Genomic DNA, 72,089 nt, shown 5'->3' with positions numbered 1-72,089 from the left:
CCACTGGGAAGCATTTCTTGCTCAATTTTATCCTACTTTTTCTACAGCAAGTTACAGTGGATCAGTATATTTGATTTGGGAGAAATGAAGTAACAGCTGCCCAAATTGAGCTTGAGCACTCCTGAATTTTGAGGTGTTCAAATCTGGAAGGCAGGTGCTAGATTCCCTTTCTGAATATTAGCTAAATCTGGAAAGGAAAAGTCAATTTCTGCTTCCATGGCTCAGAAGTGGAAATCCTCCTACATGCCTGGTACTGTATCTAAAGCTGCCCAGTCTAGTAGAGCCTCCCCTCCCTTACTTTTCATTTTAAATTCTAGTGGGATCCATGTACCTCCCTTGCTAGGCTTCAGATAGAGAGGTGCACTGTCCATTTAGTCCACCCAATTCTTTCTTTGGGGGCTGCAAGGTGAGGTCACACCAGTATCCCTAATCCAGTCTGGGGATGTCTTCTGAAGGGGATATCTGGGCCAAAGCCTTCTACTCCTTGGGCACTTGTTCCCCATTCACAGTGCCACCCCCTTCTAGCAGTGAGCTCTCCATTCACAGCAGGCTACAGCATGAGGTCTCAGCTTCCTCACTCCCTCCCCCTCTTTCCTGTTGGTAGTGGCCAAGGGAATGCTGGGAAATGTAGTTCTTTCCCTGCTCCAGGGCTGGCAGGGAGCTAACCAAGGAACTACAGCTCCCAGGGCCCCCTGTTGGTTCTCAGCTCCCAGGCTGGATCCCTGCCAGCTGCCGCCCCTGCAAATGGGCTGCCCCAAGCGCCTGCTTGCTTTGCTGGTGCCTAGAGCCGCCCCTGGAGCCAGAGCACATCTTTTGGAAAGGCATCCACATGCATTAGAGCCAGATGGCTAACAGGAAATCTTTTTTCTGTAATGATGTGGAGTTAAGGGGCACGGAGAAGAAGAAAACCTCTAGTTGGGCTGAGAGAGGTCAGGATAATCAGAGCTAGGACCCAAGAGTGGCAATCAGAAGACCTGCTGTTTTCTATTCCCGGCTTTCTGACCGTGAGCAAGTCTCTTCACCTCTGTGTGCCTCTGTTTCCCCAACTATAAAATAGAGATAATCAAGGTTTCATTTATTATCCCCATTTTACAGGGTGGGAGACTGAGACACACTTGGGGCCTGTCTACACTACAGGACTGTAGTGCATTTGTAAGCTGCTGACCCCCACGTGTTGTTCAGATCCCATGGATAAAACAGCTCCTAAGCATGTGTTTGTTCTGTGCTTATCCCCTATATAACACCAAGGTTGGATGGCCTTTTCTGGCTGTGCTGTAGGGAGTGGGTACTTGGTATTAAGGGTCTGAAGAGGCTCTCAAGAACTAATTTTTAAAAATAATTTTTATCAGTGAACTGGAAGAAAATATAAAATCACTGCTGATAAAATTTGTGGGTGACAAAATGCTGGCCGAGTAGTAAATAATGATGAGGACGGGGCAGTCATACAGAGCAATCTGGATCACTTGGTAAGCTGGTCCCATTCAAACAAAACAAGTTTTAACAGAGCCAAATGCAATGTCTTATACCTAGCAACAAAGCATGCAGGCCACACCTACAGGAGGGGGAAGTGTATCCAGGAAAGCAGTGACTCTGAAAAGGATTTAGGGGCCATACTGGGCAAGCCGCTCAACATGAGCTCCCAGTGCGATGCTGTGATGAGCAGGCTAAAGTCATCCTTAGACATATGAGCAGAGTAGTGAGTAGCATAAGGAGGTGACACAGCATCAGTGAGACTGAGATTGGAATACTGCAGACAGTTTTGGTGTCCACATTTTAAAAAGATGTTGAAAAATTGGAGATGGTGCAGCAAAGAGCCATAAAATGTTTTGAGGGCTGGAGAAAAATGCCTTCTTCTGAGCTATTGAAAGAGCTCAATCTGTTTAGCTTACAAAAAAGAAGGTTGAGACATGACTTCATTGAACTGTCTAAGTGCCTTCATGGAGAGAAAATGTCAGGTATTTGTCTGTTACAGCTGTCCCCCTGCTGCATTCCTTTTCCCCCCTCTCCTTTCTATTTGTCCTGTGTGGCCGCCCCTCCCGGCCATTGTGGTAACTAAAGTCACAGCCCTATTCATAGGAATGGCTTGTACAGACTAACTGGAGCCATTGCTCTGCCTAGGGAGGGGGCTTCTTGCTTCTTTGTTTGGTTCCTTTGTTCAGACCCGGGCTCGGTGTAGGGGGCGCTGCCCAGAAATGCAAGACCTGAAGTGGCCAACTAATTAAGCATATGAGTCATACCTGTGGCTCAGAACATGCCCAGGCATGCCTATGCTTACCTGCAGCCTTTCCCTGCCTTCTCTCCTCCCCTGTATCAAGAGGAGCCAATCAAAAGTACTGGTGGGAAACTGCCTGAGTTTGCCTTTAAAGCCGGACATTTTCTGATCAGACCTCGGAGAAGGTCCTTGCTTTGCCACCTGGTCTGATCAGCTAGGGGTCTTTGGGGGGCCCTCTTCCCGCTCTCGTTTGTTTTTGAGAGTACCCCCGTTTTTAAACTCCCCTCCCACGAACAACGAAGTTGTGCCTGGAGATCTCCTGATTATTGTAAGCGAATCGAGTCCTCTCTCCATCCTCCGATGCTACTGCCGTTCCTGTCTCTGTGCTTGCTGCTGTCCTGGGGAATGTTAAGAACTCCCTCTTGCAAACTCCCCCTGTCCTAGCTGCTGGCCTTGTTTCCCCAGCAGACAGACTCAAGCTAACTCCTTGGTCTGTATCTGTAATCTGTTTCTGGCTCCGCAGCGCCTTTGCTGCTAGAAATAAGCCTGTGCCACTGCTAGGCTGTGCCTTCCTGGACTGTATCCTGGGCTGCCGCCTTGCAGCCACCCCACTGTTGCGGCCACCACTAGTTAACCCTCCCCCCCCCGGGTTGTACCCTGGGCACACACCACTCTGCCCTCTGGAACTGCTCCCCATCCCGATCAAAGAAGTGGCAGGGAGTGTAAGGTGCACCTATTAGAATCAGGTTCTTAGTCCAGATAAGTTGTAATTTCATTTTGCATAGCTGTGGTTAAGTTAGGTTTAAAAAATTGTTTGTATTGTGTTCTGTTACTTGCTAATTTGTGTAGTCTTGGTTAAGTTAGATCATAGATAAGATTTTGCTGTGTTCTGTATAATTGTGGTTAAGTCTGTCTTCCCGCTACCCCCCCCCCCGAGCTTGCCCGTGTCTCCCCCCGAGCTCCCCAGTCACTCGTTGCAGTCTCTCTGCTGTTTAAACTTGCAGCCTGTCTGCTCTCTGTCTCCCTGAGTTTAAATCTCCCTCCGCAGTTCCTCTGCCTTTGGTCTCTGCTCCACCATGTGCTCCTCTTCCCCCATCCCCCAACCTCATTCCTCTACCACTGCCTTTCTCTCTCTCTCTCTCTCTCTCTCTCTTTTAATCCCTTCCCCCACGTGCTCACCCCGCTCCTACTGCTGCCAAACCTCAATTGTATTACTAAAGTCTAGCATAAACCCCCATTGGTTACCCTTTTCCTTTCTAACACACCTCACATTTTACATTTACACCACTGACACATATTTTTACCTAGAGTTGTTGGTTATTTAACACATTTTACCCATAACTGTTAGTTGGTTATATGCTGCTGTGACACACCCTTTACATAGAAACTGTTAGCTACCTGTTACATTTATACTTCAGTGTTAATTGGTTACCAACTGTATTGTACCCAACTGTATTGTACCCCACTGTATTGTACCCCACTATTGAAACCCCCTATCCTATTTACTAAAAAAACCCCTCCCCAGTTGTCTACCTTAACAAACCCCATACCCCTCACTATTGAATTTTCCCTGTTTTTGCATTTTCTTAATAAAGTTTATTTTGCACCCCACCAGTGCAGTAGTTGTCCCCCAAGATCCCCTACCTGCTGGGAGGGTCAGTATTAAAGGGCTCTTTAATCTCGCAGAGAAAGGCATAACAAGGCCCAGTGGCTGGAAGGTGAAAACAGACAAATATTCATATTTCATGTTTTGCCAGAAGCTGGGAGTGGGCAACAGGGGATGGGTCACTTGATGATTACCTTTTCTGTTCCTTCCCTCTGAAGCACCTGGCATTGGCCACTGTTGGAAGACAGGATATCAGGCTAGATGGACCTTTGGTCTGACCCAGTATGGCCGTTCTTATGTTCTTATATTAGAAATAAGGCACAAATATTTAACAGCGAGGATGATACACCATTGGAACAAACTACCAAAGAAAGTGGTGGATTCTCCATCTCCTGATGTCTTCTAATGAAGACTAGATGCCTTTCTGGTACGTGCTTTGTTCAAAACCTAGCTATTGTGATATACAGGGAGGGCTGGGATATGCCAGGAGTCAGATTAGATGCTCTAATGCAGGGGTAGGCAACCTATGGCACGCATGCCAAGGACGGCACACGAGCTGATTTTCAGCGGCGCTCACACTGCCCGGGTCCTGGCCACCGGTCTGGGGGCTCTGCATTTTAATTTAATTTTAAATGAAGCTTCTTAAACATTTTAAAAACCTTATTTACTTTACATACAACAATAGTTTAGTTATATATTATAGACTTATAGAAAGAGACCTTCTAAAAACGTTAAAATGTATTACTGGCACGCGAAACCTTAAATCAGAGTGAATAAATGGAGACTTGGCACACCACTTCTGAAAGGTTGCCGACCCCTGCTCTAATATTCCCTTCTGGCCATACAGTCTACTAATTTATTAAAAAAAAAAATGTGTGTGGCATGGGGAGCAGCCTCTGGTGTTTTACTGTGTAGCCAGCTTGATCTCCAGACTCAATAGTCATTGAGGGGAGTGATCCAGCGGAAAATAAAAATAAATATATGGAGATATACCTATCTCATAGAACTGGAAGGGACCTCAAAAAGGTCAAGTCCAGCCCCCTGCCTTCACTAGCAGGACCAAGTACTGATTTTGCCCCAGATCCCTAAGTGGCCCCCTCAAGGATTGAACTCACAACCCTGGGTTTAATAGGCCAATGCTCAAACCACTAAGCTATCCCTCCCCCCTCAGCCTATTGGGCAAAGGTGGTGGGGAGGTGGTGACCTCACAGAGAGACCCTGACATCAGCCAGGCAGGACAGAGGTGCAGGGTAGGGGCAACCTCAGAGACCTCTGTGGCTTTGCTGCAGCAAGTCTCCTCGAGGTCTCTCTTGAGGACTGAGAGAGAATTAGGATTCATGTACTAGAGCGTGAGGAGGGACCTCTTCGGAGTTTTCTCCTTTCCTACTACTCATTTTGTAGTCTCCTTTTAGAAGGTAAGAGCTTCAGAGAGATTTGGAACCTGTTCAGTCTGATCTACCTGCTGCTGGCTGAATTCTAGGCATAGAAATGTGTTAAGGTGGCAGAATTTGATTTCCTGCCAAGGACTTTGTCCCTTAGAATCACTAGGGACATAGGGGTTTGTCCTTTTAGGTTTCCCTTTTCCTCTTTCCCTCTCTCTTTCTCTTCTTCTCTTGCTTCTTTTTTCCCTTTTCCCTGCTTCCCTCCCATCATCAAGGAGGGGTGTGGGTGGGTGGGTGGCGGGGGGTGCTCTCATTGTGGGAGGCCCTGACAAAGAGGTGGGGCTGGACTAATGCTCTGAGAGTTATCCCCTCTGGTGGTGACTTGGGCCATCCTTTTGGGACAACTGGTGACACCCCTTAGCCTTCCAGCTCTCAGAGTTTCAATGCTGATTGAAACGAGCAGGGGCTATTGACAGGGAGGACTCAGGTCCTTTTGTTCTCTTTTATGACCAAGCAAATAAGTCATAATAACCAATCATGTATTTGATTAATCTTCCTGCTTCTCTCCAATAATTGTCTCTGAGCAGTTCATGATTCTCTCTAATGTTCTAGTTCTTCTAAAATACTTGCTAAATAATGACTATGAACAATTGTTGGTCTGTAGCTCATTTGAGAGCACTTTATTCTGATCAGTCGTTGTATCCAAAGGGGCTGGCCAGGGGCAGGACATCAGCCTTGCAGGGGAGCGGTGGGTGTGATAGTGACATCACAAAGGCCTTTTGCAGGACCTCAGCCTATTGGGCAAAGGTGGTGTGGAGGCAGTGACCTCATAGAGAGACCCTGACATCAGCCAGGCAGGGCAGGGGCAACCTCAGAGACTCCTGTGGTTTTGCTGCAACAAGTCTCCTTCTCGGGGGTCTTCTCTCTTGAGGACTGAGAGAGAATTAAGATTCATGTATATGAGCGTGAGGAGGAACTTCTTTGGAGTTTTTTCCTTTCCTATTACTCCTTTTGCTAGAAAACGAACATCCCTTTTTAGCAGGGCCGGCTCTAACTTTTTTGCTGCCCCAAGCAGCAAAAAAAAGCGCCGCCCCCCGAGCCTCCCCCCCGAGCGCCGCGCCGCCGGAACCCCCCCACCGAGCGCCGCGCCGCCAGAGCCCGCCCCCGCCCCCCGCCGAGAGCCGCCGGAACCCCCCCCAGCGCCACGCCCGCGCCACCCCCCGCCGAGCGCCGCGCCGCCGGAGCGCCCCCCCTGCGGAATGCCGCGCCGCACTCCCCCCGCCGCCCCTTACCAGGTGCCGCCCCAAGCATGTGCTTGGGTGCCTAGTGCCAGCCCTGCTTTTTAGAAGGTAAGAGCCTCAGAGAAGTTTGGAATCTGTTAAGTCTGATCCACCTGGTGCTGGCTGAATTCTAGGCATAGGAATCATTAGGTTAAGGTGGCAGAAATTGATTTCGTACCTAGGACTTTGTCCCGTAGAATCACTGGGGACATGGGGGTTTATCCCCTTAGGTTTCCCTTTTCCTCTTTCCCTCACTCCTTTCTCTTCTTCTCTTGCTTCTTTTTTCCCTTTTCCATGCTTCCCTCCCTCCACCAAGGAGGTGTGTGTGTGTGTGTGTATGGGGGGGAGGGAGTGTTTGCTTTCATTGTGGGAGGCCCTGACAAACTGGTGGGGCTGGACTAGTGCTCTGAGAGTTATCCCCTCCAGTGGTGACCTGGGACATCCTTTGGGACATCTGCTGAGACCCTTCAGCCTCCCACCTCTCAGGGTCTGAATGCTGATTGGCCAAGGAGGCGGTTATTGACAGGGAGGAGAAGTTTCCCTAAATGACCCATGGCTTTCCCTTCCATTGCAGTCTCTGCACAAGGTCTTGGCAGACCTCCTGGATGCCATGCTGGGGAACCTGCTGGCAGTGTCCCCAGACACAGGCTGCAATACATCTTGGAGGTGAGCATAACGAGGAGGGGCAGGGGGCAATTTTACCTTAGTGCTGGGGAGTACTGGCAAGGAGAGACTGGAAGATCCATTTTCCAATCTGTCCTCCTAGCCTGCACCCCAGTGGTCCATCCTTGGTCAGGGCAGTCAGTGCAATGCTATGTTGGGTGCTTCCTACTTCAGGGACAGGGGAAGGAATTTGGACTTCAAGCCAGGGCTCTGTCTGGTTCTATTGATCAGTAACCACAGTGCCCCTGGTTGGCTTGGGGAGTGAGAGCCTCAACTCCCACTTCCCCCCTGTGAGATCCAGGAGATGGTCTTCACAGAAAAGTCACAGGCTCCTTCCTAGAGAACCAGGAGGGCCCCAGGGAATCAGCCCACCTCTCCTACAGGCACTGAGAGGGGGGTGGGGGCTTGTCCTCACAGTCACCTCCTTCATCTGACCAAGGATTTTAGAGCCTGGGAGTGGCAAGGAGTCTGTCTCCATTCTGATGAGCTGTTCATGAATGGAGTACGGAGAGGATGGGACACAGCATGTCAACTTCTGCATCAGGTCCAGAGTGTCCCAGGAGAGAACCAGTGCCATAAGGAGCAGCACAGCCCCGCTCTGATTCAACATCACCCTCTCTGAATTTGATGTGAGTGACCTCTGACCCTAGCTTCCTGACTCCAGGCATAGGTGGGCTGGCTCTTATATGCTGTAGGATCAGCTGCCACGGGGCTGTGGGTTGGGAGTGTTCTCCTTGGGAAGGCAGAATCAAAGCAGGGAATGAGTTTGAACTTAACTTAAGCCTTCTTCTCCTGGTTCACTGGTGATCCTGGGCCTTTAAGGGGACTATGCTCCAGGCCCTGCTCCAGCCAGGTTCGTGCCTGGCCTTGGGCCCCTTTTTGTCATCCTGGAGCAGCTGGTGGTGCAAATTGTCATGGAGTGCCCTGTCCACATCCCTTTGCTCTAGGATCCCTTGGGGTCAGAAGGAAATAAGGGGCTAGCTCTAGCTGCTCTCCCGTAGTGTCTCCTGCAGAGGGACTCGGGGGAGAGAGACTCCTGGCCCAGAGGAGACTGGGAGCTGATGGTAGAATGCTGATGGAGCCCCCTCTCATTCCCTTCCATTAGAACTTAACACAGTCCCCCAAAATAGGGAACCTTGTGACTCAGCTGGGTGTATACATCAGTGACCCAGCCAAGGACATCAGCCGGCAGGCCACGGAGGGTATTTACCAGCTCTATGAACTGCTGCTACACCAGAGAGGTAAATAAAACCATCTGGAAATGGGACTCAATAGAAGAGTGACATTGACAGAGAAGCTGGGTGACAGGACCCCTGAAGAAATGAGCCCCATCCCATCTGAGACTGACCCCCGTTGGGCAATGGGACCCCAGCCGAAACTCACCGAATCCTCTGAGATTGACCCCAACTGGATGATGAGTCTGTCTCTCTCCACCCAATTTAGGATCAACCCCCTGTGACGGCACCCCACATAAGGCTTTATGGAAATATGCTTATGAATATATATAACATAACTGGAATATGTTCTGTGCTACATATGCCATGTAACATATCTATGTAAAGGTTATGATCTACTGAATCTATTAATTCTATTTGTATGCATGTATCTTTTTTTTACTCAAAGTTATGAATATTGGCCATGTGCTGGCTTGATTTCTAAATAACCTTAGTAGAGCATTTGGTCAGTTCCTGGAGAAAGGAATTCGCAAAGTTAAGTGCCCAATCAGGAAGCACTTAAGGAACAATGCATCTTGGGATGCTCCAATCCACATAAGAAGTCTTCCTGGAGACATTCAAGATACCATGTGGGCAATGGTTTCTGCCTGTAAAAACTGTGAGTCATGCATGGACATGTGACCTGCCCAGGTGACTCCAGAACTTCATCTTGGAGCTGGACTTTGCATAGGAGAGAGGAGGGGATCTCCACCCACAAGAGAGAGTCTATTTAAGCCCGTGGGAGACCCCTCCATTTTGTCTTCAGCTGGCTAAAGAGAGAGCATCTCCACCCGCAAAGATACCAGAAAGAAACTGGAACAAAGGACAGTGACTGCAAGAGGTGTGAGTGATTGCTGGACCCAGACTAAAAGAAGATTAGTCTGTAAAAGGAAGCATTCTGGAACTGGTGAGGATCTTATCTGTATTCAGTTTCTTACTGTATTAGATATAGACTTGCGTGTTTTATTTTATTTTGCTTGATAATTCACTTTGTTCTGTCTGTTACTACTTGGAGCCACTTAAATCCTACTTTCTGTATTTAATAAAATCACTTTTTATTTATTAATTAACTCAGAGTATGTATTAATACGGGGGGACGGACAGCTGTGCATATCTCTCTATCAGTGTTATAGAGGCGAACAATTTATGAGTTTACCCTGTATAAGCTTTATACAGGGTAAAACGGATTTGAGTTTAGAACCCACTGGGAGTTGGTCATCTGAGTGTTAAAGACAAGAACACTTCTGTATGCTGCTTTCAGGTAAGCCTACAACTGTTAGGGGACGTGATTCAGACCTTGGTCTGGGTTTGCAGCAGGCTAGTGAGTCTGGCTCGAACCAGGCAGGGCACTGAAGTCCTAAGCTGACAGGGCAGGAAAGCAGGGGCAGAAGTAGTCTTGGCACATCAGGTGGCAGCTCCCAAGAGGGTTTCTGTGATCCATATATATATATATATATATATATATATATATATATAAGCATATTTCCATAAAGCCTTACGGGGGGTGCCGTCACATCCCCCTCCCCAAGCACCCATGATACTCACCCACTGGAGGGAGCCTTGCTATTCTATTGGGCCAGGGATGCAGCGAGGGCTCCTCCCACTGTGTAGCCACCAATGGAAATGGAAGAATACAGGCACCAAAACCGGAAAGAGAAATCTGAGAAAGAAAAGCTGCCAACAAACATCTGTCATAGGAAGACTGAGGGAATGGAGACAGGAGCTCACCCTACAATGGGGTGGGGAGTGTTTGGCACTGGTGATCACTAGAGAGGAAGACAAGAGTCCATCCCAGGTTCCAGTTGCCATTAATCCCCCCTGATTCCTGGGGGCATTCAAGACTCTGACAGGTTCTTGTTCTCTTGAGACAGGAGGACATCACAGCCAAGGTGATACACCAGCTCCACACAGTCTGATCCTTTCACCAGGTGGCCAAGGCTCTGCAGGGGCTACGACTTTTAGGATGGTGTGTATTACCCCACACTGTACCAGGAGGGGTCAGAGAGCAGTCCTGGGCTGTTGTGATCCTGCCCCACTGCACCTGCAGAACCTGCTCAAGCTGGAGGAAGTGTTTAAAACGGAGCCTGTCATGGGGTGTATGTACCCCCATGCTATCCCAGCGATCAAAAGGTTAATACAGGCACGGCCAGCCACTGCTGATTGGCAGGCTAACAGCAGCTGGGAGGACAAAAGGGCTGAGAAGCAGAGGAGTGAGCAGGCAGGAGAAAGGAACTCTGATCAGCAGACTGCTAGAGAGCCACCCAGGGACAACACTCCAGAAAGGGGTGAACAGGCCAACAGACTGAAGAGCCTACAGAGGCCTGAGGGAAGAGAAGAAAGTGCTCAGGGCGCTCTCAGAGTCAGCAAATCCTTGAGGGCCCTGAGCTGGAACCCGGTGGAGAGGGCAGGCCTGGGTTCCCCTACCAACCCCCCTGATGGACCGGAGAACAGAGAGGATGTCCAGATTACTGGACACCAGGAGTGGACTGATAGCCCCACTGAGCTGAATGAACTGCAGCCATGCCCTTCCCCCTCCCCCATTTGGCTAGGGGAGGAACCTTTGCACTGACGCATCACCTCACAGAGCCATACAGCTCAGAAGGGGGAGAGACAGCAGAGAACAAGAGACTTATCTGGGGAGATCTGCAGCAGGAGTCCGGGCTGCAGAAGAGATTCTGCTAGCAGTAGCTACCCCAGGCCTGAGAGGAGAGGATAGCTTTTCCCTAAGACTACAGAACCCTTTGATCTAACTTCTGGAGGATCATGGGTGAGGCATTTGACCATATGCCCAGTGGAAAGGGAGGGCCCAGGCTCCCGTACTAACCATCCATTCCATGGAATGGATATAGACTCCTTTTCCTTCCCATGGAGAGGAGAAGAGGGTAGAGAGAGACATTATAAACCATGAGCCAAAGGTGTGCCACTCACAGGCATCCAGAGGTGAGCTGAAGACACTTTCTTTGTGAGAACATTGGACTGTATACATCTTGCTGGACTCTTTTAACCCGGAAATCAATTGGTGAACCAGCCAGAGGGCCAAGGGCACAGATCCCCATCACTGACCCTGGTTGATCCCACGCCACTATTATCCCCATTTGAGCTACTATATGGGAGGTAGCCCCACAGGATCCTAGATCTGCTCCACAAGACATGGGAGGAACCAGACCCAGGAACAATCAACATGGTACAATACGTGTCCTGTCTGAGGGAAAACTTGGAGACACTGAGGGCTTTCTTGAGAGAGAACCTGCTGTAATCTCAGTAGAACCAGGAATGGACCTACAATAATGGGGCCAGGATGTGAAAATTTAAGCCCAGTGGTAGGGTTTGTTGTTGCTGCCAGCCTTGAAGTCAAAACTGCTGGCCAAGTGGCCACAGGGTGCCACCTGGAACTGGGGCCCCCTGACCCACCAGCCTGGGCTCCCTTTACACTATACTGCTGTGACCAGCCTGCCAAGCCCTCTCCTAGGCTTGAGGGTGACCATGTAGTGTCATAGCAGCCTTCAGGAATGCTCGCTGGTGGAAGATAAGCTCCTTCAAAGGCCTATTGTTTTCTCCTACTGGTTCATTAACCTGAATGGGCCCTTCCCAGCCAGCCATCTAGACGGAGACTTTTGCCTAGTGGGCATTCCCCAGGTGTAAACACATTTGTAATACTGATATATAGTCCATATTCCTAACTTCAGATACAAAAATCATACATGCATACAAATAAGATAATCATATTCAGTAAATCATAACCTTTTCAATGACACCTCACATGACTTATCTTGCATAAAATACATTATAATGATGCCATAATCATATCATAAGAATATCATCGAAGAATATGGGGTGCAGTATCACAGCAAGGATCATTCAAGGTCGTAAAAAGGGCAAAGGCAGTTAATTATGAAATCCACCACACAGGGAAGAGAAAAGAGACAAAGAGTGTACCATCTGAACCTACTGAAGGCTTGGAAGGACCAAGAGGGCCTCCTCATAATTCTTTTTCCATCAGAATCTGAGCTCGACCCACAAGCGCCCTTAATCCATGATTCTGGCCTGAATAGAAACAGCAAATACAACGACCTCCACTTGGTGTTCTTAGCATTGCCAGAACAAACCTACCTAGCCTACAATCAAGTGGATACCAATCTGGGGGGAAAAGTTCCTGAAAATCTACAACCTATTCGGCAGAATTTGTGGGAAACAGTCCGCCAGAAACTTTTGGCTGTGTTGGGCCTCAGGCTGCACTAGGGGATTCCCCAATGACCCTTTCTCAAACTTGGGGTCCAAACCCAAAAGGGGGTCACAAGCCTAGTGTAGGGAGTTTGCAAATAGGGTCACCACAGGTCCAGGTTTTCCCAGACATGACCTCTTTTTTGTTCCTCTGATCTCCCTCCGGGTAGATTTTGGAAATATGAAAAAATGTCTGATTTTTCCTTGCCTTCCAAGCTGGGCAGCAGGAGAGTGGCGGCTGCTGGCCGGATACCCAGCTCGTACGGCAGTGTGACCACCAGCAGCAATGTAGAAAATAGGGTGGCATGTATGGTATTACCAGTCTTCCTTCCACACCACATAGGCGCTGACTCCGTGGGTGTTCCGCGGCTGGAGCACCCACGGGGAAAAATTAGTGGGTGCTCAGCACCACTGGCACCAGTCAACTGTTTATGGGGCCTGTGGGGGCCCCATCAGCTGTTCAGTAGGGCTGTTGGGAGGCCGATCAGCAGTTTTTTGCAGAGCCGGGAGCCGCCTCCGATCAGCTGTTTCTGGCTCTGAGCTGCTGCACTGATCAGCGTGGCCAAAACAGCTCTTTCCAGCAGGGCTGTTTAGCTGTTTTTTTGGCCACCAGCCAATCAGTGAAGGGAACTCTCCTCCTGGGGCAGGGTCTGAGTGACCCCACCACCACCGGTGCCGCCCCGCCTCCTTCTCCTACCTGCTTCTTGTGGGCAGCAGGCTGCTTTCTGTGGCTCTGCAGCTCCCAGCCTCCCTTCAACCTCTCACCCAACTAAAGGCAGTAGTAGCAGCAGTAGCAGGTAAGTATATTTCAAAGGGGGTCTTGGGGCGAGGGTGGCTCGGGGGGAGACTGAACCCCCTTCCCAAGTGGCTGTGCTGAGAGCCAGCACCTGGCTGCTGGCAGGGTGGCCGTCTGCATGGTGGTGGTGGTGGTGGGGCACCGGCTGCCGCCCAGCTCTCTGCATCTGGCAGGGGACTCAGTCAGAGGCGTCTCCAAAAACATCCTCCGGAGCACAGAGAGACTGAGAATACCAGCCCCCGCCGGGCATGGGAGGGGGACATCTCCTGGGCTTCTGCGGGCTGTGGTGCCCCCCTGCTTGCCCTCCCTGCCCAGGCAGAGATGCCCGCCTCTCAGAGACAGTGGCCATGTCCATGCAGTGCGCTTGGTCCCCCTCCCTGGCATCTGGGTGACTGCCTCTTATGGGAGAGGGGAGGTGGAAGGGAAGAGGCATTGGGGAAGGGATAGGACCCGGGGGGGAGGGAAACTCAAGCTATCAGGGGAAACCTTCCAAGCAGTGCAATCTCTGCCTTGGGGTGTGGATGGAATAGTCTCTCAAGGGAAGGGCTAGTGTGTGACCCCTGGGGTACAACCTGGGCTGGAACTATCTCCTGTTTAGTCCATGTGCTCTGGAAAATACAAGTCCAAGCATCATGTTGGGGGGAGGAGGGCATTGCTGAGTCCCAGGGTTGAGTAATTCTCTGGTGATGGTCATTGAATTTCTAAAAAAAACAGGAGTACTTGTGGCGCCTTAGAGACTAACAAATTTATTTGAGCATAAGCTTTCGTGGGCTACATCCCACTTCTTCTTCGGATCCGAAGAAGAAGTGGGATGTAGCCCACGAAAGCTTATGCTCAAATAAATTTGTTAGTCTCTAAGGTGCCACAAGTACTCCTGTTCTTTTTGCGGATACAGACTAACACGGCTGCTACTCTGAAATCTGTCATTGAATTTCTAATTGTCATTAATTTGCTGCACAATGGCTGGTGATGGTTGTGTAACATCCACCCAGCCATTTGGTCAAGTGCCTTGTTGTTTCTGGGGAGTTGCCGTCTGGGCTACTCCCAAATTTGCAGCATATTTCATTAACACCATACAACACAATCTCATAACTTTATACACTTTAATGATATACATATTTTGACAGAACGGTGGGTTTCAGCAAATCATAACCTTTTCCATGATACCTTACATGGCATGCTTTATATGAAATATAAAGAATAAATACAAATTATGAATATGGGATTTACAGAGCACAGCACGCCACTCCCCCGAGGTATAGAGCAGTGGCTCTCAAACTTTTGTACTGGTGACCTTTTTCACATAGCAAGCCTCTGAGTGCGACCCCCCCCCCCTTATAAATTAAAAACACTTTTTATATATTTAACACCATTATAAATACTGGAGGCAAAGCGGGGTTTGGGGTGGAGGTTGACAGCTCACGACCCCCCATGTAATAACCTCGCAACCCCCTGAGGGGTCCCAACCCCCAGTTTGAGAACCCCTGGTATAGAATGTCACAGCTAGAAACTCCAAGGCTTGGGACTTTTAAAAGGAGACTGGACAAAACATGCAGTAAGGATCAGCCCTGCATTGGCAGGGAGATGGACCGAGCCAGGATGATCACAGAGGGCTTTTTCCCCTGTAACTTCTATAATTCCATCCCACTCTCCTGGGAGTACAAATTCTGGTACTAAAGACCTGGTGCCTGGATCCCATATTGCCTTGCACTGGGATTGGGAATTCGTGTCCTGACGTGCAACTCCTCCTATTGGGCCAGTGTAGATCCTGCTGTTAGTACAGCTATTTGCAGGTGCCCTTGTGTTTAGCTGAACCCTTGGACTCAGTTCCTGAGTGTATCCCCACTAAACTGAGAACTAAACCAACACTACTATCCTGCTGTGTGGATCCCAGTGTGCTTGTACTGTGAATTTTTGGCATGCACATGTGGCTATATTTCTCTCATTGTGCTGGTAGTGCTACTTCCTTGGTGTAATGATGACATTATGCTAAGATTAATCCTGAAAATAGTGCCCTGGTGTGATGGTCACTCTGTGCTGTTCATGTGAAACCTGCATTTTTGTATGCTGTGTTGTTGTAGCCCTGTTGTTCTCAGGAAATTAGAGAGACAAGGTGAGTGAGGTAATATCTTTTATTGGAGCAACTTTTGTTGGTGAGAGAGACAAGCTTCGGAGCTTTCACAGTGTTCTTCTTCCTGAAGAAGAGTTCTGTGAAAGCTCAAAAGCTTGTCTCTCTCACCAACAGAAGCTGGTCCAATAAAAGATATTATCTCACCCACCTTTTTTCTCTAATGTGAATCCTGTCATTATGGCCATGTTGGGTGCATCCTAATATACAGAGAGGGGGTGGAGAGGAGCGAGTGGTGGGCAGGCAGGGGAAGGGAGCGGAGTGGGGTGGGGTCTAGGGAGGGGGCGGAGCGGAGGTGGGGCCTAGGAAGGGCACCCACCGGCAAAACCAAAAGTCAGCACCTATGCCGCACCACAGCTGGCAGCTGGGCTGCCTTCCAAGATGGGTGGCTGGGGAGTGGCGGCCACTGGCTGGGCGCCCAGCTCATAAGGCAGTGCCACCATCAGCAGCTGCATAGAAGGTAGGGTGGCAATGTATGGTATTGGCACCCCTCCTTCTGTGCCGCTGCAGATGGCGGTGCTGAATTCCAAACTGGGTGGCTGCAGAGCGGTGGCCAGTGGCCAGGCACCTAGCTCAGAAGGCAGTACTGCCACCAGCAGCAGCGCAGAACAAAGGGTGGCATTGTATGGTATTGCCACCCTTTCTTCTGTGCCAGTGCTGGTGATGGCTTTACCTTCCAAGCTGAGTGGCCGGAGAGCAGCGGTCACTGGCAGGTCACCCAGCTCAGAAGTCAGCACCACCACTAGCAACAACACAGAAGGACGGGAGGCATGGTATGGTATTGCCACCCAGGGCCGTCCCTACCCATACGCAAAGTATGCAGCTGCGTAGGGCACCAGGAAATTTGGGAAAAATTTTCTGGTGCCCTGCGCAGCTGCGTGCTGCTCCAGCCCCCTGCCCCGTGTCTTCCCACCTCCACCCCGCCCCTTCCCTGCCCCAGCCCTGCCTCTTTCTGTCCCCGCCCCACCCCAGCCCCGCCCCTGAGGAGTGCAGCAGGTGAGTGCTGGGGGGTGGTTCCCCCCGTCCCCCAAGCCAGCTCTGCCCCCCCCCCCCCGCGGAGGCCTGGAGCCAGCCCCCGTCCCACGGGGGGGCTGCGTAGGGCCCCAGATTAGCTAGGGACGGCCCTGTTGCCACCCTTCCTTCTGCGCCACTGCTGGAGGCGGCACTACCTTCCAAGCTGGGCAGCAGAGAGTAGCTGCCTCTCTCCAACGGCCCATCTGTGAAGGCAAGGAAAAACCATGGACCGACAAAAGTTTTACCGACAAAAAGAGCTACCGCCGCTTGTTGGGGCTAGTTTTATTTTGCCAGCAGGAGAGCTGTCTCCTGCCAGCAAAGAACGGCTACACAGGAACGGCTACCTGTCCCACTGTAAGGTATGCAGTGTAGACATAGCCTTAGTGGAAAAAAGAACATAGAAAGCCATTACATCAGATTAAAGCAATAGATCATCATCTCTATTGTGCTGTCTCTCTAATGTTTCATCCTACTCAAAGCACCTGGCCATCCAAAAGGTGGGAGGACGTTAACAGGACTCAAAAGTAGCTGAAGACTAAGCAGAACCCTGTAAAAATAACTATTGAGAAAGAGCAGGGGAGAGAACGCTTGCAAGATGTGAACATGCACAAATAGGCCAATGTGTGTGATATGCATCCTAGGGTATTAATTTAATTAGCTCAAAAACTTACTCTCTGCTGTTGGTACAATTATTTATGAAACAGCATGGACACTTGAGAAAGCAGTACCAGGTGAAAGGAGAAAAGCAAATGGGGTCATAGGCACCAACTTTCTCCAGCGCCGGTGGGTGCCCGTGCCCCCCGCCCCTTTCCCCGCCAATAGGCCCCACCCCCATTCCAACCCCCTCCCCAAAGTCCCCACCCTAACTCCGCCCCCTCCCTGCCCCTATTGGATCCCTTCCCCAAATCCCTGCCCCGGCCCCACCTCTTCCCCCAATGTGCTGCATTCTCCCTCCTCCCTCTCCCTTCCTGCCCCGCGAATCAGCTGTTTTGCGGCGCAAGCGTTGGGAGGGAGGGGAGAGAAGCAGGACGCGGCGGCGCACTCACGGAGGAGGCAGAGGTAAGCTGGAGCAGGGGCGGCGAGCTGCCAGTGGGTGCTGAGCACCCACCAATTTTTTTCCGTGGGTGCTCCAGCCCCGGAGCACCCACTGAGTCGGCACCTATGGGATAATGATCTTCCCAAAAGGCTTCTTTGTGTACATAGTTGCCCATTCATTTAAGTTAAGTAGCCTGTTGCTTTTCTTTAAGTAGCTTTAACACTGAAGTGTGTGGCTTGGTGATTGGCAGTGCCTCCGAAATGGGGTTGGCTCGGTTTGGACATGCTATGAAAGGCAGTGCAGGTTTTTTATCTTGCATAATGACACGTTTCAGAGTAGCAGCCATGTTAGTCTGTATCCACAAAAAGAACAGGAGTACTTGCGGCACCTTAGAGACTAACACATTTATTTGAGCATAAGCTTTCATGGGCTACAGCCCACTTCATCAGATGCATAGAATGGAACATATAGTGAAGAGATATATATACATACAGAGAACATGAAAAAGTGGAAGTAGCCATACCAACTGTAAGAGGCTAATTAATTAAGATGAGGTATTATCAGCAGGGGGAAAAAAAATTGTAGTGATAATCAAGATGGCCCATTTTAGACAGTTGACAAGAAGGTGTGAGGATACTTAACATGGGGAAATTGATTCAATATGTGTAATAACCCAGCCACTCACACTCTCTATTCAAACCCAAGTTAATGGTATCTAGTTTGCATATTAATTCAAGCTTAGCAGTTTCTGGTTGGAGTCTGTTTTTGAAGCTTTTCTGTTGCAAAATTGCCACCTTTAAGTCTATTACTGACTGACCAGAGAGGTTGAAGTGTTCTCCTACTGGTTTTTGAATGTTATAATTCCTGATGTCAGATTTGTGTCCTTTTATACTTTTGCGTAGAGACTGTCCAGTTTGGCCAATGTACATAGCAGAGGGGCATTGCTGGATATATCTATCTATCTTCTTACTATATGTTCCATATAGTAGACCCTGGAAGAATTCCACCATGATTTCAACAGCTTCCACCCCACCATCAACCTCAGCCTGGACCAGTCTACACGGGAGGTCCACTTCCTAGACACCACCGTACAAATAAGCGATGGCCACGTTAACACCACCCTATACCGAAAACCCACCGACCGCTACGCCTACCTTCATGCCTCCAGCTTCCACCCCAGACACACCACACGATCCATCGTCTACAGCCAAGCACTGAGGTACAATCGCATCTGCTCCAACCCCTCTGACAGAGACCAACACCTACAAGATCTTCACCAAGCATTCTCAAAACTACGATACCCACACAAGGAAATAAAGAAACAAATCAACAGAGCCAGACGTGTACCCAGAAGCCTCCTGCTAGAAGACAGGCCCCAAAAAGAAACCAACAGAACTCCACTGGCCATCACCTACAGTCCTCAGCTTAAACCTCTCCAACGCATCATCAGTGATCTACAACCCATCCTGGACAATGATCCCTCACTTTCACAGACCTTGGGAGGCAGGCCAGTCCTCGCCCACAGACAACCCGCCAACCTTAAGCATATTCTCACCAGCAACCACGCACCGCACCATAACAACTCTAACTCAGGAACCAGCCCATGCAACAAACCTCGATGCCAACTCTGCCCACATATCTACACCAGCAACACCATCACAGGACCTAACCAGATCAGCTACAACATCACCGGCTCATTCACCTGCATGTCCACCAATGTTATATGTGCCATCATATGCCAGCAATGCCCCTCTGCTATGTACATTGGCCAAACTGGACAGTCACTACGCAAGAGGATAAATGGACACAAGTCAGATATCAGGAATGGCAATATACAAAAACCTGTAGGAGAACACTTCAACCTCCCTGGCCACACAATAGCAGATGTAAAGGTAGCCATCTTACAGCAAAAAAACTTCAGGACCAGACTCCAAAGAGAAACTGCTGAGCTCCAGTTCATTTGCAAATTTGACACCATCAGATCAGGATTAAACAAAGACTGTGAATGGCTATCCAACTACAGAAGCAGTTTCTCCTCCCTTGGTGTTCACACCTCAACTGCTAGCAGAGCACCTCACCCTCCCTGATTGAACTAACCTCGTTATCTCCATACTGATTTATACCTGCCTCTGGAGATTTCCATTACTTGCATCTGAAGAAGTGAGGTTCTTACCCACGAAAGCTTATGCTCCCAATACTTCTGTTAGTCTTAAAGGTGCCACAGGACCCTCTGCTGCTTTTTACAGATTCAGACTAACACGGCTACCCCTCTGATACTTGACACTATGCAAGGCACTGCATTTAGCCGTATGGAATGGAAATCTATCAACCTCATGAAGAAACTTGCACAAATACAGACAGATATCATCTTCCTTTCCAAATGCAAACGGATGGACATCATACCAAATGGACTGAAGGTGAAAAATCCATTGCTATCTACATACTGCACAGACCACAGTGAGAGATTATGCCATACACTATCAAAGAAACTGAGGAACCACCTGATCAGCATCCTATACAGCAAACAGAAAAACATCAAGAAAGAGCTCTCCAACCTGGAGACTTTCATAAATAACCAACCCTCCACACAAATGGACTTTACTAAAATAAGACAGGAGATCTACATTACACACTTCACCTCTCTACAAAGGAAAAAGGACCGTAAGCTGTCTAAAATCCTACCTGCCACATGGGGCCACAACAGGGGTACCCCTAACCCACCCAGCAATATCGTCAATTTATCCAGCTACACACTCAACCCAGCAGAAGAGTCTGTCCTATCTCGGGGACTCTCTTTTTGCCCCAGCACCCCCACGAACATGATACAGTTCTGCGGTGATCTGGAAGCCTACTTTCGCCGCCTCCGACTCAAAGAATACTTTCAAGATAACACTGAACAGCGCACTGATACACAGATACCCTCCCACCAACAACACAGGAAGAAGAACTCCACATGGACTCCTCCTGAGGGTCGAAATGACAGTCTGGACCTATACATAGAATGCTTCCGCCGACGTGCACAGGCAGAAATTGTGGGAAAACAACATCGCTTGCCTCATAACCTAAGTCGTGCAGAACGCAATGCCATCCACAGCCTCAGAAACCACCCTGACATTATCATCAAAGAGGCTGATAAAGGAGGTGCTGTTGTCATCATGAACAGGTCTGACTACCAGAAGGAGGCTGCCAGACAACTCTCCAATACCAAATTCTACAGGCCACTTTCCTCAGATCCCACTGAGGAATACACTAAGAAACTTCACCATCTACTCAGGACACTCCCTACACTAACACAGGAACAAATCAACATACCCTTAGAGCCCCGACCGGGGTTATTCTATCTACTACCCAAGATCCACAAACCTGGAAATCCTGGACGCCCCATCATCTCGGGCATTGGCACTCTCACTGAAGGACTGTCTGGATATGTGGACTCCCTACTCAGACCCTACGCCACCAGCACTCCCAGCTATCTCCGTGACACCACAGATTTCCTGAGAAAATTACAATGCATTGGTGACCTCCCAGAAAACACCATCCTAGCCACCATGGATGTAGAGGCTCTCTACACAAACATCCCACACACAGATGGAATACAAGCTGTCAGGAACAGTATCCCTGATGATGACACAGCACAACTTATTGCTGAGCTCTGTGACTTTATCCTCACGCACAATTATTTCAAATTTGGTGACAATATATACCTCCAGACCAGTGGCACCGCTATGGGCACCCGCATGGCCCCACAATATGCCAACATTTTTATGGCTGACCTGGAACAACGCTTCCTCAGCTCTCGTCCACTCACGCCCCTTCTCTGCCTACGCTACATTGATGACATCTTCATCATCTGGACCCATGGGAAGGAGACCCTGGAAGAATTCCACCATGATTTCAACAGCTTCCACCCCACCATCAACCTCAGCCTGGACCAGTCTACACGGGAGGTCCACTTCCTAGACACCACCGTACAAATAAGCGATGGCCACGTTAACACCACCCTATACCGAAAACCCACCGACCGCTACGCCTACCTTCATGCCTCCAGCTTCCACCCCAGACACACCCACCACACGATCCATCGTCTACAGCCAAGCACTGAGGTACAATCGCATCTGCTCCAACCCCTCTGACAGAGACCAACACCTACAAGATCTTCACCAAGCATTCTCAAAACTACGATACCCACACAAGGAAATAAAGAAACAAATCAACAGAGCCAGACGTGTACCCAGAAGCCTCCTGCTACAAGACAGGCCCCAAAAAGAAACCAACAGAACTCCACTGGCCATCACCTACAGTCCTCAGCTTAAACCTCTCCAACGCATCATCAGTGATCTACAACCCATCCTGGACAATGATCCCTCACTTTCACAGACCTTGGGAGGCAGGCCAGTCCTCGCCCACAGACAACCCGCCAACCTTAAGCATATTCTCACCAGCAACCACGCACCGCACCATAACAACTCTAACTCAGGAACCAACCCATGCAACAAACCTCGATGCCAACTCTGCCCACATATCTACACCAGCAACACCATCACAGGACCTAACCAGATCAGCTACAACATCACCGGCTCATTCACCTGCATGTCCACCAATGTTATATGTGCCATCATATGCCAGCAATGCCCCTCTGCTATGTACATTGGCCAAACTGGACAGTCACTACGCAAGAGGATAAATGGACACAAGTCAGATATCAGGAATGGCAATATACAAAAACCTGTAGGAGAACACTTCAACCTCCCTGGCCACACAATAGCAGATGTAAAGGTAGCCATCTTACAGCAAAAAAACTTCAGGACCAGACTCCAAAGAGAAACTGCTGAGCTCCAGTTCATTTGCAAATTTGACACCATCAGATCAGGATTAAACAAAGACTGTGAATGGCTATCCAACTACAGAAGCAGTTTCTCCTCCCTTGGTGTTCACACCTCAACTGCTAGCAGAGCACCTCACCCTCCCTGATTGCACTAACCTCGTTATCTCCATACTGATTTATACCTGCCTCTGGAGATTTCCATTACTTGCATCTGAAGAAGTGAGGTTCTTACCCACGAAAGCTTATGCTCCCAATACTTCTGTTAGTCTTAAAGGTGCCACAGGACCCTCTGTTGCTTTTTACAGATTCAGACTAACACGGCTACCCCTCTGATACTTGACACTATGCAAGGCACTGCATTTAGCCGTATGGAATGGAAATCTATCAACCTCATGAAGAAACTTGCACAAATACAGACAGATATCATCTTCCTTTCCAAATGCAAACGGATGGACATCATACCAAATGGACTGAAGGTGAAAAATCCATTGCTATCTACATACTGCACAGACCACAGTGAGAGATTATGCCATACACTATCAAAGAAACTGAGGAACCACCTGATCAGCATCCTATACAGCAAACAGAAAAACATCAAGAAAGAGCTCTCCAACCTGGAGACTTTCATAAATAACCAACCCTCCACACAAATGGACTTTACTAAAATAAGACAGGAGATCTACATTACACACTTCACCTCTCTACAAAGGAAAAAGGACCGTAAGCTGTCTAAAATCCTACCTGCCACATGGGGCCACAACAGGGGTACCCCTAACCCACCCAGCAATATCGTCAATTTATCCAGCTACACACTCAACCCAGCAGAAGAGTCTGTCCTATCTCGGGGACTCTCTTTTTGCCCCAGCACCCCCACGAACATGATACAGTTCTGCGGTGATCTGGAAGCCTACTTTCGCCGCCTCCGACTCAAAGAATACTTTCAAGATAACACTGAACAGCGCACTGATACACAGATACCCTCCCACCAACAACACAGGAAGAAGAACTCCACATGGACTCCTCCTGAGGGTCGAAATGACAGTCTGGACCTATACACAGAATGCTTCCGCCGACGTGCACAGGCAGAAATTGTGGGAAAACAACATCGCTTGCCTCATAACCTAAGTCGTGCAGAACGCAATGCCATCCACAGCCTCAGAAACCACCCTGACATTATCATCAAAGAGGCTGATAAAGGAGGTGCTGTTGTCATCATGAACAGGTCTGACTACCAGAAGGAGGCTGCCAGACAACTCTCCAATACCAAATTCTACAGGCCACTTTCCTCAGATCCCACTGAGGAATACACTAAGAAACTGCACCATCTACTCAGGACACTCCCTACACTAACACAGGAACAAATCAACATACCCTTAGAGCCCCGACCGGGGTTATTCTATCTACTACCCAAGATCCACAAACCTGGAAATCCTGGACGCCCCATCATCTCGGGCATTGGCACGCTCACTGAAGGACTGTCTGGATATGTGGACTCCCTACTCAGACCCTACGCCACCAGCACTCCCAGCTATCTCCGTGACACCACAGATTTCCTGAGAAAACTACAATGCATTGGTGACCTCCCAGAAAACACCATCCTAGCCACCATGGATGTAGAGGCTCTCTACACAAACATCCCACACACAGATGGAATACAAGCTGTCAGGAACAGTATCCCTGATGATGACACAGCACAACTTATTGCTGAGCTCTGTGACTTTATCCTCACGCACAATTATTTCAAATTTGGTGACAATATATACCTCCAGACCAGGGGCACCGCTATGGGCACCCGCATGGCCCCACAATATGCCAACATTTTTATGGCTGACCTGGAACAACGCTTCCTCAGCTCTCGTCCACTCACGCCCCTTCTCTACCTACGCTACATTGATGACATCTTCATCATCTGGACCCATGGGAAGGAGACCCTGGAAGAATTCCACCATGATTTCAACAGCTTCCACCCCACCATCAACCTCAGCCTGGACCAGTCTACACGGGAGGTCCACTTCCTAGACACCACCGTACAAATAAGCGATGGCCACGTTAACACCACCCTATACCGAAAACCCACCGACCGCTACGCCTACCTTCATGCCTCCAGCTTCCACCCCAGACACACCCACCACACGATCCATCGTCTACAGCCAAGCACTGAGGTACAATCGCATCTGCTCCAACCCCTCTGACAGAGACCAACACCTACAAGATCTTCACCAAGCATTCTCAAAACTACGATACCCACACAAGGAAATAAAGAAACAAATCAACAGAGCCAGACGTGTACCCAGAAGCCTCCTGCTACAAGACAGGCCCCAAAAAGAAACCAACAGAACTCCACTGGCCATCACCTACAGTCCTCAGCTTAAACCTCTCCAACGCATCATAAGTGATCTACAACCCATCCTGGACAATGATCCCTCACTTTCACAGACCTTGGGAGACAGGCCAGTCCTCGCCCACAGACAACCCGCCAACCTTAAGCATATTCTCACCAGCAACCACGCACCGCACCATAACAACTCTAACTCAGGAACCAACCCATGCAACAAACCTCGATGCCAACTCTGCCCACATATCTACACCAGCAACACCATCACAGGACCTAACCAGATCAGCTACAACATCACCGGCTCATTCACCTGCATGTCCACCAATGTCATATGTGCCATCATATGCCAGCAATGCCCCTCTGCTATGTACATTGGCCAAACTGGACAGTCACTACGCAAGAGGATAAATGGACACAAGTCAGATATCAGGAATGGCAATATACAAAAACCTGTAGGAGAACACTTCAACCTCCCTGGCCACACAATAGCAGATGTAAAGGTAGCCATCTTACAGCAAAAAAACTTCAGGACCAGACTCCAAAGAGAAACTGCTGAGCTCCAGTTCATTTGCAAATTTGACACCATCAGATCAGGATTAAACAAAGACTGTGAATGGCTATCCAACTACAGAAGCAGTTTCTCCTCCCTTGGTGTTCACACCTCAACTGCTAGCAGAGCACCTCACCCTCCCTGATTGCACTAACCTCGTTATCTCCATACTGATTTATACCTGCCTCTGGAGATTTCCATTACTTGCATCTGAAGAAGTGAGGTTCTTACCCACGAAAGCTTATGCTCCCAATACTTCTGTTAGTCTTAAAGGTGCCACAGGACCCTCTGTTGCTTTTTACAGATTCAGACTAACACGGGCTCTGATACTTGACACTATGCAAGGCACTGCATTTAGCCGTATGGAATGGAAATCTATCAACCTCATGAAGAAACTTGCACAAATACAGACAGATATCATCTTCCTTTCCAAATGCAAACGGATGGACATCATACCAAATGGACTGAAGGTGAAAAATCCATTGCTATCTACATACTGCACAGACCACAGTGAGAGATTATGCCATACACTATCAAAGAAACTGAGGAACCACCTGATCAGCATCCTATACAGCAAACAGAAAAACATCAAGAAAGAGCTCTCCAACCTGGAGACTTTCATAAATAACCAACCCTCCACACAAATGGACTTTACTAAAATAAGACAGGAGATCTACATTACACACTTCACCTCTCTACAAAGGAAAAAGGACCGTAAGCTGTCTAAAATCCTACCTGCCACATGGGGCCACAACAGGGGTACCCCTAACCCACCCAGCAATATCGTCAATTTATCCAGCTACACACTCAACCCAGCAGAAGAGTCTGTCCTATCTCGGGGACTCTCTTTTTGCCCCAGCACCCCCACGAACATGATACAGTTCTGCGGTGATCTGGAAGCCTACTTTCGCCGCCTCCGACTCAAAGAATACTTTCAAGATAACACTGAACAGCGCACTGATACACAGATACCCTCCCACCAACAACACAGGAAGAAGAACTCCACATGGACTCCTCCTGAGGGTCGAAATGACAGTCTGGACCTATACATAGAATGCTTCCGCCGACGTGCACAGGCAGAAATTGTGGGAAAACAACATCGCTTGCCTCATAACCTAAGTCGTGCAGAACGCAATGCCATCCACAGCCTCAGAAACCACCCTGACATTATCATCAAAGAGGCTGATAAAGGAGGTGCTGTTGTCATCATGAACAGGTCTGACTACCAGAAGGAGGCTGCCAGACAACTCTCCAATACCAAATTCTACAGGCCACTTTCCTCAGATCCCACTGAGGAATACACTAAGAAACTGCACCATCTACTCAGGACACTCCCTACACTAACACAGGAACAAATCAACATACCCTTAGAGCCCCGACCGGGGTTATTCTATCTACTACCCAAGATCCACAAACCTGGAAATCCTGGACGCCCCATCATCTCGGGCATTGGCACGCTCACTGAAGGACTGTCTGGATATGTGGACTCCCTACTCAGACCCTACGCCACCAGCACTCCCAGCTATCTCCGTGACACCACAGATTTCCTGAGAAAACTACAATGCATTGGTGACCTCCCAGAAAACACCATCCTAGCCACCATGGATGTAGAGGCTCTCTACACAAACATCCCACACACAGATGGAATACAAGCTGTCAGGAACAGTATCCCTGATGATGACACAGCACAACTTATTGCTGAGCTCTGTGACTTTATCCTCACGCACAATTATTTCAAATTTGGTGACAATATATACCTCCAGACCAGTGGCACCGCTATGGGCACCCGCATGGCCCCACAATATGCCAACATTTTTATGGCTGACCTGGAACAACGCTTCCTCAGCTCTCGTCCACTCACGCCCCTTCTCTGCCTACGCTACATTGATGACATCTTCATCATCTGGACCCATGGGAAGGAGACCCTGGAAGAATTCCACCATGATTTCAACAGCTTCCACCCCACCATCAACCTCAGCCTGGACCAGTCTACACGGGAGGTCCACTTCCTAGACACCACCGTACAAATAAGCGATGGCCACGTTAACACCACCCTATACCGAAAACCCACCGACCGCTATGCCTACCTTCATGCCTCCAGCTTCCACCCCAGACACACCCACCACACGATCCATCGTCTACAGCCAAGCACTGAGGTACAATCGCATCTGCTCCAACCCCTCTGACAGAGACCAACACCTACAAGATCTTCACCAAGCATTCTCAAAACTACGATACCCACACAAGGAAATAAAGAAACAAATCAACAGAGCCAGACGTGTACCCAGAAGCCTCCTGCTACAAGACAGGCCCCAAAAAGAAACCAACAGAACTCCACTGGCCATCACCTACAGTCCTCAGCTTAAACCTCTCCAACGCATCATCAGTGATCTACAACCCATCCTGGACAATGATCCCTCACTTTCACAGACCTTGGGAGGCAGGCCAGTCCTCGCCCACAGACAACCCGCCAACCTTAAGCATATTCTCACCAGCAACCACGCACCGCACCATAACAACTCTAACTCAGGAACCAACCCATGCAAGAAACCTCGATGCCAACTCTGCCCACATATCTACACCAGCAACACCATCACAGGACCTAACCAGATCAGCTACAACATCACCGGCTCATTCACCTGCATGTCCACCAATGTTATATGTGCCATCATATGCCAGCAATGCCCCTCTGCTGTGTACATTGGCCAAACTGGACAGTCACTACGCAAGAGGATAAATGGACACAAGTCAGATATCAGGAATGGCAATATACAAAAACCTGTAGGAGAACACTTCAACCTCCCTGGCCACACAATAGCAGATGTAAAGGTAGCCATCTTACAGCAAAAAAACTTCAGGACCAGACTCCAAAGAGAAACTGCTGAGCTCCAGTTCATTTGCAAATTTGACACCATCAGATCAGGATTAAACAAAGACTGTGAATGGCTATCCAACTACAGAAGCAGTTTCTCCTCCCTTGGTGTTCACACCTCAACTGCTAGCAGAGCACCTCACCCTCCCTGATTGCACTAACCTCGTTATCTCCATACTGATTTATACCTGCCTCTGGAGATTTCCATTACTTGCATCTGAAGAAGTGAGGTTCTTACCCACGAAAGCTTATGCTCCCAATACTTCTGTTAGTCTTAAAGGTGCCACAGGACCCTCTGTTGCTTTTTACAGATTCAGACTAACACGGCTACCCCTCTGATACTTGACACTATGCAAGGCACTGCATTTAGCCGTATGGAATGGAAATCTATCAACCTCATGAAGAAACTTGCACAAATACAGACAGATATCATCTTCCTTTCCAAATGCAAACGGATGGACATCATACCAAATGGACTGAAGGTGAAAAATCCATTGCTATCTACATACTGCACAGACCACAGTGAGAGATTATGCCATACACTATCAAAGAAACTGAGGAACCACCTGATCAGCATCCTATACAGCAAACAGAAAAACATCAAGAAAGAGCTCTCCAACCTGGAGACTTTCATAAATAACCAACCCTCCACACAAATGGACTTTACTAAAATAAGACAGGAGATCTACATTACACACTTCACCTCTCTACAAAGGAAAAAGGACCGTAAGCTGTCTAAAATCCTACCTGCCACATGGGGCCACAACAGGGGTACCCCTAACCCACCCAGCAATATCGTCAATTTATCCAGCTACACACTCAACCCAGCAGAAGAGTCTGTCCTATCTCGGGGACTCTCTTTTTGCCCCAGCACCCCCACGAACATGATACAGTTCTGCGGTGATCTGGAAGCCTACTTTCGCCGCCTCCGACTCAAAGAATACTTTCAAGATAACACTGAACAGCGCACTGATACACAGATACCCTCCCACCAACAACACAGGAAGAAGAACTCCACATGGACTCCTCCTGAGGGTCGAAATGACAGTCTGGACCTATACACAGAATGCTTCCGCCGACGTGCACAGGCAGAAATTGTGGGAAAACAACATCGCTTGCCTCATAACCTAAGTCGTGCAGAACGCAATGCCATCCACAGCCTCAGAAACCACCCTGACATTATCATCAAAGAGGCTGATAAAGGAGGTGCTGTTGTCATCATGAACAGGTCTGACTACCAGAAGGAGGCTGCCAGACAACTCTCCAATACCAAATTCTACAGGCCACTTTCCTCAGATCCCACTGAGGAATACACTAAGAAACTGCACCATCTACTCAGGACACTCCCTACACTAACACAGGAACAAATCAACATACCCTTAGAGCCCCGACCGGGGTTATTCTATCTACTACCCAAGATCCACAAACCTGGAAATCCTGGACGCCCCATCATCTCGGGCATTGGCACGCTCACTGAAGGACTGTCTGGATATGTGGACTCCCTACTCAGACCCTACGCCACCAGCACTCCCAGCTATCTCCGTGACACCACAGATTTCCTGAGAAAACTACAATGCATTGGTGACCTCCCAGAAAACACCATCCTAGCCACCATGGATGTAGAGGCTCTCTACACAAACATCCCACACACAGATGGAATACAAGCTGTCAGGAACAGTATCCCTGATGATGACACAGCACAACTTATTGCTGAGCTCTGTGACTTTATCCTCACGCACAATTATTTCAAATTTGGTGACAATATATACCTCCAGACCAGGGGCACCGCTATGGGCACCCGCATGGCCCCACAATATGCCAACATTTTTATGGCTGACCTGGAACAACGCTTCCTCAGCTCTCGTCCACTCACGCCCCTTCTCTACCTACGCTACATTGATGACATCTTCATCATCTGGACCCATGGGAAGGAGACCCTGGAAGAATTCCACCATGATTTCAACAGCTTCCACCCCACCATCAACCTCAGCCTGGACCAGTCTACACGGGAGGTCCACTTCCTAGACACCACCGTACAAATAAGCGATGGCCACGTTAACACCACCCTATACCGAAAACCCACCGACCGCTACGCCTACCTTCATGCCTCCAGCTTCCACCCCAGACACACCGCACGATCCATCGTCTACAGCCAAGCACTGAGGTACAATCGCATCTGCTCCAACCCCTCTGACAGAGACCAACACCTACAAGATCTTCACCAAGCATTCTCAAAACTACGATACCCACACAAGGAAATAAAGAAACAAATCAACAGAGCCAGACGTGTACCCAGAAGCCTCCTGCTACAAGACAGGCCCCAAAAAGAAACCAACAGAACTCCACTGGCCATCACCTACAGTCCTCAGCTTAAACCTCTCCAACGCATCATCAGTGATCTACAACCCATCCTGGACAATGATCCCTCACTTTCACAGACCTTGGGAGGCAGGCCAGTCCTCGCCCACAGACAACCCGCCAACCTTAAGCATATTCTCACCAGCAACCACGCACCGCACCATAACAACTCTAACTCAGGAACCAACCCATGCAACAAACCTCGATGCCAACTCTGCCCACATATCTACACCAGCAACACCATCACAGGACCTAACCAGATCAGCTACAACATCACCGGCTCATTCACCTGCATGTCCACCAATGTTATATATGCCATCATATGCCAGCAATGCCCCTCTGCTATGTACATTGGCCAAACTGGACAGTCACTACGCAAGAGGATAAATGGACACAAATCAGATATCAGGAATGGCAATATACAAAAACCTGTAGGAGAACACTTCAACCTCCCTGGCCACACAATAGCAGATGTAAAGGTAGCCATCTTACAGCAAAAAAACTTCAGGACCAGACTCCAAAGAGAAACTGCTGAGCTCCAGTTCATTTGCAAATTTGACACCATCAGATCAGGATTAAACAAAGACTGTGAATGGCTATCCAACTACAGAAGCAGTTTCTCCTCCCTTGGTGTTCACACCTCAACTGCTAGCAGAGCACCTCACCCTCCCTGATTGAACTAACCTCGTTATCTCCATACTGATTTATACCTGCCTCTGGAGATTTCCGTTACTTGCATCTGAAGAAGTGAGGTTCTTACCCACGAAAGCTTATGCTCCCAATACTTCTGTTAGTCTTAAAGGTGCCACAGGACCCTCTGTTGCTTTTTACAGATTCAGACTAACACGGCTACCCCTCTGATACTTGACACTATGCAAGGCACTGCATTTAGCCGTATGGAATGGAAATCTATCAACCTCATGAAGAAACTTGCACAAATACAGACAGATATCATCTTCCTTTCCAAATGCAAACGGATGGACATCATACCAAATGGACTGAAGGTGAAAAATCCATTGCTATCTACATACTGCACAGACCACAGTGAGAGATTATGCCATACACTATCAAAGAAACTGAGGAACCACCTGATCAGCATCCTATACAGCAAACAGAAAAACATCAAGAAAGAGCTCTCCAACCTGGAGACTTTCATAAATAACCGACCCTCCACACAAATGGACTTTACTAAAATAAGACAGGAGATCTACATTACACACTTCACCTCTCTACAAAGGAAAAGGGACCGTAAGCTGTCTAAAATCCTACCTGCCACATGGGGCCACAACAGGGGTACCCCTAACCCACCCAGCAATATCGTCAATTTATCCAGCTACACACTCAACCCAGCAGAAGAGTCTGTCCTATCTCGGGGACTCTCTTTTTGACCCAGCACCCCCACGAACATGATACAGTTCTGCGGTGATGGGGAAGCCTACTTTCGCCGCCTCCGACTCAAAGAATACTTTCAAGATAACACTGAACAGCGCACTGATACACAGATACCCTCCCACCAACAACACAGGAAGAAGAACTCCACATGGACTCCTCCTGAGGGTCGAAATGACAGTCTGGACCTATACATAGAATGCTTCCGCCGACGTGCACAGGCAGAAATTGTGGGAAAACAACATCGCTTGCCTCATAACCTAAGTCGTGCAGAACGCAATGCCATCCACAGCCTCAGAAACCACCCTGACATTATCATCAAAGAGGCTGATAAAGGAGGTGCTGTTGTCATCATGAACAGGTCTGACTACCAGAAGGAGGCTGCCAGACAACTCTCCAATACCAAATTCTACAGGCCACTTTCCTCAGATCCCACTGAGGAATACACTAAGAAACTGCACCATCTACTCAGGACACTCCCTACACTAACACAGGAACAAATCAACATACCCTTAGAGCCCCGACCGGGGTTATTCTATCTACTACCCAAGATCCACAAAACTGGAAATCCTGGACGCCCCATCATCTCGGGCATTGGCACGCTCACTGAAGGACTGTCTGGATATGTGGACTCCCTACTCAGACCCTACGCCACCAGCACTCCCAGCTATCTCCGTGACACCACTGATTTCCTGAGAAAACTACAATGCATTGGTGACCTCCCAGAAAACACCATCCTAGCCACCATGGATGTAGAGGCTCTCTACACAAACATCCCACACACAGATGGAATACAAGCTGTCAGGAACAGTATCCCTGATGATGACACAGCACAACTTATTGCTGAGCTCTGTGACTTTATCCTCACGCACAATTATTTCAAATTTGGTGACAATATATACCTCCAGACCAGTGGCACCGCTATGGGCACCCGCATGGCCCCACAATATGCCAACATTTTTATGGCTGACCTGGAACAACGCTTCCTCAGCTCTCGTCCACTCACGCCCCTTCTCTACCTACGCTACATTGATGACATCTTCATCATCTGGACCCATGGGAAGGAGACCCTGGAAGAATTCCACCATGATTTCAACAGCTTCCACCCCACCATCAACCTCAGCCTGGACCAGTCTACACGGGAGGTCCACTTCCTAGACACCACCGTACAAATAAGCGATGGCCACGTTAACACCACCCTATACCGAAAACCCACCGACCGCTACGCCTACCTTCATGCCTCCAGCTTCCACCCCAGACACACCGCACGATCCATCGTCTACAGCCAAGCACTGAGGTACAATCGCATCTGCTCCAACCCCTCTGACAGAGACCAACACCTACAAGATCTTCACCAAGCATTCTCAAAACTACGATACCCACACAAGGAAATAAAGAAACAAATCAACAGAGCCAGACGTGTACCCAGAAGCCTCCTGCTACAAGACAGGCCCCAAAAAGAAACCAACAGAACTCCACTGGCCATCACCTACAGTCCTCAGCTTAAACCTCTCCAACGCATCATCAGTGATCTACAACCCATCCTGGACAATGATCCCTCACTTTCACAGACCTTGGGAGGCAGGCCAGTCCTCGCCCACAGACAACCCGCCAACCTTAAGCATATTCTCACCAGCAACCACGCACCGCACCATAACAACTCTAACTCAGGAACCAACCCATGCAACAAACCTCGATGCCAACTCTGCCCACATATCTACACCAGCAACACCATCACAGGACCTAACCAGATCAGCTACAACATCACCGGCTCATTCACCTGCATGTCCACCAATGTTATATGTGCCATCATATGCCAGCAATGCCCCTCTGCTATGTACATTGGCCAAACTGGACAGTCACTACGCAAGAGGATAAATGGACACAAATCAGATATCAGGAATGGCAATATACAAAAACCTGTAGGAGAACACTTCAACCTCCCTGGCCACACAATAGCAGATGTAAAGGTAGCCATCTTACAGCAAAAAAACTTCAGGACCAGACTCCAAAGAGAAACTGCTGAGCTCCAGTTCATTTGCAAATTTGACACCATCAGATCAGGATTAAACAAAGACTGTGAATGGCTATCCAACTACAGAAGCAGTTTCTCCTCCCTTGGTGTTCACACCTCAACTGCTAGCAGAGCACCTCACCCTCCCTGATTGAACTAACCTCGTTATCTCCATACTGATTTATACCTGCCTCTGGAGATTTCCATTACTTGCATCTGAAGAAGTGAGGTTCTTACCCACGAAAGCTTATGCTCCCAATACTTCTGTTAGTCTTAAAGGTGCCACAGGACCCTCTGTTGCTTTTTACAGATTCAGACTAACACGGCTACCCCTCTGATACTTGACACTATGCAAGGCACTGCATTTAGCCGTATGGAATGGAAATCTATCAACCTCATGAAGAAACTTGCACAAATACAGACAGATATCATCTTCCTTTCCAAATGCAAACGGATGGACATCATACCAAATGGACTGAAGGTGAAAAATCCATTGCTATCTACATACTGCACAGACCACAGTGAGAGATTATGCCATACACTATCAAAGAAACTGAGGAACCACCTGATCAGCATCCTATACAGCAAACAGAAAAACATCAAGAAAGAGCTCTCCAACCTGGAGACTTTCATAAATAACCGACCCTCCACACAAATGGACTTTACTAAAATAAGACAGGAGATCTACATTACACACTTCACCTCTCTACAAAGGAAAAGGGACCGTAAGCTGTCTAAAATCCTACCTGCCACATGGGGCCACAACAGGGGTACCCCTAACCCACCCAGCAATATCGTCAATTTATCCAGCTACACACTCAACCCAGCAGAAGAGTCTGTCCTATCTCGGGGACTCTCTTTTTGACCCAGCACCCCCACGAACATGATACAGTTCTGCGGTGATGGGGAAGCCTACTTTCGCCGCCTCCGACTCAAAGAATACTTTCAAGATAACACTGAACAGCGCACTGATACACAGATACCCTCCCACCAACAACACAGGAAGAAGAACTCCACATGGACTCCTCCTGAGGGTCGAAATGACAGTCTGGACCTATACATAGAATGCTTCCGCCGACGTGCACAGGCAGAAATTGTGGGAAAACAACATCGCTTGCCTCATAACCTAAGTCGTGCAGAACGCAATGCCATCCACAGCCTCAGAAACCACCCTGACATTATCATCAAAGAGGCTGATAAAGGAGGTGCTGTTGTCATCATGAACAGGTCTGACTACCAGAAGGAGGCTGCCAGACAACTCTCCAATACCAAATTCTACAGGCCACTTTCCTCAGATCCCACTGAGGAATACACTAAGAAACTGCACCATCTACTCAGGACACTCCCTACACTAACACAGGAACAAATCAACATACCCTTAGAGCCCCGACCGGGGTTATTCTATCTACTACCCAAGATCCACAAACCTGGAAATCCTGGACGCCCCATCATCTCGGGCATTGGCACGCTCACTGAAGGACTGTCTGGATATGTGGACTCCCTACTCAGACCCTACGCCACCAGCACTCCCAGCTATCTCCGTGACACCACAGATTTCCTGAGAAAACTACAATGCATTGGTGACCTCCCAGAAAACACCATCCTAGCCACCATGGATGTAGAGGCTCTCTACACAAACATCCCACACACAGATGGAATACAAGCTGTCAGGAACAGTATCCCTGATGATGACACAGCACAACTTATTGCTGAGCTCTGTGACTTTATCCTCACGCACAATTATTTCAAATTTGGTGACAATATATACCTCCAGACCAGTGGCACCGCTATGGGCACCCGCATGGCCCCACAATATGCCAACATTTTTATGGCTGACCTGGAACAACGCTTCCTCAGCTCTCGTCCACTCACGCCCCTTCTCTACCTACGCTACATTGATGACATCTTCATCATCTGGACCCATGGGAAGGAGACCCTGGAAGAATTCCACCATGATTTCAACAGCTTCCACCCCACCATCAACCTCAGCCTGGACCAGTCTACACGGGAGGTCCACTTCCTAGACACCACCGTACAAATAAGCGATGGCCATGTTAACACCACCCTATACCGAAAACCCACCGACCGCTACGCCTACCTTCATGCCTCCAGCTTCCACCCCAGACACACCGCACGATCCATCGTCTACAGCCAAGCACTGAGGTACAATCGCATCTGCTCCAACCCCTCTGACAGAGACCAACACCTACAAGATCTTCACCAAGCATTCTCAAAACTACGATACCCACACAAGGAAATAAAGAAACAAATCAACAGAGCCAGACGTGTACCCAGAAGCCTCCTGCTACAAGACAGGCCCCAAAAAGAAACCAACAGAACTCCACTGGCCATCACCTACAGTCCTCAGCTTAAACCTCTCCAACGCATCATCAGTGATCTACAACCCATCCTGGACAATGATCCCTCACTTTCACAGACCTTGGGAGGCAGGCCAGTCCTCGCCCACAGACAACCCGCCAACCTTAAGCATATTCTCACCAGCAACCACGCACCGCACCATAACAACTCTAACTCAGGAACCAACCCATGCAACAAACCTCGATGCCAACTCTGCCCACATATCTACACCAGCAACACCATCACAGGACCTAACCAGATCAGCTACAACATCACCGGCTCATTCACCTGCATGTCCACCAATGTTATATATGCCATCATATGCCAGCAATGCCCCTCTGCTATGTACATTGGCCAAACTGGACAGTCACTACGCAAGAGGATAAATGGACACAAATCAGATATCAGGAATGGCAATATACAAAAACCTGTAGGAGAACACTTCAACCTCCCTGGCCACACAATAGCAGATGTAAAGGTAGCCATCTTACAGCAAAAAAACTTCAGGACCAGACTCCAAAGAGAAACTGCTGAGCTCCAGTTCATTTGCAAATTTGACACCATCAGATCAGGATTAAACAAAGACTGTGAATGGCTATCCAACTACAGAAGCAGTTTCTCCTCCCTTGGTGTTCACACCTCAACTGCTAGCAGAGCACCTCACCCTCCCTGATTGAACTAACCTCGTTATCTCCATACTGATTTATACCTGCCTCTGGAGATTTCCATTACTTGCATCTGAAGAAGTGAGGTTCTTACCCACGAAAGCTTATGCTCCCAATACTTCTGTTAGTCTTAAAGGTGCCACAGGACCCTCTGTTGCTTTTTACAGATTCAGACTAACATGGCTACCCCTCTGATACTTGACACTATGCAAGGCACTGCATTTAGCCGTATGGAATGGAAATCTATCACCCTCATGAAGAAACTTGCACAAATACAGACAGATATCATCTTCCTTTCCAAATGCAAACGGATGGACATCATACCAAATGGACTGAAGGTGAAAAATCCATTGCTATCTACATACTGCACAGACCACAGTGAGAGATTATGCCATACACTATCAAAGAAACTGAGGAACCACCTGATCAGCATCCTATACAGCAAACAGAAAAACATCAAGAAAGAGCTCTCCAACCTGGAGACTTTCATAAATAACCAACCCTCCACACAAATGGACTTTACTAAAATAAGACAGGAGATCTACATTACACACTTCACCTCTCTACAAAGGAAAAGGGACCGTAAGCTGTCTAAAATCCTACCTGCCACATGGGGCCACAACAGGGGTACCCCTAACCCACCCAGCAATATCGTCAATTTATCCAGCTACACACTCAACCCAGCAGAAGAGTCTGTCCTATCTCGGGGACTCTCTTTTTGACCCAGCACCCCCACGAACATGATACAGTTCTGCGGTGATGGGGAAGCCTACTTTCGCCGCCTCCGACTCAAAGAATACTTTCAAGATAACACTGAACAGCGCACTGATACACAGATACCCTCCCACCAACAACACAGGAAGAAGAACTCCACATGGACTCCTCCTGAGGGTCGAAATGACAGTCTGGACCTATACATAGAATGCTTCCGCTGACGTGCACAGGCAGAAATTGTGGGAAAACAACATCGCTTGCCTCATAACCTAAGTCGTGCAGAACGCAATGCCATCCACAGCCTCAGAAACCACCCTGACATTATCATCAAAGAGGCTGATAAAGGAGGTGCTGTTGTCATCATGAACAGGTCTGACTACCAGAAGGAGGCTGCCAGACAACTCTCCAATACCAAATTCTACAGGCCACTTTCCTCAGATCCCACTGAGGAATACACTAAGAAACTGCACCATCTACTCAGGACACTCCCTACACTAACACAGGAACAAATCAACATACCCTTAGAGCCCCGACCGGGGTTATTCTATCTACTACCCAAGATCCACAAAACTGGAAATCCTGGACGCCCCATCATCTCGGGCATTGGCACGCTCACTGAAGGACTGTCTGGATATGTGGACTCCCTACTCAGACCCTACGCCACCAGCACTCCCAGCTATCTCCGTGACACCACAGATTTCCTGAGAAAACTACAATGCATTGGTGACCTCCCAGAAAACACCATCCTAGCCACCATGGATGTAGAGGCTCTCTACACAAACATCCCACACACAGATGGAATACAAGCTGTCAGGAACAGTATCCCTGATGATGACACAGCACAACTTATTGCTGAGCTCTGTGACTTTATCCTCACGCACAATTATTTCAAATTTGGTGACAATATATACCTCCAGACCAGTGGCACCGCTATGGGCACCCGCATGGCCCCACAATATGCCAACATTTTTATGGCTGACCTGGAACAACGCTTCCTCAGCTCTCGTCCACTCACGCCCCTTCTCTACCTACGCTACATTGATGACATCTTCATCATCTGGACCCATGGGAAGGAGACCCTGGAAGAATTCCACCATGATTTCAACAGCTTCCACCCCACCATCAACCTCAGCCTGGACCAGTCTACACGGGAGGTCCACTTCCTAGACACCACCATACAAATAAGCGATGGCCATGTTAACACCACCCTATACCGAAAACCCACCGACCGCTACGCCTACCTTCATGCCTCCAGCTTCCACCCCAGACACACCGCACGATCCATCGTCTACAGCCAAGCACTGAGGTACAATCGCATCTGCTCCAACCCCTCTGACAGAGACCAACACCTACAAGATCTTCACCAAGCATTCTCAAAACTACGATACCCACACAAGGAAATAAAGAAACAAATCAACAGAGCCAGACGTGTACCCAGAAGCCTCCTGCTACAAGACAGGCCCCAAAAAGAAACCAACAGAACTCCACTGGCCATCACCTACAGTCCTCAGCTTAAACCTCTCCAACGCATCATCAGTGATCTACAACCCATCCTGGACAATGATCCCTCACTTTCACAGACCTTGGGAGGCAGGCCAGTCCTCGCCCACAGACAACCCGCCAACCTTAAGCATATTCTCACCAGCAACCACGCACCGCACCATAACAACTCTAACTCAGGAACCAACCCATGCAACAAACCTCGATGCCAACTCTGCCCACATATCTACACCAGCAACACCATCACAGGACCTAACCAGATCAGCTACAACATCACCGGCTCATTCACCTGCATGTCCACCAATGTTATATATGCCATCATATGCCAGCAATGCCCCTCTGCTATGTACATTGGCCAAACTGGACAGTCACTACGCAAGAGGATAAATGGACACAAATCAGATATCAGGAATGGCAATATACAAAAACCTGTAGGAGAACACTTCAACCTCCCTGGCCACACAATAGCAGATGTAAAGGTAGCCATCTTACAGCAAAAAAACTTCAGGACCAGACTCCAAAGAGAAACTGCTGAGCTCCAGTTCATTTGCAAATTTGACACCATCAGATCAGGATTAAACAAAGACTGTGAATGGCTATCCAACTACAGAAGCAGTTTCTCCTCCCTTGGTGTTCACACCTCAACTGCTAGCAGAGCACCTCACCCTCCCTGATTGAACTAACCTCGTTATCTCCATACTGATTTATACCTGCCTCTGGAGATTTCCATTACTTGCATCTGAAGAAGTGAGGTTCTTACCCACGAAAGCTTATGCTCCCAATACTTCTGTTAGTCTTAAAGGTGCCACAGGACCCTCTGTTGCTTTTTACAGATTCAGACTAACATGGCTACCCCTCTGATACTTGACACTATGCAAGGCACTGCATTTAGCCGTATGGAATGGAAATCTATCAACCTCATGAAGAAACTTGCACAAATACAGACAGATATCATCTTCCTTTCCAAATGCAAACGGATGGACATCATACCAAATGGACTGAAGGTGAAAAATCCATTGCTATCTACATACTGCACAGACCACAGTGAGAGATTATGCCATACACTATCAAAGAAACTGAGGAACCACCTGATCAGCATCCTATACAGCAAACAGAAAAACATCAAGAAAGAGCTCTCCAACCTGGAGACTTTCATAAATAACCAACCCTCCACACAAATGGACTTTACTAAAATAAGACAGGAGATCTACATTACACACTTCACCTCTCTACAAAGGAAAAGGGACCGTAAGCTGTCTAAAATCCTACCTGCCACATGGGGCCACAACAGGGGTACCCCTAACCCACCCAGCAATATCGTCAATTTATCCAGCTACACACTCAACCCAGCAGAAGAGTCTGTCCTATCTCGGGGACTCTCTTTTTGACCCAGCACCCCCACGAACATGATACAGTTCTGCGGTGATGGGGAAGCCTACTTTCGCCGCCTCCGACTCAAAGAATACTTTCAAGATAACACTGAACAGCGCACTGATACACAGATACCCTCCCACCAACAACACAGGAAGAAGAACTCCACATGGACTCCTCCTGAGGGTCGAAATGACAGTCTGGACCTATACATAGAATGCTTCCGCCGACGTGCACAGGCAGAAATTGTGGAAAAACACCATCGCTTGCCTCATAACCTAAGTCGTGCAGAACGCAATGCCATCCACAGCCTCAGAAACCACCGTGACATTATCATCAAAGAGGCTGATAACGGAGGTGCTGTTGTCATCATGAACAGGTCCGACTACCAGAAGGAGGCTGCCAGACAACTCTCCAATACCAAATTCTACAGGCCACTTTCCTCAGATCCCACTGAGGAATACACTAAGAAACTGCACCATCTACTCAGGACACTCCCTACACTAACACAGGAACAAATCAACATACCCTTAGAGCCCCGACCGGGGTTATTCTATCTACTACCCAAGAAACACAAATCTGGAAATCCTGGACGCCCCATCATCTCGGGCATTGGCACGCTCACTGAAGGACTGTCTGGATATGTGGACTCCCTACTCAGACCCTACGCCACCAGCACTCCCAGCTATCTCCGTGACACCACAGATTTCCTGAGAAAACTACAATGCATTGGTGACCTCCCAGAAAACACCATCCTAGCCACCATGGATGTAGAGGCTCTCTACACAAACATCCCACACACAGATGGAATACAAGCTGTCAGGAACAGTATCCCTGATGATGACACAGCACAACTTATTGCTGAGCTCTGTGACTTTATCCTCACGCACAATTATTTCAAATTTGGTGACAATATATACCTCCAGACCAGTGGCACCGCTATGGGCACCCGCATGGCCCCACAATATGCCAACATTTTTATGGCTGACCTGGAACAACGCTTCCTCAGCTCTCGTCCACTCACGCCCCTTCTCTACCTACGCTACATTGATGACATCTTCATCATCTGGACCCATGGGAAGGAGACCCTGGAAGAATTCCACCATGATTTCAACAGCTTCCACCCCACCATCAACCTCAGCCTGGACCAGTCTACACGGGAGGTCCACTTCCTAGACACCACCGTACAAATAAGCGATGGCCACGTTAACACCACCCTATACCGAAAACCCACCGACCGCTACGCCTACCTTCATGCCTCCAGCTTCCACCCCAGACACACCACACGATCCATCGTCTACAGCCAAGCACTGAGGTACAATCGCATCTGCTCCAACCCCTCTGACAGAGACCAACACCTACAAGATCTTCACCAAGCATTCTCAAAACCACGATACCCACACAAGGAAATAAAGAAACAAATCAACAGAGCCAGACGTGTACCCAGAAGCCTCCTGCTACAAGACAGGCCCCAAAAAGAAACCAACAGAACTCCACTGGCCATCACCTACAGTCCTCAGCTTAAACCTCTCCAACGCATCATCAGTGATCTACAAACCATCCTGGACAATGATCCCTCACTTTCACAGACCTTGGGAGGCAGGCCAGTCCTCGCCCACAGACAACCCGCCAACCTTAAGCATATTCTCACCAGCAACCACGCACCGCACCATAACAACTCTAACTCAGGAACCAACCCATGCAACAAACCTCGATGCCAACTCTGCCCACATATCTACACCAGCAACACCATCACAGGACCTAACCAGATCAGCTACAACATCACCGGCTCATTCACCTGCATGTCCACCAATGTTATATGTGCCATCATATGCCAGCAATGCCCCTCTGCTATGTACATTGGCCAAACTGGACAGTCACTACGCAAGAGGATAAATGGACACAAGTCAGATATCAGGAATGGCAATATACAAAAACCTGTAGGAGAACACTTCAACCTCCCTGGCCACACAATAGCAGATGTAAAGGTAGCCATCTTACAGCAAAAAAACTTCAGGACCAGACTCCAAAGAGAAACTGCTGAGCTCCAGTTCATTTGCAAATTTGACACCATCAGATCAGGATTAAACAAAGACTGTGAATGGCTATCCAACTACAGAAGCAGTTTCTCCTCCCTTGGTGTTCACACCTCAACTGCTAGCAGAGCACCTCACCCTCCCTGATTGAACTAACCTCGTTATCTCCATACTGATTTATACCTGCCTCTGGAGATTTCCATTACTTGCATCTGAAGAAGTGAGGTTCTTACCCACGAAAGCTTATGCTCCCAATACTTCTGTTAGTCTTAAAGGTGCCACAGGACCCTCTGTTGCTTTTTACAGATTCAGACTAACACGGCTACCCCTCTGATACTTGTTACTATATGTTCCACTCCATGCAGGTGATGAAGTGGGCTGTAGCCCATGAAAGCTTATGCTCAAATTTGTTAGCCTCTAAGGCCTGGTCTACACTACGAGGTTAGGTCGACTTTAGCCGCGTTAAATCGAATTAAGCCTGGACACGTTTACATGACGAAGCCCTTTCTTTCGACTTAAAGGGCCCTTTAAACCGGTTTCTTTACACCACCTCTGACGAGCGCATTAGCGATAAAATCGTCCTTAGGGGGTCGGAATTGGGTTAGTGTGGACGGAATTCGACGTTATTGGCCTCCGGGAGCTATCCCACAGTGCTTCATTGTGACCGCTCTGGACAGCACTCTCAACTCAGATACACTGGCCAGGTAGAAAGGAAAAGCCCCGCGAACGTTTGAATTTCATTTCCTGTTTGCTCAGCGTGGAGAGCACAGGTGACCATGCAGAGCTCATCAGCACAGGTAACCGTGATGGAGTCCCAGTCCCAGTCCCAGGATCGCAAAAGAGCTCCAGCCTGGACCGAACGGGAGGTACGGGATCTGCTCGCCATCTGGGGAGATGAATCAGTGCTGGCCGAACTCCGAAGCAGTAAAAGAAATGGCAAAATATTAGAAAAGGTCTCCAAGGCCATGAAGGACAGAGGCCATAACAGGGACGCACAGCAGTGCCGCGTGAAAATTAAGGAGCTAAGGCAAGCCTACCACAAATCCAGAGAAGCAAACGGAAGGTCCGGGACTGAGCCGCAAACATGCCGCTTCTACGCGGAGCTGCATGCCATTCTAGGGGGTGCAGCCACCACTACCCCAAGCGTGTGCTATGAGTCCCTCACTGGAGAAAGACACAGGGAAGCGGGTTCGGCGGACGAGGAAGATGAGGATGGAGAGAACATAGATAGCTCACAGCAGCAAGGAAGCGGAGAAACCGGTTTCCCCAACAGCCAGGATATGTTTATCACCCTGGACCTGGAACCAGTAACCCCCGAACTCACCCAAGACCCTGTGGGCACACAGGGGACCTCTGGTGAGTGTATCTTTGTAAATATTACACATGGTTTAAAAACAAGCGTGTTTAATGATTAATGATTAATTTGCCCTGGCAATCGCGGCCAGTACAGCTACTGGAAAAGTCTGTTAACGTGTATGGGGATGGAGCGGAAATCCTCCAGGGACATCTCCAGAAAGCTCTCCTTCATGTACTCCCAAAGCCTTTGCAAAAGGTTTCTGGGGAGGGCTGCCTTATCCCGTCCGCCATGGTAGGACACTTTACCACGCCAGGCCAGTAGCACGTAGTCTGGAATCATTGCATAATAAAGCATGGCAGCGTATGGTCCCGGTGTTTGCTGGCATGCAGACAACATCCATTCCTTATCGCTCTTTGTTATCCTCAGGAGAGTGATATCATTCGCGGTCACCTGGTTGAAATGGGGCGATTTCATTAAGGGGACATTCAGAGGTGCCCCTTCCTGCTCTGCTGAACAGAAATATTCCCCGCTGTTAACCACGCGGTGGGGGGGAGGGGTGAAGTGACCATCCCAGAGAATTGGGTGTGTGGGGGAGGGGAGTTAGTTGGGTTTGTACTGCATGTTAAACCTGAAACCGCAGCCCCTCCTTTTATATTGCAAACCCATTTTAAATGGCCAACCCAACGGGTGCTTGGTATGGTTAATGAGAGCAGTACTGTTTTAAACCATCCCCACTTGTTAACAAGGTTAAAAAAGCCAAAAGACTGTGTCTTACCATGGCTGCCTGCAAGCTGAAATCTGTGGCCTGGCACTGCGTGAGTGATCTCTCACACCAAACCGGCAGGCCCTCAATATAAGAGGAAAAATGCGACCTTGTAACGAAAGCATATGTGCTGTGTGATGTGAACAGCAAAATTTAACGTGAAAGAGTGTACCCATTGTTCTCTAAAATGTATCTTTTTTAACCACCTCTCCCTTCTCCTCCACCAGCTGCAAATGTTTCACCTTCACAGAGGCTAGTGAATATTCGAAAAAGGAAGCGAAGGACGCGTGACGAAATGTTCACTGAACTACAGACTGCCTCCCACGCTGACAGAGCACAGCAGAATGCGTGGAGGCAGTCAATGACTGATTTTAAAAAATCCCAATATGAGCGAGAGGAGAGGTGGTGGGCTGAAGAGCAGAGTTTGCGTGCTGAAACGCGGGCTGAAGAGGAGAAGTGGCGTCAGCTTGTACTCAGAAAGCAAGAGTCGATGCTCCGGCTGCTGGAGCATCAAAGTGATATGCTCCTGCGTATGGTTGAGCTGCAGGAAAGGCAGCAGGAGCAGAGATCGCCGCTACAGCCCCTCTGTAACCAACAGCCCTCCTCCCCAAGTCCCATTGCCTCCTCACCCAGACGCCCAAGAACACGGTGGGGGGGCCTCCGGCCACCCAATCACTGCACCCTAGATGATTTCCACAGCAATAAGTTTTAAAGTTTTAAAGTGCAGTGTGTCCTTTTCCTTCTCTCCTCCCCCACCCATCCCGGGCTACCTTTGCAATTATCCCCCTAGTTGTGTGCTGAATTAATAAAGAATGCATGAATGTGAAGTAACAATGACTTTATTGCCTCTGCAACTGGTGCTTGAAGAGGGGAGGGTAGGGGAGGGTGGGGTGCTTGGTTTACAGGGAAGTAGAGTTAACCGGGTGGGTGGGGGGGCTGCGATTTCATCAAGGAGAAACAAACAGAAGTTTCACACCGTAGCCTGGCCAGTCACAAAACTAGTTTTCAAAGCTTCTCTGATGCGCACCGCGCCCTGCTGTGCTTCTCTAACCGCCCTGGTGTCTGGCTGCGCGTAATCAGCGGCCAGGCGATTTGCCTCTACCTCCCACCCCGCCATAAATGTCTCCCCCTTACTCTCACAGATATTGTGGAGCGCACAGCAAGCAGCAATAACAATGGGGATATTCTTTTCGCTAAGGTCTGAGCGAGTCAGTAAGCTGCGCCAGCGCGCTTTTAAACGCCCAAATGCACATTCCACCACCATTCGGCACTTGCTCAGCCTGTAGTTGAACAGGTCCTGACTCCTGTCCAGGCTGCCTGTGTACGGCTTCATGAGCCATGGCATTAAGGGGTAGGCTGGGTCCCCAAGGATCACGATAGGCATTTCAACATCCCCAACGGTTATTTTCTGGTCCGGGAAGAAAGTCCCTTCCTCCAGCTTTCGAAACAGAACAGAGTGCCTGAAGACGCGAGCATCATGTACCCTTCCCGGCCAGCCCACGTTGATGTCGGTGAAACGTCCCTTGTGATCCACCAGGGCTTGCAGCAGCATTGAAAAGTACCCCTTGCGGTTTATGTACTCGGTGGCTTGGTGCGCCGGTGCCAAGATAGGGATATGGGTTCCGTCTATCGCCCCACCACAGTTTGGGAATCCCATTGCAGCAAAGCCATCCACTATGTCCTGCACGTTTCCCAGAGTCACTACCCTTGATATCACCAGGTCTCTCATTGCCCTGGCAACTTGGATCACAGCAGCCCCCACAGTAGATTTGCCCACTCCAAATTGATTCCCGACTGACCGGTAGCTGTCTGGCGTTGCAAGCTTCCACAGGGCTATCGCCACTCGCTTCTCAACTGTGAGGGCTGCTCTCATCCTGGTATTCTGGCGCTTCAGGGCAGGGGAAAGCAAGTCACAAAGTTCCATGAAAGTGCCCTTACGCATGCGAAAGTTTCGCAGCCACTGGGCATCGTCCCAGACCTGCAACACGATGCGGTCCCACCAGTCGGTGCTTGTTTCCCGGGCCCAGAATCGGCGTTCCACGGCATGAACCTGCCCCAGTAACACCATGATTTCCACATTGCTGGAGCCTGTGCCTTGTGAGAGGTCCATGTCAATTTCCTCATCACTATCGTCGCCGCGCTGCAATCGCCTCCTCCTCAGCTGGTCCTGGTTTTGCTTTGGCATGTCCAGGCTCTGCATATACTCCAGGACAATGCGCGTGGTGTTCATAGTGCTCATAATTGCCGCGGTGATCTGAGCGGGATCCATGATCCCAGTGATAGCTATGGCGTCTGGTCTGAAAAAAGGCGCGAAACTAGTATCTAAAGACCAGGGGAAGAATGGAGGGAGGGAGGGAGAGGCGAGTGACGACATGGAGTACAGGTACAGGGAATTAAAATCAAGAAAGGTGGCTGTGCATCAGGGAGAAATACAAACAACTGTCACACAGAATGCACCCCCCCAGAGATTGAACTCCTAAGCCTGGGTTTAGCAGGCCGTTGATTTGACGGAGGGAGGGGGGAAGGAAATGAATACAGAACAAATCTATTTTTTACATCTTAAGACGACAGTGCAGCATGACTGATAGCCCTCGGCATTTTCTGGGTGCTTGGCAGCAAATACTGGGCGCGTACCAGTATGATGATGATGGATACCAATCATAATATACTATTTATTGCCAAAAGGCAAGGGGTTGCTGCTGTGTAGCAATGTAACCCTACGTGTGCCAGCCACATCTCTGCCAGCACCCAGATCGCCCTCGGCCTTTTCTGGGTGCTTAGCAGACAATACTTGGTAGAAAATAGTATACTACGACTGGTAGCAATCATTGTCCAACGAGGACGGTTAAAGGCAAGGGGTTGCTGTTGTGTAGCAATGTAGCCCCACGTGTGCCAGCCATATGTCTGCCAGCACCCAGATCGCCCTCGGCCTCTTCTGGGTGCTCAGCAGACAATACTTGGCAGAAAATAATATACTATGACTGATATCCATGATTGTCCGACGAGGACGGTTACCAGTCGTAATAAACCATCTACTGCCAAAAGGCAAGGGGCTGGTGCAATGCAGCCCTACGGCTGCCAGCCCCACAGCTACCAGCATCCCGATCGCTGATGAAGGCTACCACTCATGCTACACCATCTACCACCAAAAGGCAGTTATCTGCTGCTGCTGTGTAGCAATGCAGTCCCACGTCTGCCGGCACCCGGAAGACATATGGTGACGGTGAGCTGAGCTGAGCGGGCTCCATGCTTGGCGTGGTATGTTGTCTGCACAGGTAACCCAGGTAAAAAGGCGCAAATCTATTGTCTGCCGTTGCTGTGACGGCGGGGGAGGGGCCTGACGCAATGTACCCAGAACCCTCCGCAGCACTGTTTTGCATCATTCGGGCATTGCGATCTCAACCCATAATTCCAATGGGCGCCGGAGACTGCCGGAGACTGCGGGAACTGTGGGATAGGTACCCATAGTGCAATGCGCCGGAAGTCGACGCTAGCCTCAGTACTGTGGATGCGGTCCGCCGACTTCATGCACTTAGAGCATTTTATGTGGGGACACACACAATCGGCTGCATACAACCGGTTTCTATAAAACCGGCTTCTATAAATCCGACCTAATTTTGTAGTGTAGACATAGCCTAAGATGCCACAAGTACTCCTGTTCTGTTTTATCTTGTGGATCTGGGAGCAACCCAGGACCCAGCAGCTGTTTAGTTTCAAACCTCTCTCAAGTAGCCCCCCTCCTCCCTGCGCCCGCTGTCGGTGGTATTGCCCATGCGCGCTGCGTCCGGCGGCGCGGCCCCGCCTCTCCCAGGGAGCTAGCCCATTGGCCAGTTCAAGTCCCGCGGCCGGGCCAATCCCGGAGGCGGTACCGTACCAGCCGCTTCATTCAAACGGCGGAGCGGGCGCTCGCGGCGGCGGAGTGGCGGTTCTGTGGCTCTCTCCCTTTATATCGTCCGCGGCTATGAGCGGCCGTCTCCCTCCGCAACTCCCGGCCACCCGGAGAGCCGAGCCGGCCTACAGAGGTAAGCGCCGCGCCCCCGGGGCTCTTCTCACGGGACGCAGCTGGAAGGCGCCCGGCAGGGCCCGTGGAGCCGCCCCTGAGCCGGGCTCGCCCGCCGGTGCTGCTGGCCCAGGGCCCCCCGCGAGCGGGAGGGAGCCCCAGCCACTCCCTCGGCCCCTGCCCGGGGACCCGTCCCGCCCGGAGCTGGCCCTGAACCCCCTCCAGCTTCAAGCAGCCGGTGTGTCGCATAGCGGTCCGGGGGAGACGGGCCAGCGGGCGGATCCGGGTCTGAAATCCGCACCGCTGCCGAGGCGAGACGAGGTGGGTGAGACGCAGTATCTTTTACTGGATTACCTCACCCACCGTGTGTGTGTCATGCCCCGGGGCCACCAAGCCTATAGTCCCGCAAGACCCCACAACCCAGAGGAACGAGCCACGGGGAATGGGGCAGGGTCCCTCAACTGTGGCTGGAAAGGCGGGGTAGCCTCTTCGGTCACATGAAAACATCTGGTTAGTTTACACTGAATCAACTTCTTAACGCTCTTTTCTAGCAAGTATGAACATGTGACAGTTCCAGGGACAGCACAAATCGACTTGTCTTTAATATACACAACTATCACTACTGTTGTGCCTTAAAGATACTTTGTTAAAGAAGCTGATTCTGCAACCCTTGATGAAAAAATAGCTAAATTCATCCCAGTTGCTTCCTTCTTTTAATCAAAAAGGGCCTTGAGAAAGTATTCCTTGAAGATGATCTAATTTGGGGTACTGTCAGATTTAAGTGGGGGAAGCAAATTCTACAGTAAGGATGCTCTGAGATCAGTCTGCTGCAGACTTCTGCTTTCCAAGTCTGTGGACTGCACCAGATTATTTCACCTGTCTGTCTGGGAGTGGCTTTTTCTTGGTTCCCCTGGAGTCCCAGCATAATGGGCTTTATGTAACACAACCAACAACCTGAATAGCACCTGTCAGCAAAGTGGGATCCAGCACAGTCTCTGGAGTAAAAGTATAATGTGCTCCTGTATAAAATCCTATTAAGTGACTGATCAGCTGCAATCATCATCATCAGCTGATGTTTCTCTGTCTTCAAGTGTAGCCTCATTTAGAGCAGTTTGCAGGAATCCAATCTAGAGATAAGAGGCATGGATGATATTGGTAAGATGAGTATCTGAAAGGAAAGATCAGAACTTGTTAATCAGGAAGATACAAAATTGCTCTTGACCAATGCTGCTATCTGGTCATCGCAGACAGTTTAGGTTTTAAGAGAACCCCAAGATTGGAAACTTGAGTAGCAAAAGGAGGGCCTCCTTGGTCAAAAAGGGAAATGTTCTCAATAGGGCAGGTAAAAATGTGACTTAAAAAACCCACACATTTTATAAAACTTAAGTAGAATGTTTTATTTACATGTTGGTAGGGTTTTTTCTTCCCACTTTATAGTCTGTAATTGCTAGGGTGGATGATTTTTATACTTGTTTGGTCAATTGTTAATAGAATTTCAGATTTATCTAGAGAACTTTCACATTTAAAATGCTGAAAAAGACAAATATGAGGCCTTACTAATGACTTGACTATGAGAATAAAACAAATTCAAATAAAATTGATAAGCAAATAGCCCATTCTGTAATTACAGCCAGTATTGCCTTTTGATATGTTGAGTTTCCACAAGTCAAGACAGCTGAAACACTTTGATTGGGCTATAGTCCATCAGGATTTGCACTTTGAGGTTAACGGGACTCTTGCTCCTAAGTCACAAGTGCTTTTGAATATGAGACTCCTATGTACCAAAGGGTTATAAGGAATAGCCAGCATGCATTTGTCAAGAACAAATCATGCCAAACCAACCTAATTTCTTTCTTTTGACAGGCTTACTGGCCTAGTGGATGTGGGGAAGTAGTAGACTTGATATAACTTGATTTTTAGTAAGGCTTTTGACACTGTCCCACATGACATTCTCATAAGCAAACTAAACTAGAAAGTTTTCCTGCTTTAAAATTAGCAACCCCCCCCCACCCCCGTGTGGATGCAGTTATATCAGTATACAAGTGGTTATGCCAGTATAGCTTTATTCTGGTTTGGGAAAAATAAGCTATACAGTGCAGACTGATGAGTGGCTGTGTCACCCCTGCCCTGTATCCTGGGGTGCCCTTTACAATGCCTTGCTTCTGAAGCCACCAGCCAGATCTACCTTGGCTCTTACCAGCCTCGGTTATGCTGCAGGGTGACCCAAACATACCCCGAGTCCCAGATTTTCCCCCAATAGGTCCTGTTGTCAGTTGCTACCGGTGTGGTGCTCTGCTTTCTCCTATGTTGATATCACTCGGCTGCGTGCGTGTGTTCCCTCTTTGTGCTGCCCCAGCTCTGCGCAGATAGCTGACCCAGCAGACCCAAAGAGAACCCCCAATAACCACAGAGTCTAGTAAGATGCAAAGTCACGTCGACTAGGTTTATTGCAACCTTGGACACAATTGCAGTTCCCCGTAGATTACTTAGTCTACCGGGCATACTACTAATAGATGCCTCTTGGCAAGGACCCGGCTCAGTGGTGGGACTTTCCACTGCCCCCGTGGCCGGACAAAGACACCACCCCAGGGATACATTCTTATACACAGGTACAAACAAGTTACACATCACTCCTGACGTATTGAGGTGCAACCCCTCTACGTAGCAAGGTGCCACCTCTCACCTTGTACAGATTGGTTCGATCAAAACAACTCTATCCATCATTTTACCCTTTTGCCCCTGTCATTGGGATGGGTCGGCCTGTTCCTTGTTGTGTGTGGAATGTACAAGTATGTGAATGTTCTGATATCTGGTGTCCAGTACCTTTTAGGTATGTCTCTTTTTGCAGCATCAGCCCTTTCCTTGCCAGCTTCTGTGAGCAGGGCCTGCTTCTGGCTCACAGTTTAACTTTGCTTTATGTTAGCAAAGTCTTGACCATTACTTTAGTTCAGGCCTTAGGCCTCATACCAGGCCTCTGATACCAAGATTTATATCTCAGGGCCTCCTCTTACTACAGGTCCTGTACTGCCCAGCCCTATCCTGAATAGCTCAAATATATTGAGCCCTATCTTGCTTTAAAGGAGTAATGTGTGCACAACTTGTTACCCCAGATGGAGTTACCCAGGCACTTCAACTTGAACACACTGGATTAGATAAAGCAATAAAACACGTTTAATTACAAAGAGATTTTAAGTGAGTAGAAATGAAGAATAAAAGTCAGAAGTGGTTACAAGAAAAATAAAGATAAAATGCTTACTAATGCCCAACTTTAACAAACGATTGGCTTCAAAGCAAAGCTTTTCACCATATGCTTTCCGCAGTCTTATTGACAAAACTCTTTTAGGTCAGGACCCCTCCCCCAGAATCCAATGGCTGCTTCCTTTGTCTTTTCAGGTGCAGTAAATGTGATAGGGTAGAAAGAGTGGTTCCTTGGGGTGTTTGTCCTTTTTTATTGTTTGTCCCTGTCTTTGAAAAATATTTCCAGTTGAGACTCAGGAGACAGTCTATGTGGGAGGATATTCCCTGCTGTTTTTTCTCCCCACCTGTTTGAACTTCCTTTGTCTTCCATTCCTGCTTGATGACTTTTATTTACTGCTTAAATGCAAATGAAGGCAAGCACACATTCTTTCCTTTGCTTAGGATAAACCTGTTTGCAACCTTCTGTTTGGGCAGGGCTGTGGGGTTTGGAATGTGTGTTGTAAGATTCCCCTGTATGGGGTTATTAAACTCCAATGTTGCCAAACATATTTTACCAGGACAATACTGACCTGCAAATTGAGTTTTTAAATACATCACTAGGCATACCTTGTACTGTACAAGCAATATTACAATGGTGTGAACATAGGGGTAGACTGTCACAACGGGTATAAGGCACCTTTATTCCGATATAAAAGTCCTAGTGTGGACTCAGTTACAAAAGCCTCATACCCCCTAACTGCCATAATTACACTGGTATAACTTTTCTAGTGTAGACCAATCCTGGGTCTAATGAAACACTGGCATAGTGTTATCAGCATACTGGTGACAATGCAATCCCAAATCTTCCTTAATGCCTTTCCTTTCCTCTGTCACAGTACTATTTTCAATGGACTTTTTAAACACATTGGACAGGAGGTGAGAAGGAAGCAAATAGAAAAGCAGGTGGAGACAGAATGGAACTTTTCTCTGGAGCTTATACCTTAGAAAAATCTTTGCTAGTTCTGTGAAAGGCAGATTTTTAACCTTTCACCTGAAGTCGCAGTGGGGAACAAGCTGCACCTTCCCTCACATTGCCTCTAACAGCTGGTATCAACCAAAGTCCTCCACTGATAGAGGCAACCAAATAAATGTATATATTATATAGTATAAACATTCTTCCAAAACAGCACCAAGAGGTGAAATATTAACAATGAATGTTAGGTTGTTAAAACAGTAATCCTAGATTAAAGGTTTAACACATCACACTATTGTATAGAATTCAGATTTAAAAACTGAACACTGCATCCTTAACTTCTGACACGGGGACCAAAAAAGGGGCCAGGGAACTAAAGCGCAGCAGCGTAGTTGTGTCACCAGCGCTGTAAAAAACCCACCTGCACGAGGGGAGTAGCTTTCAGCGCTGGTGCACTATCTACACTGCCACTTTACAGCGCTGAAACTTGCGGTGCTTAGGGGTATGTTTTTTTCATACCCCTGAACCAGAAAGCTGCAGTGCTGCAAAGTGGCAGTATAGACAAGGCCTAGATTTGTTCTCCCTCACACTTTATGGTAGATTTGTGAAATGCCTGAAAAGTTTTTAGCACCCCCTCATTCCCCCCCCCCTCCAAAAAAAATTCTACTTGTTTTTGTTTACCTTTCTCTTACTGAATGACTCTGACAATAACTGGAGAACTACTAGTCTTACGACACTAGAAAAACTGTGGGGGTGAAAACTGATTGAGATAGGAAGTGACTTCCACTGAGACCCTTAATACTGAATTGTGTGTGGAGGGGGGAAGCTTGGCTGAAGATTCAGCACCCTGCCCCTTCAGTTAGGGGTCTGAGAGAATTCTCTGTCTACATCAGTTGTCCAACTCCTTCAGTAAAAACAGGGAAATTAAGGCTTCACATTCCTGAGTGTCTCACTGATGTGTAAAAAACAGGTTAGTGGTGTTTTCTTTAAAAAAACAAAGGAACAAAAAAAAAAAAAAACCCACCAAAAAAAAAAACCCCAACCCTTTCAGGCCTTTTTACATGGTAAGACTATATCTAAATAAACATTTCTCCATGCTTGTTCTACTGTTGGTTCTGCATCTGTGTGGTGACAAAAAAGCACGAATATAAACTGAAGATCAGGTTCTGATGGCATTTACCAGTGTTGTCTATCTGTAGACTCAGTGCTGGCATAAGCTCCTCTGTGCCCTTTATGATAGCACTTCATTGTTGCTGCTGCAAGTGGAACTGCACCAATGCTAGACCCACAGTAGAAGAGGTGAAAAGTCCCTGTAGAGGCAGCCACAGAGAACAAAAGAACACCACTGTGACTTGGGGGTTCTGCTTGTTCAATGGTTAACTTAGCAGAACACCAACTGAGAAATGTTTAAATAAGCCACACTTGAATACACCTCTACCCCGCTATAACGCGACCCGCTATAACACTAATTCAGATATAACATGGTAAAGCAGCGCTCCGGGGGGGGGCGGGGCTGCATGCTCCAGCGGATCAAAGCAAGTTCGATATAACGCGGTTTCACCTATAACGCGGTAAGATTTTTTGGCTCCCGAGGACAGTGTTATATCGGGTAGAGGTGTATGTACAAAGTGTTAAATGAAAATCAAGATAAAATTGCTGTGTGGTGTGTGGCTATTAAAATTCTGACTATATATAAAAATCTTTTCTTCAAATCTCTGTCCAGAGGCTTTATTTATTAATTTGTCTTTTGAGTCTTGATAAAAATGAAATATGTTTAGGCCAATTCGATTCTTATAAATTTGTTAGAAATGGGTTGAGCTGGAAATAAGGATTTTGTGTAACACTAAAAAATGTTAAACTTTCTTTTAATCCATTAGAACAAAGAAGACAAAAGGTTGAAGAGTACTTGTTAAGAAAAAAGGCCATTTCTGGATTGCTCATACAGGAGAAGCGGACAAATATCAGGTGGAGTCAATACCTTTGTCTGTTTAAATCTGTCTACCATGAAGGGGCCAGTTTACCCCTTTACACGCTTGCTGTGGGAAACTGAATTACCAATCAATAGCACTTAACCAAATTTTAAAAAGTTACATTATTTAAATCTCTTTAGTTTTATATCATGCTCCTGGCTAAAAGCCTCTGAGTAACAAATACTGCTTAACACAACATATTTTCTAGAAGTATAAGTGATAGCAAACCTCTGTAAACTGGAGATAGTGTGGTAAGAAGGACTGAGTAAGAGAACCCTGAGTTCTAATCCTGGCTCTGCTATTGATTTGTTGCATGACTTTTGCAGGTCACTTCACTTCTGTGCCTCAAATTTCCCATCTATAAAACCAGGAATAAGACTGCTTTCCTCCTTAAGGGTGTTGTGAGAATTAGCATTTGTGCTACACTTTGAATGTATAACATGAGATGTCAAATATTTGCTATATTCCTACAGCTAATTTGTAGCAAGTCAGGATGTTCACTGGAAACATCATGCTATCTTAGTACAATGATTTCTAACCCTAATTATCAATGCAGCGGCAATATTGCTCATCCTAATTGAGTACTTCAATCTGTCCTTTCACTTTCTTACTCTTTTTTTGGTTGGGGCTAGGGATGAGGTGTTTGGGGTGCAGGAAGGGGCTCTGGATTTGGGGGGGCTTAGGGCAGGGGATTGGGGCGTAGGCTTACCTTGGACGGCTCCCGGTCAGCGGTGCAGCGAGGGTGCTAAGGCAGGCTTCCTGCCTGTCCTGGCACCGTGGACCGTGCTGCACCCTGGAAGTGGCCAGCAGCAGATCTGGCTTCTAGGTGGAGGCGCGCAAGCAGCTCCGTGTGGCTCTCGCCTGCAGGCGCACCGTCCCCCGTTGGGAAACGGCCAATGGGAGTGTGGAGCTGGTGCTTGGGCAGTGGCAGCGCATGGAGCCCTGTGGCCCCCCCACCTAGGAGCCGGACCTGCTGCTGGCTGCTTCCGGGGTGCAGCGCGGTGTCAGAACAGGTAGGGACTAGCCTGCCTTAGCCAGGCAGCACTGCTGACGGGACTTTTAATGGCCCGTTTTTTGATGCTGACCAGAGCCGCCACAACCCAGTACTGGGTCGCGATCTGCAGTTTGAAAACCACTGTTCTAAAGCAAAGATAATAGCTACTAGCTCTTTCTCTTCTGTATTGGCAAGAGGAACTGGTATATGTCTTATGCTTGTGGCATGAAATATTTCTATGCAGTGGTTTTGATTTGTAAATTCAAACTGAAATAGATTTCCTTTTGGGACAAAGTTACTATTGTGCTGTCTTGTGGAAACCATGAATGCTAGATCTTGGTGGTTTCCCTGCTTAACATACAGAAATGTTACTATAGTGTATATTATGCAAAATATATTTTTAGCTATTCTTAACTCTTTGCTTTTGACTTTTTAAAAGCAATAACAGAACTGGGAAAGCAGCTAGTGATAAACCGGAAGACAAAATAAAGGTCTTAAAATCTGCTAAGCAGAAAATGGTAAGTTTGTATGAGGGTTTTTTTCCTTTACATAACTGATAGACACTGGTAAAACTGCTTGTTTAGCATTAACATAAGTGACTTCCACAACATGGAAGAAATTGTACACATGTAGCAGTAAATGATTAAGATTTCGTTCACACTAACCAGTTAATCTGTGCTCCTGCAGAGCCTTAGGAAGTGCTATCTTTATGAATATACTGTATCCCAATATTTTTTCTCCAGTACAGGATAAGCCTTCTGAACTGACTACTAAGAGACTGAAAGGACTGATTAATGGAATTATTTTACTGTGACACCTATAGTTCAAACTGTGGAATAAATTCCATTCTGATATCCTGTCTTCACATACTCATAACTTCAGGAAATAATTTTTGGCTGAAATTTTCCATGTTTGGTCTTTGTATTCTTTTTTTAAAGTTTGAGAAAAATCGGGCCCCTATGTGATGGGATCCCTGGGGTACAGCCTGGGACCCCTGTGCCCTCTTAACTCTCCAGCCTGGGCTGTCTCTCTCAATGCTTTGCTAGTGACGAGCAGCAACCCCCTCCAGGCGCTGTTATCACTCAGAACAACTGCATGTGGAGCCCCCCCCCCACCCAGCTAGATTGCATGAATGCTCCCAGAGCCCACTCATGAATCACATGGAGAAAGGCACCAGCCAAATCCCCCCAGCTCCTAGTCTTGTACCTCAAGAATATACCGTCGTGCTTTGCTCAAGACAAGCAGTGCAAGTTTATTAATTGGTTCACCACTTCATCAATGGAAAGTTGATATACACCAGCCTTTGTGAACCTGAGCAGATTTACCAAACACTTCAGGCAAACTCACTGGTAAAGATAAACAGTAAAACCAGTTTGACTACAAAAGATAGATTTTAAGTGATGAGCAAAAAGTCAGTTAGTTACCAACATAAAATAAAATATAAGCATGCAGTCTAAACTCTCAACCCTATTAGACTGGGCAACATTCTAGGTTAAGCAGTTTTTCTCACCCCACTGGACATTGCAGTTCATAGTACACAGGTTTCACCCTTGAAACCTGGGCCAGTCTTCTCTGTTGGAGTCTTCTGGATGTCCTTGTTGCTTGCACCATAGATGAGGCAAGGAGAAAAGGCCAAGCATGAGGCCACTGTGTTCTATTTTATACCCTCAGTCCATGTGCTTGGAGAACACAAGTCCAGGCATATCTGATGGGCATTGTTGAGTCACCAGGCAAGGTTGAGCAATTCCCCTGGTGTGGCTTGTGCAAGTGAGTCATTGCATTGTAGCTTCCTTGCTGGACAATGGCTGTTGATGGTTGTTTGACACCGGCCTGGGCGTTGGTTAGTTCCCTTGTCCTTGTCTCTAGGGATCTAATATCTGGGCAATTCCCCAACTCTCAGCATGTCTTAGTACCAACCATGCAACACAATTTCATAACTTCATATGCACTAATGATATACATATTTAGATAGAACCATGGCTTTCAGCAGATCATAACCTTTCCCCTGATACCTCACATGGCATACTTTATATAAAATATCACAATTGTATATAAATGATGAATATGGGGGTTACAGGGCACTCCCCCTGAGGCATAGTGTGTCACACCCTGGTTGAGAACCACAGCTTTAGATTCTAGAAACAGTTGCCTCTCTTATCCTTATTCAATGCTTGGGTGAAGATTTTGCAGTGGCAAGTAGAAATAACAGTTCATATTCCCCTTGTTTGACTCCCTTGTAGGTGTGATGCATCCCCATTTTCTTCAAGACCAACTTACAGTATTATTAATTTCCCCCAAAGTCTTATAAGCCTACTACTGATTGGAAAGCTTATAAATTGCTGAAATGAAATGCAGATTATTGCCCTATGTTACGCATTTTTAATATTTTTTTCATGTTCCTTCCAATTTCAGGAAGATAAAGAAAATGCTAATAGACCTCCATGGACTCAATCAAACAACACTCTGAAAAAAAACACTGCTTCTTCAAAGGATGAAACCTTGAAAACTACTACCATATTGACAAACTCAACTGTAGGAACAAATTGCAGTCCTGAAGATTTTAGTTCAGCTATTAACACTTCCAAAGATGAAGCTGTTGAAATAAAAACTTATCATGTGTCATTTAGCCAGTCCTTCCTGCACAAAAGAAACATCAAAGAGAAGCAACTGATTGCAGACAAGCAGAACTCTGATGCCAGCCTGCCAAAGAAACATGTGCCTGGCTCATATTGTGGCAAGGTTATCCCATCGAAGATAAACTCCTTCCGAAAAACACTAGAAAATGAGGCTGCAAAGAGTTCTTTGGCAAACAAGAAACCTATAGCTCCTGCCACCAAACCAGCAGTGAGACCATCATCCACCAGCAGCAATAATGCAGTCATAAATAATATTAGAGCCACAAATTTGGCTAGTGCTGCTAAACCTATACATGCCACCCCCTTGCAGAAGAGACCACCTGTGAGGGCTTCTCATAGCACCCACTCAAAGTCCATCCAGAACAAGGAGAAACAAATAGTCACAAGTGTGTCTGTAAATAATATGACTGTCCAAAAAAAGCCTGATAGAAGTGGGCCACCATCATTAAAGACAGCTCTTCACAATGCTAAGCCCCCTTCTGTGCCTGGGGCAAAGAGAACTGAGGTTCCACTCAGAGATGTCAGATTAGGAACTTCAGCAAAGTCTATTTCTGTAACCTGTGGTACCAAGGCCACCCAGGATTCAAAAGCTGGCAACAGAAAATACGTTCTGCCAAAAGAATCAACAGAAGAGAGAAGGTAACTGGATTAATCAAATTCTGTGTATGTGGTTTTTTTTTTTTTTTTTTTTTTTTAAAGGTGACTCCCTCTCCTTCCCCTCCCCCCAACGGATCTCAATAGACTTGTTTCAGCTGTGAGTGGATGTGATCATATTGTTTTTAGGTCCACTAGTAAGTTTATATATAGACATTCTTGTGCTCAGAACTGCAAACTACCTTTTTCTGGTTGAAAGCCATCAGACTAAAGAAACCAAGATTTAAAACTGAGGAGTAGAATTCAGATATTGTAGCAGCATTTTAGGCTCTCAACTTGTCCTGCTTCGTTGTAGTTTCTGCAGCATCAGAGAAACACATCTCCAGTGTTTCAGGCCTTCTTGTGTTGTGTTGGCCTTGGCAAACCTGACGCTGGTGTACATGTAATCAAACCACAGCCAAACAGCAACTTACAAAAAATAGCTTAGTGCATGATGTACGTAGAATGTAATATTTATTAGAAACTGTGTAATAGGGGAGGAGAACTAGATTGCTTCATTCACTAATAGAATAGTGTTTTTCAGCTCTAGATCAGAGATCTGAATCCAGTCTAGATAATTAGAGACAGTTGTTACCAGCTTATGGCTGGTGGCCTGTATGAAATGAATTGGTATTCTTGGTGCAGTTATCCCAGTAGATATCTGTAATTTAGCAATAATTGGCAGTTTCAGTATGAAGCCAAAGGATTCAAATGGGGATAGAATCTGATGTATACTCTTAAGAAATGGCCCTTTTGGAATAGGACCCAGGTCTGCTATGGTAGGGTGCTTGCACTGCCATACCCTATGTTCTGCCTGTTCTGTGGATAAAGGGATTCTGTCTTTAGGACTCAGTCTAGTGCTTCTCATAAGTATAAACTCAGTTCAAATTTTTGTTCTCTAAACTTATGGGGCCATCCCTGTAGCTTAGAAGCAGTTCTCTGCACTATGTAGGAAAAACAGGGTTGGTGGTGGGTTTTTGTTTGTTTTTATACCCTCAATTTTTTGCTGCTGTTGGACAAGAGAAGATAGAAGTGTCTCAACTTGCTGATCATAAACATCTCTAGCAGATGGAAGTAGTGGCATCAAGGTTTCAAAGGCTTCCATGCATAGGTGATATCTGCATGGCTTGATTAGAGAGAGGTGATAATTAAGAATTCTCTAAGGACTTTCCTCATCTACCCTCAAAGTATGTTTTTATGTGACTTGTGTTGACTGGCCTTAATCTTAATCTTTGTATATATGGTGAAAAATAAGCTATTCTACAACAGATGCTAATATACTGATTTACTTAAATGCAGAATTCGTCTGGCTGAATGGAAGGCAACCAAAGGAAAAGTGATAAAGAGGCCATCATCTACTGTGCTACAAGTAGCCCAGTCTGAGACACAGACATCACAAGAAACTCCAAAAGAACCAGTTGAGTCTTTCTGGGCTACCATAGTAGAAGAGGATGAGCAAGGATTATTCAGTGAAAATGTCAACAAAACTCTTGTGGAATGTCTACATTTAACAGAACAGGTATTCATTTTGTTGTATACTAACATCATGATCCTGTATGCCCTTAGTGCATGGAACTCCCATTGACTTCAGTAGTAATTTCATGCTCTGAGGGCTCATGTGATTCAGCCCCAAGTAACCAACCACCTGATTTAGGAAGCAAGATGCACACTAGAATTGACTTTTATGTGGTGCCCAGTATCAAAGGAAAGGAAGTAATTCCATAGTCCACTTGTTACTTCATTAATTTTATTGAACCTTTTTACAAAAGTTACCTAAAAAGTGATGCTTCTAGAACTTGGAGAAGAGAAATGATTTCCTATTTCCTAACACTCTGTACAGACAATTTCATTTTGAAGACTAGGTGAATGTAAATATTTTTCATTACTACCAATTTATTCAGGGTCACTAGAAAAAACAGAAGCAAATACAAGTTTTCAGTAACAACTGTATAGTCACTACCTTGGAATATGTTTATTAGGATTCAGTCTTCCTGTCATTTTATGTAAATATTAGGGTTTTCCTGGGGATGAAGTACGTGCAATGCTGGAAAAGCTGATTCAGAGTGTTCCAGATGCGAAAAAACTTGCAAAATACTGGGTGTGTCGCATGCGTCTTGAACAGCTGGGCCCAATTGAAAAGATCATTGCTGTTTATGAGGAGGCTATTCTGGCAGGAGCACAGGTGAGAAGCGGAATCTTGGGATTTTTGCAGTGAAAAAGAGTGATGGATGTAAAAACGGGTGCATGCAGAAGAACTTCTACATCAGAGGTCAATAGGCTGACCATGGGCCAAATCCAGAACACAAGATGCTTTTTAATGGACCCCAAAATCTTTTTATTTATCGATGTTGTTTATAAAAATCATTTTCTCTGGAGTTTAGACCTTGACTATACCTTGACCAAGAAATTTGGACCTTGACCAAAAATAGACTATCCCTGTTCTATATCAGGGATCGGCAACCTTTGGCATGCAGCTCGCCAGAGTAAGGCCCCTGGCGGGCGGGGCCGGTTTGTTTACCTGCTGTGTTCGCAGGTTCGGCCGATCGCGGCTCTCACTGGCTGCGGTTCACCATCCCAGGCCAATGGGGGCGGCGCGAAGCGGCGGCCAGCACATCCCTCGGCCCGTGCCGCTTCCCACCGCCCCCATTGGCCTGGAGTGGCAAACTGTGGCCAGTGGGAGCCGCGATCGTCTGAACCTGTGGACGCGGCAGATAATCAAACCGGCCTGGCCCGCCAGGGGGCTTACCCTGGCGAGCTGCGTGCCAAAGGTTGCCGATCCCTGTTCTATATATTAACACTGGCTGCTTCTAGTAAAAAGGGGTGGCTCACTTATATTGAGTTAATTAATTAAACATACAAGCTTTATAACCTTGTTGCAATTGTGAATCTTTGCATTTATGCTGCAACTTCAGTAAACAGCAACTATTACTTTTCAAGGGGAGAGAAATGAGCATCAAAATTACTTCTAGGAAAAATGATGAAAAACTATAACTTCTAATGTATGCAATATTGATGTAGCTGTGTTGATCCCAGGATATTAGAGAGACAAGGTGGGTGAAGTAATATCTTTTTATTGGACCAACTTCTGTGAGTGAGAAAGACAAGCTTTCAAGCTACACAGAGGTCTTCTTCAGGGCTGGGAAGGGCACTCGGAGTCACAGCTAAATACAAGATCAAACAGATGGAATATGTGCTAACTACTTATGGTTCTCAACCCCGGGGACCACTGGTCCCCAAACTTTTGAGGGCTGCGCCCCCCTGCTTCCTCCTAGAGTGAAGGGTGGGTGGGGGCGGCATGGACGGGGTAAGGGGGCCAAAGCTGGGGCTGCAGGGATGGGTCTGGTGACTGAGCCGCTGCTAGGGGCCAAGGTTGGGGGTGATGGCAGGAGCGAAGTTGCAACTGGGCCTCAGTGAGGGCTGGCAGTGGAGCCATGCCGAGGCTGCAGGTGGGGCCAAGCACGAGGATGGGAGCTGAGGCTGTGGCTGGGGAGGGGTGGGGTGGTGCTCCCTCCCTGCCCCCCATGGGGGCTGGCCCAGACTCGCCACATCCCCCTGAAGGCCCCTGGGGGGTGCACCCCACACTTTGGGGACCTCTGCCTTTGACATAGGCCACAAAAGATTTAGACTGAAAACTGACTGAACAGAATTCAACTATATATACAGACAATAGATTTCCAAAGAGGTCTTCACCCCCATTCAAAATTTTAGGGGTTTGCAAATGAAAAAAGGTTGAGAACCACTGTTTGAAGGGATGATTTAATGTGAAGTGGCCTGCTAAGGCACCTGTAGTCGTATGACAAGGGGGGGGGGGAAAGGTTAGTGGGTTCCAAATGTAAGCCTGGGAGCTTAAATTCATAACTTTGCTAGACACTAAAAATAATGGTCTTAATAAAGACACTGGTTTTATGGCTCATGACAACAATCTGTAATACACTAGCCCTCCCTTTTTGTTGTATGACTACAGGAGTTTTTTATGGGCCACTTTACCTTGAATGATCCCTTAGAACAGTGGTTTTCAAATGTTTTTTTTTTTTTTCTGGTGACCCAGTTGAAGAAAATTGGTGCCTGCTAACTAGCAGAGCTGGGGATGAGGGGTTTGGGGTGCAGGAGGGGGCTCTGGGTGGGTGGGGCTCACGGCTGGGGCAGGGGGTTGGGGTGTGGGCTTACCTCCGGCGGCGCCCAGTCAGTGGCGCAGCCGGGGTGCAGAGGCAGGCTTCCCGCCTGTTTTGGTACAACAGACCGCGCTGCGCCCTGGAAGCAGCCAGCAGCATGTGCGGCTCCTAGGCGGGGCTGGACCTGCTGCTGGCCGCTTCCAGGGCGCAACGCGGTGTAGAAACAGGTAGGGACTAGCCTGCCTTAGCCAAGCAGCACCATTACGGGACATTTAACGGCCCCGTCAGCGGTGCTGACCGGAGCCGCCGCAACCCAGTCCCTTCCGTTCCATGACCCAGTTCTGGGTCGTGACCCACAGTTTGAAAACCACTGCCTTAGAATATCTATCAGATTGATCTTGTATTTAGCTGTGACACTGAAGACCCGAAGAGCACTGTGTAGCTCAAAAGCTTATCTCTCTCTCTCTCTCTCTCTCCAACAGAAGTTGTTCCAATAACAATTTTACCTCACCCACCTTGTCTCTAACTTCTAATGTTACTTAGATGTTCTTGTTACTTTTATTTATAGGATTTGCTAACATTAAGGTTGCAAAAGAAACACAAGACTTGTATGCAAAAATTCAGGTTCCAGCAGGAACAGTAATGCTACCACATTGTACAGGATGAATCATATGCAGTGTGGCAAAGTTGATGTTGCAATCTTTGCTTGCACACTTTGACTCATGTTCATACTGCATTAACATAAGGATTTATAATTAGGCTTAGCAGAATTTGATTTGTTTGTACAATTTTGATGGATAATATCAATGTTTAAGCATTTTTTCAGTTTTTATCCCTTACATTTTCAGTTGTTGGTTTTGTTTTGGGTTTAAATTTTCAGGTTGCGGGAAATTGTGGGGAGAATTATTTAATGACCATGGATGCTGAGATTCAAAAAGTTTAAAGCTTTGTAATTGTTTAAAAATACAAATTGTCAATGTCGCATATCAAAATATATACACTAAATATCCTTAAATCAAACTAAGTTCTCAACCAGCATGTTTCTGACTTTGCCTATCTGTAAATTTTGGTTGTGATTGATGGAAATATTTTTCATCATTTTGTGTCCGTGTGTGCAAGCGCACATGTTGAAATCAACATTTACCAATAAAAATCTAATCTTTCTAAGTCTGTTTATAATACAGTTAATCAATTGTAATGTTCATAATATAACTTAAGGTGATGCAGACTGCATCACCTTATTTTTAATTTCCACATTAAACTCTAGAATAACTAAGTAGGGACTATATGGTCCATTAATGGAAGCAACTTTTCTTCCAGCCTAAGGATGAGTTACGACACACAGTAGCAGATATTATGAAGAATACTGAAAATCTTCCAAAGTCAGTTGTTGGTAAGATTGAATACTCTATTTCTTTCAGTTAACCTTAAATTATCTGACTCAGTGAATAAAATGTTAAACCAGGGGTTCTCAAACTGGGGGTCGGGACCCCTCAGGGGGTTGCGAGGTTATTACATGGGGCGGGGGGGGTCACAAGCTGTCAGCCTCCACCCCAAACCCTGCTTTGCATCCAGTATTTATAATGGTGTTAAATGTATAAAAAAGTGTTTAATTTATAAGGGGGGTCACATTCAGAGGCTTGCTATGTGAAAGGGGTCACCAGTCCAAAAGTTTGAGAACTACTGTGTTAAACTTTTTAAAAAACAGGGTGCACTCTGTTAGTCATATGGTATGGAAGCTGATCTATTTAGTGTCTAAACTTCAAGTTGTCTGAAACATAATGCAAAGTTTGATTAAAACTTACTGATTCCTCCTCAACTGTTAGCATGTTGCCAATAGTGACAAGTGACACTGGCAGACAGGGAGCCCCAATCATATATAGATTTTTTTTTTTTCCAATTTTTATTCTTCATTGACTGTCAGTGGTGTCCAGCCTCTTCAGCCTGAGGTTCAAATGTTTCAAAAAGGTCAGGGGCTAAAATCAGTAACTGGGGCAGATTCACTTGATTGGCACAAAAGTATCAGCAACCACCTGCAAATTCCTGCTGAGGAATCAGCCAGTATGATGACTTAAAGGTGCCTATGTGACGGGTTGGATCACAGAAACCCTCTTGGGAGCTGCCACCTGATGTGCCAAGACTACTTCTACCCCTGCTTTCCCTGCCAGCTCAGGACTCCAGGACCTTGTCTTGCTGAGCCAGACATGCCCATCTGCTCCAACAAAGACCCAGGGTCTGAATTACTTACCCCAAAGCTGCAGGTTTACCTGAAAGCAGCTAACAGAAGTCAACCCTCAGATGCCCAACTCCCAATGGGGTCTAAACCCAAATAAAACCGTTTACCCTGTATAAAGCTTATACAGGGTAAACTCATAAATTGTTCGCCTCTATAACACCGATAGAGGGATATGCACAGTTGCTTGCTCCCCCAGGTATTAATACATACTCTGAGTTAAGTAAAAAGTGATTTTATTAAATACAGAAAGTAGGATTTAAGTAATTCCAAGTAGTAACAGACAGAACAAAGTAAGTCACCAAGCAAAATAAAATAAGATGCGCAAATCTGTCTAATCAAACTGAGTACAGATAAGATCCTCGCCAGTTCCAGAATGCTCCCTTTTACGGACTAATCTCCTTTTAGCCTGGGTCCAGCAATCACTCACACCCCTTGCAGTCACTGCCCTGTGTTCCAGTTTCTTCCAAGTATCCTGAGGGGGTGGAGATGCTCTCTCTTTAGCCAGCTGAAGACAAAATGGAGGGGTCTCCCAGGGGTTTAAATAGACTTTCTCTTGTGGGTAGAGACCCCCTCCTCACTCCTATGCAAAGTCCAGCTCCAAGATGAAGTTTAGGAGTCACCTGGGCAAGTGAGTCATGCGTGGACATGTGACAGTTTTTACAGGTAGCATCCATTGTTTACATGCTACCTTGAACGTCCTCAAGTAGACTTATGTGGATTGGAGCATTCCAAGATCCATTGTCCTTTAAGTGCTTCTTGATTAGGTATTTAACTTCAACATCATAGGCGTGCACAGGGGGTGTGCCTGGGCACACCCTAATGCAGGGCAGGCAGAGCTGTGGGGGGGGGGGGGGCTACATGCTCCCGCAGGGTAGCGTGTATGGCACCGCGCTGAGTCAGATGCTGCTAGGAGCCTCCCTCATGGTTGGGGGGGGGGGGGGGGCTGGAAGTGGCGGGGGGCAGTCGGGGGACAGGGAGCAGGGTGGGTTGGGCCGGGGGGGGGGGGGGGGCGCTCTCACCTCGGGGGCAGCTCCCCCCTCCCCAGTGTCCCTGAATGCAGGGGAGAGTGGGCAGAGGCAGGGCAACTCTGTACGCTGCCTCCCTCCCCCCTCCCAACGCTGACCTGGTTCCCAGCCCATTGGCCAGGAACCCCGGCCAATGGGAGCTGTGGGGGGGGGGGGTTGCCAGAGCTGCCTGACCGCGCCTCCCCTGCAGGCAGGGGGAGGGAGCTGCAGGCAGAGAGAGCCTCAAGATATTCTTCAGGGGGACAAGGAGTCCAGGGCAGCCTGGGGAGTTAGCGGCGGGTCTGGCGCTGGCAGCAGCAAGTGACCTGGCCCCAGCCCGCTCTGCTCCACCCCACCGGCTCCCAGCATTGCTCAGTGGTGGGGGGTTGGGGGAAGGGGTGGGGCATGCTGGGGCCGGGTTGCTCGCTGGTGCCAGGCTCCCCGCTAAGCCCTCAGGCTGCCCTGGACCCTGTGTCCCCCTGAAGCACAAGGCCTCCCAAAGCACGGGGTCCAGGGCGGTTGCCCCGATCCGTCCTATGGTTGGGACAGCTCTGCTTGGACACCACCAAAAATCATACAAACCTGCAGCCCCTGATTGGATAGGGGGTGGGATTATGGGGTGGTGGTTAGGGGAGGGGGCGGTCAGGGAGCAGGGGGGGTTGGATAGGGCATGGGAGTCCCGGGGTCTGTCAGGAGGTGGGGGATGGATAGGGGTCAGGGCAGTCAGGGGACAGGGAGCAAGGAGGGTCGTGGGGGGAGGTCTTTGGAGGCGGTGGTCAGGGGACAAGGAGCTGGGGGGGTTGGATGAGTCGGGAGTTCTGGGGGGCTGTCAGGAGGCAAGGGTGTGGGGAGGGGTTGGGGGAGGCAGGGAGCAGGGGGGGTTGTATGGGTCGGGAGTTCTGGGGGTCCTGTCAGGGTGGGGAGCAGTTGGATAGGCATGGGAGTTCTGGGGGTCTGTCTGGGGGCGGGGGTGTGGATAAGGGGCGGGGCAGTCGGGACAGGTAGAGTCCTAGTGGGGGCAGTCAGGGGACAAGGAGCAGGGAGGCTTAGGTAGGGGGTGGGGTTCTGGGAGGCAGTTAGGGGCAGGGGTCCCAGGAGGGGGTAGTCAGGGGACAAGGAGCGGGGGGGTTGGGGGTTCTGAGGGGGGAAGTCGGGGGCGGGAAGTAGGAGGGAGTGGATGGGGGGCAGGGCTAGGACATGGCAGGGGCGGGGCTCCCTGGGTGCACACCCTAATGAAATGGGCTGCGCACGCCTATGTTCAACATTCCTTTCTCCAGGAACTGACCAAATGCTCTACGAAGGTTATTTAGAAATCAAGCCAGTACACAGTTAACATTCATAACTTCAAATACAAAAATGATACATGCATACAAATAGGATTAATACATTCAGTAGATCATAACCTTTACAGAGATATGTTACATGGCATATGTAGCATAAAACACATTCTAAGCATATTTCTATAAAGCCTTATGGGAGGTACTGTCACAGCCTAGTGTGGTGGTTTTTTTCCTCAAAAAGTACTATACACCTGCCACCTGAAAATCAGGCTGCTTTCAGGTATGTCAAGTTGACCATTCCAAATCATTTGCCTTTGAAAATTTAGGCCATTGTGGTTTGTGATAATTCACCTTGCTTGTGGGGAAAATGTGGTTTTAGCAATGTAGGTAAAACTAAGGTCTATGAAACACTATTGTGCAATAGATTGTTGTTGTAAAAATGGTTTGGTGTGCAGAAGCTCTAGAATTTCAAAGATACCCCTTACTGGTTACTGAAGAACATGGTGAAACTACTGACCTTTGCATCTTGTTTTACACTCTGCTGCTAGTTACTAGATCCTTAATTGCAATTAATCATGACTGTGTCCCTATTTCTAACTTTGTAACTTTTAGAGGAATGTGTGAAGGAAGAGGTTATCAGCAAAGAAGCTAACTCTTCGGTAGAGAATGTAGAGGAAGTCTTCAAAGAGCTCAACTTGAATGATGAAGAGAAGGCAGAGACTAGCAATGAAGTGATCAAGAAAGAGGAAACAGATTCATCCTTGAAGTCAAGACAAGAGACCTTACCTAAAGAAAGTAAAAAGCACAGAACAAAGTACAAAGAACAAACTAAGAAGTCTGAAAACTACAAAACTGAAGATATAATAAAAGATGCAAACTTAGAATTTAAGACTCCTGAAAAAGAAAAGGAGGGGTCTTATTTAATTAAATACAATTTGTCAACCACTCCATACTTAGAAAGGTAAGATCACTTATGGTAATCTTAGAAGTTCCTGCACTTTCACAGTGTCTGGGGAAACTGTGATATGTATTTGCATCACAACTGCAGCAAATCAAACATCCTAGACTAGTGAACATCCAGTTTGGAACTGGAATTCCAAGAGTCTAATCTTTTGAGGGCTGCTTCTCCTTTCACCATTGGGGTGAATGGGTGGAGAAGAGCTTTACATCTAAAGGAAAGACTCTCTTTATAGGCCTGTCACAACTCAAATCTTTCAAATTGACACAAGCCATCTGTCTTGGCTTTTCTTTTGGCATAAATATCAATTGTCTCCACGCCTTTGAGTCACCTTATTAGTCACAAAATTTAATTCTTTGCATCTGGGGGTTAACACTGAAGAGCCTAGGATACTTACCCTGAACACTACAAAGCAGAGCTTCCCCTGCTCAGGATACCCAAAATACATTATGTACTTATGGGAAGTCCTGCCCAGCTTTGGAGCCTGAATTGCTGCATGCCTGGTGTAGAAGGCTGTACACTCTGTGGAGGATCTAGGAAAAAGTCAGATGGATATGTGTTTTTGCCCGGAGCAACTCTTGACTAGCAAACGTAGTGGAAAAGAACTCTATCCTTGGGCAAAATGAATGTAGTGCTTAAAACGTACTTACCACTTCTCTGGTTTTAGCTTCTGGGGGCATTGTATGTGGTCATTATCTTCTCTTTTTGCTGGGGAGGGGGGAATGGGAGGGTACAGTTGGCTAAGGCAGGAAGCATGGCTTGTTGTTTGTATGGTCTTTGACAGACTTTCACATGGATGTTTCCATAGAAAGACAGTAAGACTAAATGTGGCTCAATATAAATGTTTAATCCACAAATGTGTTTGTGTTTTTTTTCTTTTCTGAAGCGTGAAGAAGAAGATGCAGTGTGAGGCAAATGACTCTGCTGTTAAAGATATAAAATTCTTGACCCCTGTGAGGCGTTCTCGTCGCCTTCAGGAGAAGTTGTGCAAGTTACCAGATATGTTAAAGGATCATGATCCCTGTGTTTCTTCGCTTGAACAGCTAGGAGAACTCGGAGCTGTAAACAATGCCTTTATCTACAGACAGAACAGTGCACTACAAGAACCCATTACTCATCTGGAAGAGCAAGAAGAGTAGTAACTTTAGTGGAGAAGATTTACAAATCCTCTTAGATAAGTTTGATTCATTCCTGGTTTTGCAATTGGTGTATTCTGTTTCAGATATACAGAGCTGGCTTAGTAACTTAAAGGTTTTAAGATGGTTCAAGCAAATTCCATATTGCTTATTTTGGAGTACAGCAGTTGCAGAATCAAGTATAGTGCAAACTTCTCTGTTTTATTTGAGGAAGAACTTTAAATATTTAAACTCACTTTTATTTCATAAATTTTTTTCTTAAGCTTTGTAGCAAATATGTAGTGTTGGTTTGTTTTGCATTGTAAATATTTGTCTGTCTTGTTTAAATGTTACATTGAATACTAATTAGGGAATGGATTTAACATACTAATAACATTGTAATGGATGTCTAGCCATGATGACCCCCTTTCCCCCATTATAAGCTAAATAGTTTAAAAATTCACACAATTTACATTCTTGCTCTTAAAAGAAAACATAAAAATTATGATCAATGAGGGGTATGTATTGATGTGTAACAGATTTGCTGAATTGGAAAACTGAAACCAAATACTAAAATTTTTTTTCTATGAGTGGAGCAAACGGTGAACTTCAAAATAGCTGGTCCCCTTGATTAGTGTATTGAAACTTTAATATAGGCTTGTGTTAAGCAATCTGTAACAAGACTTTCTATTAAACTTACCAATTCGCGTTACATTTGTTTTATTTATACTGTTTACATCTTAAATTCAGGGGACTAGAATTGCGGAAAGTGGTGTGTGTTTTTTGTTTTGTTTTATTTTTTTTGTCTCCCCCCCCGCCCACCCCCCCCAGCTGATGCTTGGAAGATGTCCTCAATCCAAGAGATGTCACCAGTATCTTTCAAATTCAGGGTAGACAATGGATTTTGCATACATATCTGCTTACTTCCCTCCCTCCTCCCATAGTTTAAAAAACCATTGGGCAAAGTGATCTCTTAATAGCCAACATGATTAGTTACAAGCTACCATTTTGAATGTTCACTTGCAATCTTTCCACATCATTAGCTCAAATAGTTAACAAGCTTGTTCACTTGTTGGCAACTTCAGCTGAGAAACAGAATTTGAGTATTGGAGCTGAATTACTCTTTCACCACAGAATTCTCCATGTTAGAGAGATAGCAGTACAAGCTTCTCCACACATCTCTGGCTGTGCGGGCAGTGCATAGTATCTGTCCTCTCTTATGCACTAACTGAACTGAAATGAAAATACCAGCTGCCCACTAATTCCTTAAGACCATACTGGAACTCCACAAAGAGGAAGTACACTTTAGAAGAACCATGTTAGGTAGGTATCTATCTATCCACCCTCACTTCACTCTAAGGCCTGGTTTATAGATAAGTTTTTGCTAGCATATAGATTGGTTAGGAGTGTGGAGAAAAGTGTCACTTCCATAACCAACGTAGCTATGCTGCCAAAAGCCTCAGTGTAGGTGTGGTCATGCAAGTAAAGTCCTCTTGCTGCTGTGCCTTTATTTTGTTTAGGAAACTTGTATAAACTACTGCTTTTAAAAATAAATAAACTTTTGCTGGTATAAGCTGTGACTCCATGAAGAGGATTTGCAGGTGTAGCTAAATATGACTAGCAATAAAAGCACCGTAACCCCTGCTGTTCTTCCACTGTAGAAAATATATGGTATTCTCACCCTGGTGTGAATTTATTGGGTCTTTGTGGCTATCACCTATAAACTAGGAGCAGTCCAAACATGAAATCTTGTAATCTCTTCAAATCAGGGAGTTAAGATTAATTTAACTGAAACTAGTAAATCTGGGATCAGCAACCTTTGGCACACAGCCCATCAGGGAAATCCGCTGGTGGGCCGGGCCCGTTTGTTTACCAGTGTCCGCACGTTTGGCCGATCGCAGCTCCCAACCAGGCCATCATGCGTTCACTGGGCATGCATACGTAGGCCCTTCCGACCCCAACCTCAGCGCACCTACCTTAATCCCCGGCTGTGTCTTCTAGAGAAGTCCTGTCTCGGCTGGGGTGGTAGGCGGAGACAGTCTGTTCCTCAGATGGACCAGAACCAAGGCCCCCCCAAACCATCGGCGGGGTCCTTCAAAAATTTTGTTTGGTGCGCCTGAGGGCGGAGCACCAGTCTCCTTCCAGGATCCTTCCCCGCCTTTCAACAACTGCCTCTCCTATTTCCTCCCTGTGTGGTCCCGTATAACGTCAGACCGCTGGGTCCTACATACGGTGGAAAGTGGATACCGCCTTCAATTTGTTCTCCCTCCCTATCCCTCTTCAGGGACCCCTCTCACGAGCAACTCCTTCTACAGGAGGTGCAAACGCTCCTAGCTATCAGAGCTATAGAGGAGGTTCCAAGGGAACTGAGGGGCAGGGGGTTTTACTCACATTATTTTCTA

The 72,089-nt window shown here is 47.5% G+C and overlaps 1 protein-coding gene across 1 annotated transcript; it reads left to right on the top strand.

The window, feature by feature from the left end:
* The first annotated feature begins 48,560 nt into the window (after nucleotides 1–48,560).
* CKAP2 (cytoskeleton associated protein 2) lies at nucleotides 48,561–69,711 on the top strand. Its single transcript, XM_065423282.1, has 9 exons — nucleotides 48,561–48,621; nucleotides 54,627–54,714; nucleotides 56,153–56,231; nucleotides 58,126–58,988; nucleotides 60,282–60,501; nucleotides 60,997–61,164; nucleotides 64,415–64,487; nucleotides 68,227–68,575; nucleotides 69,459–69,711. Exons 1-9 carry the CDS (start codon nucleotides 48,561–48,563, stop codon nucleotides 69,709–69,711), a joined length of 2,154 nt encoding a protein of 717 aa, XP_065279354.1.
* Nucleotides 69,712–72,089: the final 2,378 nt, after the last annotated feature.

The sequence above is a fragment of the Emys orbicularis genome, chromosome 1, assembly GCF_028017835.1.
Source record: "Emys orbicularis isolate rEmyOrb1 chromosome 1, rEmyOrb1.hap1, whole genome shotgun sequence".
Classification (NCBI taxonomy): domain Eukaryota; kingdom Metazoa; phylum Chordata; order Testudines; family Emydidae; genus Emys; species Emys orbicularis.
This window is presented reverse-complemented; position numbering and strand designations above follow the sequence as displayed.

Bases quoted from the DNA above. Each gene is read 5' to 3' on its own strand.
- CKAP2 (XM_065423282.1), top strand. From the start codon at position 48,561: ATGAGCGGCCGTCTCCCTCCGCAACTCCCGGCCACCCGGAGAGCCGAG. The intron at 61,165-64,414 runs GTGAGAAGCGGA...CTTTTCTTCCAG, and splicing joins CTATTCTGGCAGGAGCACAG to CCTAAGGATGAGTTACGACA. The intron at 68,576-69,458 runs GTAAGATCACTT...TCTTTTCTGAAG, and splicing joins ACCACTCCATACTTAGAAAG to CGTGAAGAAGAAGATGCAGT.